This window comes from Melanostigma gelatinosum (assembly GCF_949748355.1).
Source record: "Melanostigma gelatinosum genome assembly, chromosome: 23".
NCBI lineage: Eukaryota > Metazoa > Chordata > Actinopteri > Perciformes > Zoarcidae > Melanostigma > Melanostigma gelatinosum.
In genome coordinates this window covers 16,072,492-16,144,580 of record NC_136656.1, presented here as the reverse complement: position 1 = coordinate 16,144,580, position 72,089 = coordinate 16,072,492, and the positions used below count along the sequence as shown (strand labels likewise).

Below are 72,089 nucleotides of genomic sequence, written 5' to 3'. Positions count from 1 at the left end.
CTCCACTTAAACCCTCCCTAGCTCGAAGAATTCCCTTTAAAGGCCGGAATAGCGCCACTATTTTTCACGAGTCAAAAATGCTACTAGTGCAGTCCTCGTTAGTATAGTCTCAGCTTGTCACGCGGAAGACCAGGATTCGATTCCCTGACGGGGAGTTTTCTACCAGTTTCTAGTAAGACAACAGCCATTTCACACAGAACACGTGTCTGCTGCCAGAAGGAGCGGGTCGTCCAGCAACAGAGGCGACTGTCACAGTCCCTGGTGTGTGTTATTTGACCTGTATTTGCATCTTAAAAATATACTTTATGTAGTGTCCATCAAAACTGTTGTTAATTCTATACAGTTACTGCTGCACTGTATTCAGACAATAGGTAGGCAGCACTCCAGTGTCCAGCTTGCTGAGTTTCACAGACTACAGTGTAGATGTCATGTTACATCCTTGTTTCATCTTACTGTCAATAATAATGATAACATGTTTAATATTCTCTATAGCAGGGGTGTCAAACTCATTTTCACTCTGGGGCCACATCAGCATCACGGTCGCCCTCAAAGGGCCGGTTGTAAATGTAACCACTCCTAACATATTTAGTTTAGTTTCCCGGGATATCTGTGACTTCCACAACACGTACTAAGCAGAAATAGAGGTTATTTTTCCATGGTTAATGGCGGACAGTTGAACGGCTTTCAGGGCGATAAGCCCCGCCCCCTCTCCGACGCGTCCAGTGCGAATGAACACAAATAGCCCCCGGTGAGACCGGCGGCGCGAATGGCTCAACTCAAAGTTTTTTTATACTCAAACATCTCCGCTCGATGTGAACTTTGAATTGGAACAGTACTTGGGCTGAGACTGATGACGTTTCACAAGTCCACGAGTTTACAAGTGCAGAGAAGTACGCATGTTGAGAAAGGCACGATCACTTGTTGGAAATCCTCTTTATGGGTTGTTGCATCTCCTGTCCACCTGTTGTGATCGTTTTAATGTCGGCACACAGACAACATGCTATCTCATCACTTCGACTTTCTATCTCATAATTTCGACCATGGGGATATTTTTATTTTCACATCTAACTTTTAATTTTTGTAAAAAAAAAAATAATAATAAAAATATATATATTTTTTTTTTTTTTTTTTTTTGCTGGCGGATTCGCGGGCCACATAAAATGACGTGGCGGGCCGGATGCGGCCCGCGGGCCGTATGTTTGACACCCCTGCTCTATAGTGTCAGAGGCCCCCCTGATTTCTCCTGAGACGTCTGCAGAGCCCGCTCAACTGTCACCTGCACAGAGAGATCAAAGTTAGTATTAGAAGGTTTTTCATGTCAAAAGATGACTTTTCATGAATATCTGCAGCTTTCAGAATTTTCCTGGCATTTTCACTTTTTTATGCTCTTAAACGATTTTCTTCAGAAAAGTGGCTCAGGACAGTTGATTTCACAGTCTGATGTCATTTTCATGGACATCTGCAGCTTTCAGCACTTTACTGGCATTGTCACTTTTTTATGCTCTTAAACGACGTTTCAGGCAGAGAGGAGGCCAAAAGTGGATTTTGTGAAAGTAAACATAGTTTCAAAGATTTTCTCCAGAAAAGTGGCTCAGGACAGTTGATTTCACAGTCTGATGTCATTTTCATGAATATCTGCAGCTTTCAGCACTTTACTGGCATTGCCACTTTTTTATGCTCTTAAACAACGTTTCAGGCAGAGAGGAGGCCAAAAGTGGATTTTGTGAAAGTAAACATAGTTTCAAAGATTTTCTCCAGAAAAGTGGCTCAGGACAGTTGATTTCACAGTCTGATGTCATTTTCATGAATATCTGCAGCTTTCAGCACTTTACTGGCATTGCCACTTTTTGTATGCTCTTAAACGACGTTTCAGGCAGAGAGGAGGCCAAAAGTGGATTTTGTGAAAGTAAACATAGTTTCAAAGATTTTCTTCAGAAAAGTGGCTCAGGACAGTTGATTTCACAGTCTGATGTCATTTTCATGAATAGCTGCAGCTTTCAGCACTTTACTGGCATTGCCACTTTTTTATGCTCTTAAACGACATTTCAGGCAGAGAGGAGGCCAAAAGTGGATTTTGTGAAAGTAAACATAGTTTCAAAGATTTTCTCCAGAAAAGTGGCTCAGGACAGTTGATTTCACAGTCTGATGTCATTTTCATGAATATCTGCAGCTTTCAGAACATTTCAAGGATGATGAGCTCATCAGAGTTATGGATGCTAGCTTTGGTTGCTTTAACATATTTATCAGGACAGAAGGAGATGCATGTTCCTCTTTTTGTCTGATTCATGACTCATGGATTTGTGATTTATGTGGTGTGATTATTCTTTTAGTTTGGTAGATCAGGAGCCTCAAGGGGACTTTCTGCAGACTTCCAGAGAGTCCGCTTGGGGTGCAGACTTCACCACAGTTTACTGATTTAATCATCTAAATGTGGCTCATGTCGTCATCTTATCCCTGTCTCTTCTAGTCGGCATGTCGAAGTGTCCGTGGGCAAGATACTGAACCCCACATTGCTCCTGTTTCATCTGTGCGGGAATGTATGTGAATGATTCGATTACATCCGGATGGGCAGGAGGCACCATTCAGTGTATGAATGTGTGTGTTTTAGGTTTTAGTTTTTAGTTTGTAGTTGTAGCCTACCCTATTAAAACTGTACAGTGGTCTTTCAAATATATAGGATAGGTGTTTGAATTGTAAAATAACCCATTGGAATGTGAAAATGAATATTTGATTGTGGAAAAGACTGGCGCGGCTGTCTGCCTCACATGCACTCAATGCACCATTTGACGGTGTCACACATCACTTTCATGAATTGAAAATGAAATGTTAAGTTAGATCAAGTTGATCGAGGGATAATTCAACAACAACCTTAATTCAAGCTGCGAGCAGCATTGATCGGGTCCTTGCCTCTTCACACATGTGGAGGTTACTGGCAGGACTCTGGTTGACGGGGCCATGCATTTCTGTGACCATCATACACTGCATGCACGAGTTAAACGGTATTTCCTGTGTCGACCAATGGCGTAGCCAGGTCATTTTAACAGGTCTTAAGCCTCAAACTTTTTGAGTGTACCTCCAAATGCAATCATAACTGTCAACCTGTAAAAATCGTCAAAAAACTGAATGTGAACGCGCTTCAATGTTAGTAACATAACAGACTGCCAAAGTAAATGCAGGTCTCAAAACCGACTGTTTGTTTGTGCAGGTAGCTCTGACAATCACTGCTGAGAGACTCAAAGCGGGAAGAGTCTCAGTTTAAGTCAAAAGGTGAGCCAATGTAGAATAATCTATCACATAAATTAGGCTGGGTGCAGTTTGATTTTATTATTCAAACTTCCTGTTGCATGAAATTACTTTAGATTACGGCCTGGCTCCAAAACGAACAAAAACAATTACATTTACTATTAATGAGAATTCCACGTAAAAGCGCGATTTGGAAGGCTTTTATATCCAATTTCTGCTCTCAAACATCTTAGTTTGCACATATTTAGATCAGAGAAGTCTTTTCTTGGGGTTGTGCCCACGAACCATCTTATTAAGTGCAGTGTTTGGGCCGCTGTATTAATAGAATCCTGCTTACGGCCATGGTTATCAGTAGGTGTGCTATGACTGTGAGTTATTGTTGGCACGCAGAAGTCCTAAAGTCATGATAGTCATCAAGCATGTCAAGTTTGGAACAGTTTTGAAAAAGTACAACAGCTTGATGGATGATGGTGAACCATGTAAAATGGACATCACACCACGTCCATGTCGTTCGATGAAACCAAAAGCTTTTAGTAACTTTTAATCACTACGGTCTTTAGATTATTCTGACCAAATTCTAAATTGATCTGATTAATTCCCTAGGAGGAGTTCGTTAAAGTACAGCAACTGGAAATGACAAAATAACCACGAGAAAGTCATACAAAATTCAAAATGGCTGACTTCCGGTTAGGTTTTAGAGCATGGACCCCTAATGCTGCGTTCACACCGGTCGCGTTGATTTTTTGACGCACTGCAAAAAAGCGTCCAACGCACTGCACAATCACGTCCAACGCGCCGCCGGTCGTGTTCACACCAGACGCCGCAAAATCTCGTAGCGCCGGAGAGGGGGCGTGGTTTATCGTCCTGGAAGCCTCCATCTGGCCGCCATTTCTTTCCGCCGTCAACCATGAAAGGAAAGGACAATTGCTGCTCTGTACGTGTTGTGGAAGTCCCTCAAACGTCGGAATGCCAAACGCCGTCGTCTCTGGGTCCATAACAGCATCCGTAGGCGCACACAGCTCGGTGAATTTCACAGACTTCTCCAGGAACTACGTCTGGATGACTGCCGCTTCCAGCGCTACATGAGGCTAACCATTAGCCAGTTTGATGACCTGTTGGCTCGGGTCGGTCCCAGGATTTCTCGACTGGACACCTACTACAGGCGTTCCATCTCAGCTGCGGAGCGCCTGTCGTCTGTCTCCGGTGAGTGGCAGTTCCATAAAATAAATTAATGAAAGAATGAAATAAGTTCAGGCTTTGTCGGTCCACAACAGGGCAAGGAAGCCACTTTAACATAGTTTTTCTGAATGGAGTTTGGATCCATGATGGATCCGAAGTCCGACAATACTCAAAATAACGTAATCTTACGAAAATCACCAGCATTTAAGATGTTTATTATTCATGACAGCAGCTGTGCAGTCATATCAATAAAAAACGACTTATATTAGCAGCTACAGTATCTTCAATAACTCTGTTAAATTGAATGTTCTTCTGTGCTGCAGATATCTTGCTACTGGTGACTCCTTTAGGACCATCGCAAACAGCTTCCGTGTCGGGGTCTCCACTGTCTCCGGTATTGTCCCAGATGTTGCCACAGCTATTTGGGACTGCCTTGTGGAGGAGTTCATGGCTGTGCCCACCACAGAGGAGTGGAGATCAATTGCTGTGCAGTTTGAGGAGCGGTGGAATTTTCCTCTCTGCTGTGGAGCACTGGATGGAAAGCATGTTGTCCTTAAAGCCCCTGCTAATTCCGGATCTCAGTTCTACAACTACAAGGGAACATTCTCATTGGTTCTCCTGGCAGTTGTGGATGCGAAATATTGTTTCCGGCTGATTGATGTCGGAGGCTACGGAAAAACCAGCGATGGTGGGAGTCTGGCCAACTCAGCTTTTGGTCAAGCGCTTAAATCTGGCACCCTCCAACTGCCTGCTGACCTGCCACTACCAGGAGCTGACCACCAAGGACTTCAGCCGCACGTCTTTGATGCTGACGAGGCCTTTCCACTGAGAAAAAATCTCATGAGGCCATTTCCCGGCCGCATCCTTCCAAGGGACCGCCGGATCTTCAATTACCGTCTCTCCCGAGCTCGGTTGGTTGTGGAGAATGCCTTTGGGATCCTTTCTTCTCAGTGGAGGATGTACAGGCGAGCCATTGAGGTCCACCCAGAAGTTGCAGAGAAGTGTGTGAAGGCTACATGTGTTCTGCATAACTTCCTGCGGAAAACCACCCCAACAACTGCAGTGACCATACCGGTTGGAGAGGTGGAGCCACTGCCAGATCTGGGAAGAATTGCTGCCAACAACTCTGCAAGAGAAGCCATCAGGGTGAGGGAGGCCTTCACATCCTACTTCTCTGCTGAGGGAACGGTCCCATGGCAAGACACCGTGTAATGCCCAAGCACATCCAAAACGGCTCTTTTAAGAGCCACCCACACATTACTACTGAGCAAACTTCCTGCAATGTTACTTAATATATGTTGTAGCAGTGTGTCCTTCACTATATATATATATATATAGTTGTATCCTTAAGTTTTCTTGTAAAACTACAATAAAGAACATGGACAAAGTAACATGAAATGAAGTGCATTTATTTATTGAAAATGTATAGAAAAACATATACAAAAAACAAACTAATTGTTACAAAATACAAACTAATTGTTTTTTTTAAATTCCTCGTTCGTTCCCTGGAAAGATTGTCCCCCAGACATTTACTCCGAATGTACCAAATTCAGCACCACAGTGCTGGCATCATAAATTAATTTGTGAAATTGCAATTTTATATATTCCTTTTGCTGGCGTGGCAATCTTTCCAGGGAAGGAACCAGGCTCCTCATGAAGAGTTCATCCTCAGATTGTGGTGGAGCTGGTGGAGCTGGTGGAGCAGGGGTGTCTCTCTCCAATGCCTGCAGAAGGCGCTTCTCTATCTCCTGCTGCTTCTCGATCCCTGTTGGCCTTTTTGGGGCCCTTCTTTTTCCTGTATGACATGGAAACAACATATTTCGTGAAACTATTGCATCCCATCACTACAATAGCTTGTAAAGTAAATATTTGTAATTGTGAAAAACATACCATGAATGCATAAATTGTATTCATACAAAAAAATGCAATCCAACTTTTGTGATGTACATACCCATGGGTGGAGCAGGAGCGGGAGGAGCAGCAGGAGGAGGAGGAGGAGCAGCAGCACCTTGAGGTTCTTCCTCACCGTCCTCTGATGACCAATCTGTTTCATCTTTGAACATGAACAATAAAACAATTTTATGACTCAAAAGTGCTGCTTTAATTAAATAGTAATTTGCCTTCAAAGCTATGACAGTATAGTGGTTTAAGATCCGGAGCCCAGGGTTCAAAGCTCCTTTATTATAACTTATTTTTGCTCATGAAACATTTTTTTTAATAAGTATGAAGACTATACAGAACCAGGCTTTGCCAAATGAAAAAAACAAACCTCTTGCACTGCTTTGGCCTGTCGTTACTACTTCAGCTGTAGTAATATTTTCTGTATGACTTAACTATGCTGTGCTTTTGTGTCTTCACTTCAACAAACCTCTCCTGTCAATCTCAGATGGCCCTGTTGCTGCCTCTGACATGTCGTCCTGGTCTGGTCCTGCATCTGTGAAGTACTCTGCGGTACTGTCTCCCTCGACCCTCCCCATGTTACCGCTACTCTCCCTGGGAGTCACGAAGGGGTTGAGGAAAGACATAACCGCAGAGTACTTCCACTTCTTTGATGGCCCTGCTCCTGAGCCACTCTTTCTCTCTGTCTCCTCTCTCCTCTTTCTCAAATAGGTGTCCCTGAGAGTCTTCCACTTCCGTCGGCAAATCTCATCTGACAAGGAACGCACGTATTTAGTGTGAAAGCCGGTGGTTGGGCTAGCTTTCATGCTAACATGGTTCATATAGCTAGTTAGTAAATTACAACCGATAGCTAGAATCAAGTAACAAAGACATAATAATAACTTACCAGGTTGTCCGACGTCCTCACCTACTTTCCTCCATGCCATATCCTTTTTAGTTCGGTCGCGGTAGAGATACGACGACGTATCGTAGAGCTCGGGGAAGCCACAAACCGCCACTATTAATTTGTCCTCCATTGTTGTTTGTGATTCAGCACCGGCAGGAGCTACGGCACTGATGACGGGGGCAGCAACTCAACGCTGATAGGCTATCGCGCCACAGCGTCACGCGATTATGTCGCTGAAGTTGAAAAATTTCAACTCGCGCGTTGGCGATTTTGCGGCGTCCACCGCACTGCAATAACGCGTCCAACGCGCCGCGCCATCGCAAAATCGCGCCGCGCCAGTCTCATCGCGTCTGTGCATAGACTTTGTATGTAATCTCGACGAGCGTCAAAAAATCAACGCGACCGGTGTGAACGCAGCATAAGACTTTTTTTTAAGTCTACATGTGATACATCTGCTTACCAAATTTTATACATCTAGGTGAAACGTACTGCGAGGGCTGCATCGTCGATATTTTGTCGGGGGCGCTATCGAGCCGACTTGCCACTCTAATGCATTAAAATCACATTAGATAACTACATTCAGGATTTTAAATGTGTGTGACAAGTTGGATTATGTTTTGAGCATTTTCAGCCCCTCAAAAACACCTTCGTTTTTAATGGCGAAGAATTTGTCGCCACGGCAACGGCCTTTCACGAAACAACAAGCTTTGACTAACTTTTCATCACAAAGGTGTTTAGATTGTTCTGACCAAATTTGAAGTTGATTTGATTATTCCCCTAGGAGGAGTTCGTTATGGTAGAGTGCCTGGAAATTACAAAAACGACACGAGAAATTCATAAAAAATTTAAGCTGCAAGCAGCGATGTACGGGCCCTCGCACCTTCCTGCATCTCGGGGGTATGGTGGGACGCCGGCAGACATATCTGCGACCATCGGACAGCATGCGCACAAGTTAGACGTATTTTTAATGCGTGGACTGTGATGCTGGAAATTATGTTGTGCAAATATTCCACCAGTGCCTGTATCCACTATGTGGCGCTAGAGAACATGCACTAACATGCATTATGTTGCTCTATATCAAGTATCGACCACATCATGTAACTGTCATGTAAATCGGATTCAGTTTGTCACATAACGCTGTCTTCCTGTTGTCAGGAGGTGGCCCTATGACTTTGAGTGACAATTGGCTTGTAGACATCCTCAGGTCATGACTGTTATCAAGTATGGCAAGTTTGGGACAGATTTGAGCAAGTCCAGTGGAGTTACATCAGCTTGTTGTTTCATGGCGAATCATGTACAATGGCCGCCACGCCTACGCCATTCCATCAAACATAAAGCTTTGAGTATCTTTTAATAGCAAAGGTCTTTAGATTATACTGACCAAATTTGAAGTGGATCTGACAAAGTCCCAAGGAGGAGTTGGTGAAAGTATAGCGACTAGAAATCATGGGAAAATTCACACAAAAATCGAAATGGCTGACTTCCCGTTCATTTTAGAGCATTGTCCCAAGACACTTTTTTTTAAGTCTTCATGTGATACATGTGCTTACTAAATTCCATATATGTAGGTCAAATGTAGCGCTGGGGCTGCATTTTTTAAAATTAGTAGGGGGCGCTATCGACGCAATTTTAAAGGGTTAAGCCAAAAAGCCATATGAAATATTTATTTCCATCACCTATGACACCTGTGAAAAGTCCCAAGGCTTGTTGGGCATCCTAAGCCACAGAAAAATAAGCTTAATTTTTCATGGCGAATGACGCATTGCCACGGCAACAGCGTTTAACAACAACTCAAAATATCCATGATGAAGCATCATCATTGCTTCATCATGGATGAAGCAATGAAGCCTTAAGGCTTACCTTACCAAATTGGAGACTGATCTGGGCAACTTCCTAGTCGGACTACATCAAAGTATAAAACTTTTTATTTCCTTTTGCCAGTAGGTGGCGCTATGACTTTGTGAAAATGTTGGCATGGAAATGTGCTCAGGCCTGGACCAGCATCATGCATAACAATTTTGGGGCAGATTGAATAAAGTATCTTGGAGTTACAACAACTTCCTCTTTCATGGCAAACGACACGAAATGTGCGTGACATGGGCACCTCATAAAACAAAGGTCGTTCAATGTCAGTAGACCATTTTAGCAACTTTTCATCAATAATGTCTTTAGATCATCTTGACCAAATTTGAAGTTGATCGTTTTAAATTCTGTGGGAGGAGTTCGTTAAAGTACAACGCCTGAAAGCGATGAAAAATGCAAAGAAATGTGAGTATTACTGCATCGCCCCCTAGTGGTTGTATGGAATAATAATTTGAGGGCATGTTACAGGACACAATGTAATAATAATAATAATAATAATAATCCTTTATTTTATATAGCGCTTTTCTAAGTACTCAAAGACGCTTTACAAGGATCCATGCACACCATTCGCCCAGTCATACCGGTGATGGTAAGCTACGTCTGTAGCCACAGCTGCCCTGGGGCAGACTGACGAATGTGAACATATGCTGAAGATTTCGTGAGATAGGCCACATGGTTTTGAAGTTATATATATTGCTGTAGAAGACCACGCCCCTATGAAATTCATTGGTCCATATATTCCCAATGCAATAAGATTTCAACAAGCTTTTGATAACTTCTGATTATATAGATCCAATAATGATTCACAGCAAATTTGGTACTAATCAGACACAGGGTCTAGGAGAAGTGAATTTTTTCACATTAATAGACATGATAACATTCCAAGTCAAAACATTTGTTTGGAATATCAGTTCATTTTCGTCTTTTATTCACTTTGGATGTGTCACGTGTCACAGACGATATCTAAGAGCAGAGGATGCAGGACGAACTCAGAGTAAGGAAACACCAGTGAAGCAAAATACTGTCTTGACTTTTTTGCATCCGGTGAACGGAAGTTACAATATTTGAAATGCAGAGGAGTGACGTAGAGATGCCGTGAACATGCTCTGGTTGCGGCAGCGACCTGTCAATCACAGTAAGCAATAAGCTTAACATACTGTAGCGACCCTTGGTAAGGAAAGCTACGAGGCGTTATGTTATTTGTGGTGTTTTATTGGCGGACAGAACTACTGTGGGCCGTAGCCTACGCCAAACAACAGTGAAACGCTCTCTAACAAGCTTAACCATCTGCTCCCGGTAACTCTCAACAGGCTAGCAGCACAAACAACAACATCCCCCTCACTCTCTCTGCCAATCCCAGGTACGCTCATGTGTGCCACCCACCCCTATAGGTGGCGAGGTTGATTGACAGGTTTTACAGCTTTGCAGGGCATGAGGCCTTCACTGACCTCAGTAAATGTTATCGATAACACAATAAGACTTATAACACAACTCAGTCTGTTACAATACGCTTTATGGTCTGTTTGACTCTAAATGGACCATCATTTACTAAATGAGCATCATGCTGTATTGAAGCATTTATAAACTCATGTTTACAATGTTTACTGAGGTAATAAATCAAGAGAGAAGTAGAGTGATCAGAGAATGCAAGTTTTAACACACTTAATAATAATAATAATACATTTTATTTATATAACGCTTTAAAAGGCACTCAAAGACACTTTACATGGTAAAAACAGAAACAATAAAAGCATTTATAATAAGAACAAAATCTACAACATAACTAAGAAATAAAAATAAACACGAAGAGAAAGAAAGAGAACATACATGACTGACTTTAGAGGTTAAAAGCAGATTTAAATACTTCCGCATTGGCTTCACTCGGCAGAACCGGAGGTTGCCACCTGGTTTCGTTACATAGACCGTCATTATGCGCGGGAGGTTGTTTTTTTTGTTCAACAGTAAATTATGTGAAAAGAAAGTGATAAAATAGTCATAGTATATTATGTCAAACAATTCATAGAAAGTCATGGTATTGTGTGTCAAAAAAGTTAAATAGTCATACTTTAACATGTCAAAAAGTATAGCAATAATAATAACTTTATTTATATAGCACTTTTAAAAACAGAGTTTACAAAGTGCTTTGACGGACAAAGCAGCAAAAGCAAGACAATAAAAAACAGAAAGTTCAACAGTGAGGCCCAACAAAGCAAGACAAACTAAGGTAAGAGTTGAACCCGGATGAAACAGTAGATGAAGCAATAAAAAATAGTTTTGTATCTCCCGAAACAACAGTCATAGTAAAGCTTTTCAACAGTGCGAACATGACTGGGATCAGCCAGCGATGTCTTAGCGTGTTTAGCGTCCATGCAAGCTATGCTATGCTATGCACATTGGATCAGGGTCCCTGCTTTGACGCCCCGATACCCAGTTCTAAATGGGAACCGATAAGACAGTAGTAGATACCCAGAGTATTGATAAGGTGCGGAGTTAATTTAGAAGTATATCTGGAATCCAGAGTGTTCTGAGATGAATATGACAGACCAAAACATTCTAGGAAAACAGTCAGGCACTTAACACAATTTGCATGGGGGAGGGGGGGGGGGTTGTATTGCCCACTTCACCACTGCCCATCTAGCAGCAAAATCAATGTAATTAAGGCTATAAAGAAAAGTCACTCCCCACTCCCTTCTTTTAAATGAACTGAACCAGCAAGAAATAAAAGGCATTTAATCCTTCCTCAGCTTAGGGAATGATCATATTAATTTTTCTGTTATTTTGTTTATTCATAAATTAATCGCGTATCTAAGTGAAGAAAGGAATCCCTTTATTCGTGTGGGTATATCCATTCATTGAACGTTTGCCTTTTCCTTATATTCATGAATTTACTCAAAATAAATATCAAAATCTTTTTATTTGATCATCTTCTCTTAAAAGCAAACAAATGTAAAAAGATAATAGCTACTATTTGTCCGATGCCTGATCAGAAAATCACTGGACCTCAAATTTGAAAGGATTACTGTGTCACCGCCTCCACCTGCAGATTGTGGCAGACAGCTGCAGGCCAAACCTCCACCTACAGCCTCTGCCAGCAACCTAAATCCTCCAGCCTTCCACAGCAATCTACATCCCTGGCGATCCTGGACGACAGCTCCAGAAACCTCCTCCACCTACAGCCTCGTCCTGCTCCAGCCCTGAGACTTCACCAGACACCTTCAGCATCCGTCTACTCGTTCAAATTGTTGGGAACTAAAGGAGCGTGTTTGGGTTATCAGCATTTAAGAAACTGAATTCTTGACATCAATAGAATTATTGATGTATGTAACAATTATTAATGATTATTAATAACAACGGGGCACCACCCTGCGAACAGGGACCAATAACCAAACGATAAAACTAAGTCTCATAATTAGTAGTCACTCATAATGTCAATAGTCTGCGTATGACTACACATTCAGTGACAGCAGGGGCGGACTGGCCATCGGGGATACCGGGGGAATCCCCGGTAGGCCGACGGGGTTTGGGCCGGTCTCTGACATCGCCGGCCCGACTATATTATATGCTTCACAGAACACGTTCAATTGACTCTAATACCGAAAGTCAATAATCAGTGAAAACTGTATCAACAGTATAAACTGACATTATACTACTCCTCGCGATCTGAGGACGCCATAGCACGGCTGGACACGACGGTGCTTTTAAAAACTTTTTCTCCATTACCGCGGTCTGCGCCGTGCGCTCGTGCCGGCGACGGTCGGGGCGGGGCCGGCGGAGGTGCGAATGGCCGCCGTAGACCGGCGAAATACAGGGGCGGCTCGACTGTCACGGCGTCCATGAATCGAGGACTTCTTACTGGAACTGAAACGATGTACTGGGATTAAATTCTTTGTCAACAAAGAATTTGGTAAGTGACAAACTGCGTTTGTTTTTTACATCTGCAGTAACGTTTTTATGAATAATATTTGATGGCTCGTGCTCTTGTGTGGTGGAATGCGTGGATCCGCTGCAGGTCTGCTGGATTGATGTGCTTTGTTGTCATATGAATATATGTGACTGGTTCTTATGACTTTGTGGCTGTCCTTGTGTTAATTACGTTGATTTGACCATGCGTTGTCAGTTATTGACGTGGCGTCCCGTCACGGATTCATGTATCTGCAGCTTGCGTCACTCGCTCAGAGACAAGCCGTTTTGAGTGCGAGCTAGCAGCATGGCACCGGTACCAAAACGTAAATCCTTTAAAGGTGGAGCTGAAAAGCTCAGGGAGAAAAAGAAGAGATATCTGGAGGAAGGTGCATCAAAATATTTAAAAATCTCTGACTTATTTGGGAAACCACCGACTGGTGACAGTGTTATGATGGTAAGTTGTGGCATTGACTTGGCCAATGTTAGCTTGCTTTTCACAGATGAGGTAGTGTTCGGCTACAAGCTAGCCTAGCTAACGTTAGCTAGATAAATGATAAATGTCCAAAATTGAGACCGTTATGATCTGGTCAAATAAGCAAGCTGGCGCTGTTCGCATCATCGAGATTATCTAATTTAACATGTTAGCCGTAGTTACTTGCTTACAATCGATGAGCAAGCTATCCATGGTGGTAGTTGTAAAGAGGGCAATCTTATCATTTCTAATAATTTATGTCAAATAATGTTTAAGTTAACCAGCTCTCAACAGCACCTGGAGGCTTTTATGTTGATGGCTACTCAGACAGATGTTTTGCAGATGCTGGACAGTGAGAAAATCATAGACGGTGTTGCAGAAAAGAGTGAGCTGCTGCAAAAACTACTCGTGTAGTGAGGTAATAATAACACATGAGTATACTGATATTGTTTTTTATTACTATGTGACTATAATGCACCTGGGCTGGCAGAGTTAGTTTAGGTTCTGTTACTTAACTTATTGTTTTGTTATGCACCTTCAACACCCCTACACACACACACACACAATCACACACCCAGCATGCAACACTACTGATACCACTGATGTTCACGCCCCATCGTATGTTCTGTTCATTTCAATATAGTTCAAACTAATTCTACCCTCTGATTCCAGTTTCTTTATTGTGTGGTCTTTCTCTGCTGACATTCATTCCTTAAGGCTCTGTAGTTATAGTATAACCATCTGATACTAGCCCAAAGTTCAGCATATTCATCGAGCAAACTACTACCTTGGAGTATTATTTTATTCAATGTGTCCATCCAGGCAAATTGGTGGATCCAAATGTTATAAAAAAAAACATATATGATGTAATTTCTTTGTAATCATCGAAAATAATGTTAAGTGTATGGGTATTTTTCCAAGTAGGCCACTGACATCGATACGTGCGATGCATTGAGTGGGCCGGTCTGACAGTAAACTCCCGGGCCACTTTTTTCCCCCAGTCCGCCCCTGAGTGACAGTGAAGGTTTTTAAGTTCGAGCACAGGCTACTACATACAGTCTTATCAAATACATATGCACAAGTAATCACAGACGACTGCTCCTTAAAGTATAACAGAGTTTATTAAATCAAAATAATAAATGATCAAACAATTAATATTGCAACCAACAAACGTTATCATACAATTTGATATGCCTAAACTAAAGAATGAATAAAATGGATGAGGGTGTATGTCTGTGTGTGTGTGTGTGTGTGTGTGTGTGTGTGTGTGTGTGTGTGTGTGTGTGTATGTGTGTGTGTCTGTGGGTGAAAAGGAAGGAGAGTCTTACAGCTACGCTAAAGACTACAAAGATGGCGGCGTCGAGTGATGCGGGCCAAAAGGGGAGGGGCCTTAAAATACTACAGCTAAAAACTACAAAGATGGCGGAGTCGAGTGGCGCGGGCCAAAATGGCAGTGAGACTGCTGTACGTAATCACGTGTGCCTGGGCAGCACGTGATGTGAGGCGATCGTTTGAACGGGGTTTCCCCAGGGGTAGAGCTAGGAGCTGTGTGTGCGTGTTGCGTGAGAGGAGGAAGAAAGGGAAAAAAGGTGGGGGCTCATGAATCAAACTTCTGCGTGCGGTCCGCGTTGTAGTGAGCCTGAGTTGCTGGTTCTATCACGCATAAGTATACCGCTGTCGTCTTTGAACTGCCGGTAACATATGCCGTGATAAGCCACGCACCTCAGCTCACTCACAGAGTTGATTTAATGAGGAGAGAGTACTACACGAAGTGTAATAAAACAAATGAAAAGAAATCAAATGAATCCCAAGCAAACAGTCATAGTTAATACACCAATACAGCGGAGCTTCTCTGCTCCGTAAAGAGTTGCGTAATATCTCAATATCACGCGACAGTAACTTAAACACAGAAAAACACGGGAATATCAACATATAAATGAATGGCCTGAATTAAACTTACGTTAATTTAAGCTAAGCTATGCCCAGATGCCAAGAATCTTACTTGTCGATGCTTCGTTGCAACGTGGAAGTGTTCGTGGCAAAGTGGTCCGTCTTCCTCGTCGGGAAGGGGGAGCAGGGGGGAGCTCGCTTGCAACGCGGCTTTGCCGGCGCTGTGTTGTCGTGGCGTGAGCTCGCTCTGGAGCGAAACGCAGACGTGATCTATCCTCGCTGCAGGGAGGATGATCTAACTTCGGCTGAGACGACGTGGTCGGTACGTCTCCCGGTAATCATCGGTCAGGAGAGGATTAGGCGTCTTCCTGCCGGAGTGTGCACCAAAAGAAAAAGAAGCAAAAAGCCGTGAACGGATCGCTGAAGCGGATTCGTTATCGTGGGCTGAGGGAGCCTTACTCAAAGTGGAACACTGCTGTTTCGTCCAGCGAAATGGCTCGTGACCTGACAGGGTTTGAGGAGGGGAGAAGGGCCGTGGCTTCCTCGTGGCCAGCGTCGCGCTGGCGGGGAAGCTGGATCTTCTGTGGCCTGGACGGGGGTGTCCGAGCGAAGAGAGCGTTGTGTGCTCCCTGTTCGACGGAGGTCGAAGGGAAAAAGCGTTGAGGTCCGGGGCGAAGAGAGTTTTGTAGAACAGTGGTTGAACCACAGGGGTCCTGGGCTCTATTGCAGCGGTGCAGTCAGGTGACTTCAGGAACCATAGGTTTTTTGGGGGGGGGGAATTCACACCGAGTGTGAAATTCCTTTGCTCTCCTCAAACTATAAATCAGGATGAAACCTTTGCTTGAAAAAGTGAAGGCCTGATTCTCTTTGTCCACAGCACATATTGAAGCCATTTGGTCAGACCCCAACAAAATACTAGTAGACTGCCGGAACCTCCACCTATGGTCCCTGCCATTAACCTGCACCTCCACCTCCACTTGAGGATAGTAGACATCTGCAACCCAAACCTTCACCTACGGCCTCTGCCAGCAACCTGCAGTCTTCATCTACACTTTCAGATACTAGCAGAAAGGTGTTTTTCTGGAAACCTGCACCACCACCTCCACCTGAAGATTTTGGCAAAACTGCTACACCTCAAACCTTCACCTACAGCCTCTGCCATCAACCTCTACCCGTCGCCAGTGAATTCTGAGAGACAGCTTCAACTCACCAACAACCTGTTCCAGATCTTGCCTTCAGCCTTCGTCACCGACCTGCATCACTGCCTCACCTGTAGATTCTGGCCTCCAAGCTGCAGCCTGCGTGTGACCCAAAGAGCACGTAACATCAGAGCAGAGGACACACATTTTAACATTTGCAAGATTAACAGAAGTTCATTTAATGTATTTGTATTGATGACTTAAGTACAAATTTCCTCTTAATATTTACAGATAATTGTAGTTGTCTTCATTTTGAATGGACTTGAGAAGATGATCTGTATCCTGACGGTGTTAAGGAGGAACTTTTCTATTGCCATGTGAAGACCTAAGAAGTGAGAGAGCAGAGAACAGGGACACACTAAAAATGTAACATTTTAGATAACATACAAAGAATTAACTGTCATAATAGTCTGCCAAAGCTGAATAAAGCTGCCTTTGTGTTTAAATTTGCACCACCTTCTTCTCCTCACAGGTATCACGTTGAGTGAAGGAAGAACACAAAGCCATCGACATGGAACTACGTTATCTGGAGAACAGGACGCTGACGATGAACTTCATCCACCAGACTGAGCTCTTACTCCTCCCACAATGCTCTGCCCTCAAGGTACTGTTATCAGTGTAAAATTAACTGAAAGAAGCAACAGTTCAAAAATAAGTAATTTACAAGTAATGAATATATGATGAGTTGAAACAAAGTGAGCCGATGAGGTTCTTCCATTTGTCGCTGCTATTTCAAGCATCAGTTCAAGAATAAGGCTAATGTGATTTCATTTTTTTTATCGTTGACATTTCTTTATTGTCTTTCCCTGTTGTTCAAAAACAGCAATTATCAATTAATTAGACTTTTTTTTTTAATAATAATAATATTGAATTATATTATTATTAGAAAATATCTTCTTACTAGTGATGTTACGAGATGTGCCGACGCTTCGAAGCGTGTGTCGAGTAATGGAGGGGGCGTTTCCTTGAAGCGCGTATCGAGGCGTGCTTCATTTAGGGGAGGAGCCAAAAATGATGACGTCCGAAGCCTCGCTGCCCGGCTGTACCACGTGACTGCTTCGGGAAGTGGTTCAGAGTTTGCCGGGAGGTTCGACAGCAATATAAACCACTCAGGCTCCATTCAAAATGTGGGTTGTTGGTGGAGAGTTGCGGTCAGTTGATAGTTTGGATAGTTTGGAGAGAGAGAGATAGTTTGGATAGCGTTTATATAGTTTGGAGAGTTTAGAGAGAGAGAGATAGTTTGGAGAGTTAGGAGAGTGAGGAGAGAAGGATAGGTGATGGAGCCAGCTAGGAAGAGGAGGGTTTCCCCTGTGTGGGAACACTTTGATTTGATAACTCCTAATAAGGTCAGCTAAAGCTAACTCTATTTCAGACACATTAGGTTTGCTTATCAAGAACTGTATTTTTCACAGTTTCTTCTTTTATTCAAAGGTGAGGTGTTTATTGTGCTCCAAGGAGTTGGGGTACAATAACAACACCTCATCCATGCTAAGGCATTACCGTGCCTTGCATGAGAATAAGGAGGAAACTGGAGCTTCACCTAGCCATTGTAAGTCATTACAATATTACAAATGCACCATCACAATTTTTCCCTGTTCACTTTTGTTTATTGTGCAAATAAAGACAGGTAACAGACACTGTATTTATTCTCTTTTAACCAGCCACCAAAAAACAAGAGCTGGATGAAGCCCTCGTCTCCATGATAGTGACGGACACACAGCCCTTCAGTCTTGTGGATGATGTTGGATTCAGGGCATTTGTGTCCAAACTGGATCCTAATTATGTTATCCATACAAGGCAGGTATGTATGGGTGCATGCATGAAATTGAGAAACTGTTATTTCTGAATAAAAATGAATAAAATGTCCCGTGTCCTGTACATCACTGTCCAAGTTCCACAAGCATATTCAGTCCCCTCTTCCTAGTTCCACAAGCACTTTCACTGTCCTCTGCCTGCTTAAGCCCATGCCATTTTCCTAAAGTGACATAATAACATCATTACACAACCTGCCATATCATATGATACTACCATTTTGGGAAAATTCACACACAGAATACATTCAAAAAATATATATAAATATTTTATTATGCACATATGTGATCATTTATGTACAGAAATTATTTGGTCATACATTTTTGTAATTCAGTCATTCCCAACAGCCATAACAGACACAACAATTCAATGCATCACATTATGTGGTTCAGATACAGCTGCCTGTGATTATACACTTGGCCAGTAGGTGGTATCGTGTGCACATGAAGCACCGAGTAATGAACCCTTTCTCGAACCAATTGGCTGAAGTGTTACGAGGCCTCATGAGGCTTCATCTCGCCATCACTACTTCTTACCATTGATTGCAGCTGCATCCTAAACATTTCAAGTTGATCTAAATTATATTTTTGTAAAGTTGTAGGACTAGTACTGTAGTATGTAGCTCAGGGGTGTCCAAACTTTTTTCACTGAGGGCCACATACAGAAAAATATACCAAGGGCTGGGCCACTCAGGTCCGATCGCCTCACCCCTAGTGTGTTAAAGTGAGCAAAATCAATCAAATTTGGTTCCCAATGTGCTTTTGTTCAGATTTAACAGAGATGTTTGCTCACGTATGTTGAGCCGAACAGACTCATTATTCAAATAGAAGGGAGTTGAGAACAGCTCGATGTCTCTCTCAATAAAAGAAAAATATTGAAAGCCATGGCAGCTGGTGGAACATGTTCTAGGTAGGGCTGTGCCACATCCAATCAATTTCAGCAAACATCCCAGTATGATTTAATGCTAAATAAATGAAGGTATCAAACACGTATTGCTACTTTGCAGTTAAATATTTAACATTTATTCCAACATGAAAAAAAGCAGAAAATAACACTTTGACAAACACGTCAGGACATCTTATTTACAGCTGGTAGCTTCGCATGTACTGCTTCCCTTTCCTGCTAGTCTGCTGTCTGATTGTGAGGTCAGGTTGATCTGATATCAGCACTGCAGGTTCTCCTCAAAGTTCTCCTCTCAAACGGGTCTTGGAGGAGTAGTGCTCGCGCTGGAGCTCGCGCCCGCCTGTAGAGACTCGTCCGGACGGGAACGCGCAGCTTGGGGCAGAACCCCAAATGATCGTCAACTCCCCGAATCGATTCTGCCCCAAGCTGAATCTATTTGAGGGCGCTGATTGGCTAAATTGTATGTCACACATTTATATCTTTAATCAGCAATTGGCTAAACTGCGTCACTGCTCTTTTGGGCAGTTTCTCCAGCGCTGCTGAGACGTGCACATGCAGAGAGGACATTCAGGAAAAGCATATATTTACCGCAGATATCATATTTTACACATATTACTGGGTGATTCCATATTTCAAAAACACAAATATTGACAAATTGTATCGTTTATTATTGTTATTATTATTCATTTTATTTGTTGTGGCTCAAGGTGGGGCGGCGCCCTATCGCCCTCTATTGACCAGCCGCCACTAAGCACTGACTGAGTTCTGTCATGAGAGACGTTATCACGGACACGTATTTCCCCCTTTTAGCAGAAAGGTTGGCCTTTGGAAAAGCACATTTGACTTCGGACTGCGTGGGGAAGTGCGCAACATTGAAGTTGCGTAGAGTGCCCTCGTGCTCGAATTATGTTGACAGTTTTCACAACCGTGTTCATCACATCGCCGAGCTGGACTGTCTGAGCACAGAGGGCTTGTTGGTGGGTGATACGCTGCATTTTAACAGCCTCACCTCCGCTCTCTTGCGCTCGCCTTTCATAGCTGGAGCCCTATCTGTTATAACTCCACACAGCTTGTCCCATCTTGTCAATTGCATCTGACACCGCTTCAAACATGTCCTTACCTGTTGTTGTGCTCTTTAGACTCCTAAAATCAAGCAGCTCCGAATGCAGAAATTATCGTCAACTCCCCGCAAACAAATTAACAGCTGTGCGGTGTCTGTGGAAAGTAATGTTTCTTTGATTGCTCTTATTTTGTGGAGAAGCTGCCTTGTTCAACACAGTATCTCCACCTAGTGGTGAAACTAAGAAGTACAATACAGTCAAGCGCAAGTTTCAAGTGTGGGCCATATTACATTATATTTTTAGAAGTTGCTGCGAGCCAATTAAAAATGGACCGCGGGCCGTACTTGGCCCGCGGGCCGTAGTTTGGACACCCCTGATGTAGCTAGTACACGTAGTATTTGGCATATGCGTACGATTACAGTGCAGACATCCACTCGATTGGTGGCGGTAACGAAGCAGGATGTGGTCGCGGAAGTAGAAGAAACCGTAGCAGCGTCACGGGTGCTGTGCCGCCGCCATTTCACTTTTCATTCATTGGTTTCAAGGCCTAAATCGTCTAATCGGTGAGTTAGAGATTGTAAGGTCAAAGCAAGAGGTGCAATGCTTTTTAGGAAGTTGGTGAAGCGCAGCTGTCATCGTATAGTTGTTTTGGATGTTCTCTGAATGGACATTGGCTGAATTAGCAACCGTACGTTCGTTAGTAAATAGTTAGCTAGCTAACTAGCTAATATGTTAGCTTACTGAATTCATACGTCTTATTTTTTCCAAACTTCAGAACGCCATTACACATATGGACGAACGTGGAAGCGTTGCACACTAAACACATTGCGCAAAAAGACGAGCGAGACGTTTGGAGTGTTTAGGCTAGTTCTATGAGTAATGCGACATACACTGAAAGAGCTAGCTAGCTAGTAAGCCGCGCTAGCTTATCTGTGACATGTTTACCTATCTACCGAAGCAAACGCCAGACTGTAGATGATGGGAAATTCAAACCAACGCTCAGTGTTCCTAAACTACTTAATTTTAGTGAGTTCTGTTGAAATCGTATCATAAGTAATCATGCCAACTTGTCAGAGCTAGTTAACAATAAAGGCCAAAGTTGTTAGCTTAGGTCTGTCTCTCGCTTGAACATTCTACATGCTGTCATTCAAAAGCACGACGGCTACACACTGACTTTTAACCCGAGTTTGACCCTTTAATACACTAAAGGTTTCCTCGGTTTAGTAGATCTTCATCTCCGTTTTGAACGGTTAGTTTGGCACGATGTGTCTGTGCCAATGAGTGTCATATTAACCTAGTTCATTCTATGCTAAATTAAGATTGTCTAACATCATATCGCAAACCAGTCCAACATGGCATAAATCTGACACACCAAACCGCAATAGTTTAACCCTTTTAAATCCCTGAAAATTATGTTTAATTTTTATAGAAACTTTTTACTACTCTCAGTGATGTATTATGTAACACAAGCTAACTACTAAAATGAGATGTGTGCAATTATATGTACATAGATTTAGCTCAGAATACAATTCACTTCATTGATGCATCATCTCTCAGTAGGGATGTCTGCGTCACGATCACGTGTTTTGACCCATATCCCAGTCCTGGTCTTTTAATATTGGGTTTCTGCCGATACTCAATCTGATTCAATATCTTATCTATATTTAACCAAATGTTGATATAAATGTGTATGTGACACTGTAATAACTTACGTCGCCATCTAAATTCGGTCCATCTTATCTTGATCTCTATCCAAATGCTGAAGGTCCTATTTCAAAACATTTTCAAAATGTAATTGATCCGTTAATTATACAGTTATGGTATATATAAATGCTAAAATGGGAGACTGCGACACATTGCACAATGCTCACATTTCCAAGACACGATCTTCTAGTAATGGTTACTGTCAGAGTTGAGTAAAAGCATATAGTTTGCCAACCCAGCTGTCAGAAGAGTCAAATGGCAGTGCTGCCAAATACATTTTCACGTTCTCTCACTGTTGTTTTCACTCATATGTTGAGCAAAATGCTCGCAGGGTTGAGTCTGGCTGCAGCACTAACAGGCTGAGGTGACAAAAATACAGTCGAGCACAGAACAGAACGGGTCGGAATGTGATCGGAGTCATTTCAACAGATAATATTAAATCTTCAACATTAATATAGGCCTGAATTGGCCGGATGCCAAACGTGAAGATCGACCCAGAACATCCTCGTCCCTCAGTCAACAAATCATACAAATCATTTGTTCAAAACAAAAAAGAAAAATGGTTCATACTTAACTACTGCACATGTTTTTGGATTATAAAAATCATGAAAAATTTTAAAATTCAGATCCAATGAATTCATCATTGTGAAAACCACAAATCTCAATTCAGGTGGTGCTTTCTAATGATTAAGGAGCGACACCACACCTAAATGTGTCCCCTGGTGCTGCTGTCGAAGGTTTCATGAACATTTTTGGATGGCAGGTTATAAATGTATTATCTTACAAGTGTTTCTATTATATTGTCCATGCTATGTCAACAAGGGTAGGCTAAATAACACTCTGTACAATGCAGTCGAGTTCAACAGCACCACAAGCTTCATCCGCTAAAATGATCATGAAGTTCAATCAATATCTCCCTAAAACGTTTTGAATAAAAACTGAACACAGCGAAATACCGGTATTGATGATAACTTTAAACTTTTTTTATTTATTGTGCAAATCTAGCTTTCGTACAGTTATGGTTACAGAATCTCTCCACCTCACTATACTGGTACTTTGGGTGTAATTAATTTGCCAAAAAAAGAGACAAAACGCACAATAAATTAAAAAATGAAATTTAAATTGTTTTTATTTTTTCATGTCATTATCCTGATTTCTTTAGGCCATGATAATTGTGTTGTGAAAATCTGATATTGTGACGGCTCTAGACTGCTATAGTTTTAGCTAGATATTTAATATTATTAACCGCACCGCCTGACCTCTCTATTAATCTCATCTCATGAAATATTGGTTGTGGTTTTACAGTTGTAATCAGCATATTTTTTTTCATCTTCTAGGACACACCGAACTTCATCATGGTGAAAATCTTTATTGGCAACCTCGCCTGCAATTCCGCACCCGAGGAGCTGCGTGAGCTCTTTGAGAAGTACGGAAAGGTCTCAGAAAGTGATATTGTCAAAAACTATGGTTTCGTACACATGAGCAACGTGGCTGAGGCAGAGGAGGCCATCCGGAACCTCCACCAGCACCAGCTAAACGGCTGGCGCATGAATGTGGAGATGAGCAAAGGGAGGCCCAAGTCCACCACCAAGCTGCACGTCAGCAACCTCGGCGAAGGGGTCACCACTGACGTCCTGCGGGCCAAGTTCGGGGAGTTTGGCACGGTGGTGGAGTGTGACATAGTGAAGGACTACGCCTTCATTCACATGGAGCGAATGGAGGACGCCATGGACGCCATCAGTAAGCTGGACAACACCGCCTACAAAGGTGAACTCTTTGGCGAGGGAGAGCTAGTTGTCTTTGCTGTCTATAAATACGAATTCTGGATTCTTTTCTGTCGCTGTAGGGCTCTCATGACAAGTAGAATCCACCGGCTTATTTCAACATGAATTGACCAGGTGGACTGAAAGTAATCGCTTTAAACTTTGCCAATGTCTCTTGTAAATCCAATGGCAGTGGGGAACAGGGCAGAAAGCTCCTGTCCTGGCGCGGCTCATGCCTTTGCTCACTGATACAGTGTTTTTGTCGGTAAGAGCCGTTTGGTGTCAGAACTCCACGGTCTCATGCGTGTCTTCTCTCTCCCTACAAGGCAAGCTGATGAGCGTACAGCTGTCCACCAGTCGGCTTCGCACCGCCCCGGGAATGGGAGAGCACACTGGCTGCTATGTGTGCGGGAAACATGGCCACTGGTCGAAAGATTGTCCTGTCAGTCGGAACGGTAGCCACGGCGACGACACAAGAGGCCTGGGCGGCCGAGGCCCCCCACACGGCCATGGTTATGGCAGGGGCGGCTACGAGATGGCATCTGCAGCAGCTGATTTCATGGGCGACTCTGCGTATAGTCGGGCGAGTTACGTAGGTGGGATGCCGCCTCCCCCTCGCAGGCTCAGCGGCTACAGTGCTGAGCTGGGGGATCGGTACGCCGGCAGGGGAGCAAGCTCCTATCCGGAGAGGTCACCGGCTTACGACCGTGACCGCCTCTACAGCAGTGTTGACTATTACGAGAAGTTGAGAGCTCGCCCTTACGGCTCGAGCTATTTCGAGGATCGTCGCATGTCCTATCTCCCCCCTCCCCCACCTCCCCCCTCCTCCCTCTCAAAGCTCTCCAGTATAGATCCATACGACCGTCGGTCACTGCCTTCATCTTCATCAGCTGCCGCATACTATGCACGGGACCGCAGCCTGATGGGACGAGTGCCGGTCTCCTCGGCGGGCTATGAGCGAACACGCCTGTCACCGGGGTCGGGCTCCCGGAGCTCCTACGCTGCTCCACGGCCCAAGGATCATTACGCGCCACGCTATGCGCCTTACTAAAGCCCTCGTGCCAAGGTGAGCAACATGGTAACCAATGTGTGACAATTTATTTGTTGACCGACCAGTGGGACTTCAACTGTAAAGCGTCCTGGTCAGTGGACGCTGGGATCCCGGAGATCCTTTGTAGCTGTGCTGTAGGGGGGTTTGAGCCATGTTTCTGAAAAGGGGATTTGCTCTCTTTCTAGGTCTGTTTGTGAACCGCAAGACTTTCCCCTTTGCCGTCATTTCTTCAAGCGCCGTGATTCCATCGGTCTGCGCCAGATGCGGAAATTAAGATTGGAAATTGTGTCGGCATCTTCCGAGCACCTGAGATGCCGGTTGCCTGCGGATGAATTGTTCTTTCAATGGCATTCACCTCACCGGTTTCCAAGAAGAATGAACGGCACCGTTTGACATTCATGATGTATGAAACAATATGCTCACTCGCTCTGCAGGTTTCCAGCTCAGTTTCGAGCCATGTTCCTTTCTTGTTTCTTTGTTAAATTCAGCAAATGTCAATTGTTTGGCTTCAGTTTGTCATATATAAGAAGTGTTTTTGTTTCAATATATGAATATGGACTTTGCTGTTTTGAGTGGAATGAGGGTTAACCTGTGCTGCATCAGTTGCTTGTGGTGCAGAAGAATCTCGTCGCGCTTCTAGACACACATGGGACTTGATATACATCAGTTATATGGATAAATACAAATGTTTTTTCAAAAATGATCATCATCAGTGTCTTATCAATGTGCTGTGAAGGTGAGGACACGGTATGTTTCGTCACAGCATAAACCGTAAAGGGTGAAGTACTCGGTAAGCGTTCTGGTGGTGGGTGAGAAGAGAACCTGCTCTCTGTGGCCTCTAGCGCATGAGAGGACTCAGTGATTGACACTGAAGAAGACAATAAAGAACTGAATCCATATCCATGAAACTGACGTGGCTGAGTGTTCAGTTAGGACACAGAATCACACTTTGAGTTCGTACCTATTTCAAGACAAATAATCGCAAACATTCCAGCCTTTATTCCAATGTGTCTGCAAAATATAACATTCATACTTTTTTATAACAAATTGTCTGCAAAATATAACATTCATACTTTTTTATAACAAATTGTCTGCTGATCAGAAGTAAAAATAAAATAAAATAAAAAAAGAATTGAATAAAAAAAAATTGAAAATAAGAACGCCAGCTGACATGCACTGTGCTGCTAACACAGTAACACATGACTGTGTTTTCATCCCACCGGTAATGGCAACAGAAAATATCCCTTCATCTGGTGAGTTTAAGTTTGGGATGTATGTTCATACCACTAGATACAGTAATGTGAGGCAGGACTCTGGGAGTGTAAGTCTAGATACAGTAATGTGAGGCAGGACTCTGGGAGTGTCAGTCAATCTAGATACAGTAATGTGAGGCAGGACTCAGGGAGTGTAGGTCTATAGATACAGTAATGTGAGGCAGGACTCTGGGAGTGTAAGTCAATCTAGATACAGTAATGTGAGGCAGGACTCTGGGAGTGTCAGTCAATCTAGATACAGTAATGTGAGGCAGGACTCAGGGAGTGTAGGTCTATAGATACAGTAATGTGAGGCAGGACTCTGGGAGTGTAAGTCAATCTAGATACAGTAATGTGAGGCAGGACTCTGGGAGTGTAAGTCTAGATACAGTAATGTGAGGCAGGACTCTGGGAGTGTCAGTCAATCTAGATACAGTAATGTGAGGCAGGACTCAGGGAGTGTAAGTAGATACAGTAATGTGAGGCAGGACTCTGGGAGTGTCAGTCAATCTAGATACAGTAATGTGAGGCAGGACTCAGGGAGTGTAAGTCTATCTAGATACAGTAATGTGAGGCAGGACTCTGGGAGTGTAAGTCTATCTAGATACAGTAATGTGAGGCAGGACTCTGGGAGTGTAAGTCTATCTAGATACAGTAATGTGAGGCAGGACTCTGGGAGTGTAGGTCTATAGATACAGTAATGTGAGGCAGGACTCTGGGAGTGTAGGTCTATAGATACAGTAATGTGAGGCAGGACTCTGGGAGTGTCAGTCTATCTAGATACAGTAATGTGAGGCAGGACTCAGGGAGTGTCAGTCTATCTAGATACAGTAATGTGAGGCAGGACTCTGGGAGTGTAAGTCTATCTAGATACAGTAATGTGAGGCAGGACTCTGGGAGTGTAAGTCTGTCTAGATACAGTAATGTGAGGCAGGACTCTGGAGTGTAAGTCTGTCTAGATACAGTAATGTGAGGCAGGACTCTGGGAGTGTCAGTCTATCTAGATACAGTAATGTGAGGCAGGACTCTGGGAGTGTAGGTCTATAGATACAGTAATGTGAGGCAGGACTCTGGGAGTGTAGGTCTATAGATACAGTAATGTGAGGCAGGACTCTGGGAGTGTAAGTCTAGATACAGTAATGTGAGGCAGGACTCTGGGAGTGTCAGTCTATCTAGATACAGTAATGTGAGGCAGGACTCTGGGAGTGTAAGTCTATCTAGATACAGTAATGTGAGGCAGGACTCTGGGAGTGTCAGTCTGTCTAGATACAGTCATGTGAGGCAGGACTCTGGGAGTGTAAGTCTGTCTAGATACAGTCATGTGAGGCAGGACTCTGGGAGTGTAAGTCAATCTAGATACAGTAATGTGAGGCAGGACTCTGGGAGTGTCAGTCTATCTAGATACAGTAATGTGAGGCAGGACTCTGGGAGTGTAGGTCTATAGATACAGTAATGTGAGGCAGGACTCTGGGAGTGTAAGTCTAGATACAGTAATGTGAGGCAGGACTCTGGGAGTGTCAGTCTATCTAGATACAGTAATGTGAGGCAGGACTCAGGGAGTGTCAGTCTATCTAGATACAGTCATGTGAGGCAGGACTCTGGGAGTGTAAGTCTGTCTAGATACAGTCATGTGAGGCAGGACTCTGGGAGTGTAAGTCAATCTAGATACAGTAATGTGAGGCAGGACTCTGGGAGTGTAAGTCTATCTAGATACAGTAATGTGAGGCAGGACTCTGGGAGTGTAGGTCTATAGATACAGTAATGTGAGGCAGGACTCTGGGAGTGTAAGTCTAGATACAGTAATGTGAGGCAGGACTCTGGGAGTGTCAGTCTATCTAGATACAGTAATGTGAGGCAGGACTCAGGGAGTGTCAGTCTATCTAGATACAGTAATGTGAGGCAGGACTCTGGGAGTGTAAGTCTATCTAGATACAGTAATGTGAGGCAGGACTCTGGGAGTGTAAGTCTGTCTAGATACAGTCATGTGAGGCAGGACTCTGGGAGTGTAAGTCAATCTAGATACAGTAATGTGAGGCAGGACTCTGGGAGTGTAGGTCTATAGATACAGTAATGTGAGGCAGGACTCTGGGAGTGTAAGTCAATCTAGATACAGTAATGTGAGGCAGGACTCTGGGAGTGTAAGTCTAGATACAGTAATGTGAGGCAGGACTCTGGGAGTGTCAGTCAATCTAGATACAGTAATGTGAGGCAGGACTCAGGGAGTGTAGGTCTTTGATACAGTAATGTGAGGCAGGACTCTGGGAGTGTAAGTCAATCTAGATACAGTAATGTGAGGCAGGACTCTGGGAGTGTAAGTCTATCTAGATACAGTAATGTGAGGCAGGACTCTGGGAGTGTAAGTCTGTCTAGATACAGTCATGTGAGGCAGGACTCTGGGAGTGTAAGTCAATCTAGATACAGTAATGTGAGGCAGGACTCTGGGAGTGTAAGTCTGTCTAGATACAGTAATGTGAGGCAGGACTCTGGGAGTGTCAGTCTATCTAGATACAGTAATGTGAGGCAGGACTCTGGGAGTGTAGGTCTATAGATACAGTAATGTGAGGCAGGACTCTGGGAGTGTAGGTCTATAGATACAGTAATGTGAGGCAGGACTCTGGGAGTGTAAGTCTAGATACAGTAATGTGAGGCAGGACTCTGGGAGTGTCAGTCTATCTAGATACAGTAATGTGAGGCAGGACTCTGGGAGTGTAAGTCTATCTAGATACAGTAATGTGAGGCAGGACTCTGGGAGTGTAAGTCTGTCTAGATACAGTCATGTGAGGCAGGACTCTGGGAGTGTAAGTCAATCTAGATACAGTAATGTGAGGCAGGACTCTGGGAGTGTCAGTCTATCTAGATACAGTAATGTGAGGCAGGACTCTGGGAGTGTAAGTCTATCTAGATACAGTAATGTGAGGCAGGACTCTGGGAGTGTAGGTCTATAGATACAGTAATGTGAGGCAGGACTCTGGGAGTGTAAGTCTAGATACAGTAATGTGAGGCAGGACTCTGGGAGTGTCAGTCTATCTAGATACAGTAATGTGAGGCAGGACTCAGGGAGTGTCAGTCTATCTAGATACAGTAATGTGAGGCAGGACTCTGGGAGTGTAAGTCTATCTAGATACAGTAATGTGAGGCAGGACTCTGGGAGTGTAAGTCTGTCTAGATACAGTCATGTGAGGCAGGACTCTGGGAGTGTAAGTCAATCTAGATACAGTAATGTGAGGCAGGACTCTGGGAGTGTAGGTCTATAGATACAGTAATGTGAGGCAGGACTCTGGGAGTGTAAGTCAATCTAGATACAGTAATGTGAGGCAGGACTCTGGGAGTGTAAGTCTAGATACAGTAATGTGAGGCAGGACTCTGGGAGTGTCAGTCAATCTAGATACAGTAATGTGAGGCAGGACTCAGGGAGTGTAGGTCTATAGATACAGTAATGTGAGGCAGGACTCTGGGAGTGTAAGTCAATCTAGATACAGTAATGTGAGGCAGGACTCTGGGAGTGTAAGTCAATCTAGATACAGTAATGTGAGGCAGGACTCTGGGAGTGTAAGTCTAGATACAGTAATGTGAGGCAGGACTCTGGGAGTGTCAGTCAATCTAGATACAGTAATGTGAGGCAGGACTCTGGGAGTGTCAGTCAATCTAGATACAGTAATGTGAGGCAGGACTCAGGGAGTGTAAGTCTATCTAGATACAGTAATGTGAGGCAGGACTCTGGGAGTGTAAGTCTATCTAGATACAGTAATGTGAGGCAGGACTCTGGGAGTGTAAGTCTATCTAGATACAGTAATGTGAGGCAGGACTCTGGGAGTGTAGGTCTATAGATACAGTAATGTGAGGCAGGACTCTGGGAGTGTAAGTCTAGATACAGTAATGTGAGGCAGGACTCTGGGAGTGTCAGTCTATCTAGATACAGTAATGTGAGGCAGGACTCTGGGAGTGTAGGTCTATAGATACAGTAATGTGAGGCAGGACTCTGGGAGTGTAAGTCTAGATACAGTAATGTGAGGCAGGACTCTGGGAGTGTCAGTCTATCTAGATACAGTAATGTGAGGCAGGACTCAGGGAGTGTAGGTCTAGATAGATACAGTAATGTGAGGCAGGACTCTGGGAGTGTCAGTCTATCTAGATACAGTAATGTGAGGCAGGACTCTGGGAGTGTAAGTCTATCTAGATACAGTAATGTGAGGCAGGACTCTGGGAGTGTAAGTCTGTCTAGATACAGTCATGTGAGGCAGGACTCTGGGAGTGTAAGTCTATCTAGATACAGCAATGTGAGGCAGGACTCTGGGAGTGTAGGTCTATAGATACAGTAATGTGAGGCAGGACTCTGGGAGTGTAGGTCTATAGATACAGTAATGTGAGGCAGGACTCGGGGAGTGTAGGTCTATAGACACAGTAATGTGAGGCAGGACTCTGGGAGTGTAAGTCTATCTAGATACAGTCATGTGAGGCAGGACTCTGGGAGTGTAGGTCTATAGATACAGTAATGTGAGGCAGGACTCGGGGAGTGTAGGTCTATAGATACAGTAATGTGAGGCAGGACTCGGGGAGTGTAGGTCTATAGATACAGTAATGTGAGGCAGGACTCTGGGAGTGTAGGTCTATCTAGATACAGTAATGTGAGGCAGGACTCTGGGAGTGTAGGTCTATAGATACAGTAATATGAGGCAGGACTCTGGGAGTGTAGGTCTATAGACACAGTAATGTGAGGCAGGACTCGGGGAGTGTAGGTCTGGATAGATACAGTAATGTGAGGCAGGACTCTGGGAGTGTAGGTCTGGATAGATACAGTAATGTGAGGCAGGACTCTGGGAGTGTAGTCCTTCAGACTTAATATCGTCGACTGAAACAATGAAGTGAGCAATATGGATCAAATTGAATGTCACAGTGTGTATTTTTGAATGACTAAATATTCTTTGGACAACAACCATTTGTAATGTTACTGTCAGACCACGGTATAAACTGTGGAGAACCTACAGTAGTGTCTATGTAATGTGTTTAGATCAGTGGTTACCAGTATGGGGGGTGGGAACTCCTCCAAGGGGTCTCTAGAAGTATTGGTACAGGAAAGAAGAAAAATGTTGTTGATGTTCCAGTCTTTTCTTTAACCTTTTAGATATGATGACAGAGAATACAGATCTATGTTTAACAGTTGTGGCCATAATTAAGGGCTACTTTTCTTCAACAAGTGCTTCTATTACATTTTATTTTGTCAGCTGTTAGAAAATACATCCTAGTCTTCAGAGTTATTTTGATAGTTTTTCTAACAGCGCAAGCTGACGAAATGTAAATATATTGCAAATATACATAAACAAGAAATGTTTCCAACTACACTAATAAACTTGATTTCTTTATTTTGTCAGATGAGGTTGCGCTTCAACAACTGGATTTACGGTAGAGCGCTAGACCCAAAATCTATTGAGCATAAAAACTGTAATTGTAGCACATCCCTATCTCGTTCTTTGAACTTCGTTTCTTTGCTAGATTAGGGCCGCCAAAAGGTTTGTCCCAGATATAAATTACATGGGATGTGCTTCATTGCATTCTGCTTATTTCCCTGTGTGGTTCCACTGTTCCTGTCTCATCTCACCGCATGAAGGCGTAGCACTAATGTAACGTTAGTCCCTCCCTGTGCTACACCGTGTATGGTCCCTCCCATAGACGGCCTGCGGTCCCTCCCAACGGTGCTAACCGAGTTAGCTGTATGTCTTTGGTATGGTGTTTTCATGCTCACGAGCTAGCTACGTCAATGTCAGTCGGTAAAGCGACAGTCGTCATTTCATCCTCCTTGGGTCGAGGCGCACACCGCATCTTTTAAAAGGTAGCAAATCATTTTAATGCAACACGGTGAACCTAAAAGTGTCTTTGTTTTGGAAATAAGCCAATGTTCTCCAGCTACTAACGCTAGCTAGGCCTATAGCAAATGTGTTTTTATGCTAAGCTAATTTACAGACTAGCTATACGCGTGCAGCGTGTTTAGTTAAGGCCTACACGCGTGATGAGAAATAACTTTGCTATCGACTAAAATCCAACATGTTAGGGATATAACGATAACTGTTAAGCCACCATTTTGGTAATTCTGCTAAATTGGCTAACGCTACTTTAGTTAGCAACTAACGTGAAAGTACCGTTGTTGAAATGCAGAGCCACGACGCGCAGCGTGTGCTGTCGATGGAAACACGACAGATATCTCTTCGGTGTTCGACCTTTGTGTGTCTGTTGAGTCGTTCATACGTGCTGGTAACGTTACCTATCGATACTCGCCAAAGATATACGTTGCAAATCCGTTCTGTGTTTTGCAGCCAATCCTAGCCAACGTACATATAAACTCGATCGGGATTTGCACAAAATAATCTCAATGTACGCTAAATAGCGAGCCAGGTCACAGGAACAGCTATGAGCTCCACGTTTTCTCAACATTTTATGTTTAGAAAAATGTGTATTAATGTGTATGAATGTGACTGGATGCCATCTGGTTAATTAACATTATCCTTTCTTTCTTTTGAGGAGAGTTTGATGGTTGATTTATTGTTAAACCTCCATACAGTACAGTCTTCCAGCTTATAAAGGTATTGATGATAATTGAACAATAACCTCATGTCCTGTGGGTATAATGAAGTGTATTAAGTCGTGTTAGTGTACAACCAATGAAGTGATGCATCTTTCTTATGTGTTACATTTGTTTCCACATACTCACCAAAATCTGCTATATTTCTTTTTCCATTGTCGTATATTGTTTAGTGATTTGAAGTTGTTGAATGAATTTAAATGGTCCTCGGTTATTTATCGTTTGAAGTGTCCTTGTAGAGTTTTATTTGTCGTAAAGAAACGCAGTGAACTTGAAACATCAGTCCAAACGAAAGAGTTCTGACCCTGAATCTGTGGTTCAATGCAATGTTCCTTCCATGTGAATTGGCACAGAATCAAAAAATTACGCATGAGACACATTTATTCTGATCTGCAGGTATACGTAGTGATTTTGCAAACCCTGAACACATGACATACTTGATACATCTGAATAATCCTCACTACTGGAGCCCAGACAATACTGGAACTTGATACCAATAATATTGGTATTTGAGTTATAAAATCTATAAGCGACAACATATGTAATTCTTAAGGGCTTTCCCTACTTGGGTGTAAATACAACAGGGACATTTGCTCAATTCATAACTATTGTAATGGAATATGATACTTTTACAATCTTGATTTCTTTTCTCCTCCCTTAGTGACGGGGAAGCTCCACGATGGTGAAAATATTCATTGGGAACTTGTCGCCAGACACCACATCAGATGAACTTCGCTCTCTCTTCTCCCAATATGGCAAGATTGGAGAGTGCACTATTGTCAAGAACTTTGGCTTCGTGCACATGGACGACAAAGCGGAGGCGGAGGAAGCCATCAGCAACCTCCACCATTATGAGCTGAATGGCATGCCGATGAATGTAGAAATGAGCCGCAGCAAGTCGAAAGGATCCACAAAACTGCACGTCGGCAACATTGGCTGCACCAACCAGGAGCTGAGGGCCAAGTTTGAAGAGTTTGGCTCTGTGGCGGAGTGTGACATAGTAAAAAACTATGCTTTTGTTCACATGGATCGTATGGAGGATGCTGTGGAAGCCATTAATCAGTTAGACAACACAGCTTTTAAAGGTGAACTCTTGGGCTGGGGTTAATAGGGAGGTTTTATTTGAAAGATGTATTATCAAGAACATGTCATTCTGTTCTTGTGGTTTGATGGGTAAGTAATGGACACACCACAGGTAAGTACAAAGAGACAACTGAAGGATAACAGGAAGCTGAAGAAAGCGAGGCAGCCCTTATTATTTTAAAGCTGGCATCCGTAAAGTCGTTGGTTTGTCTGGATTCTTGTAAAGCACAGATGGGCACTTACTGCAATTGACTGACTTATCAGGTCACACCTGTTCTAATTGTTAATGCAAGTACAGTCAGTGTAATACTAGAAGTAATGACTAACCATGATTGTATTTTTACAAATCCAATTCAACTGCACGGGCCCATTAAGGGCTGAGAACAGGTGTGCGCGTGGTCCTGTTTGGTCTTTACTTGGTTTGTGCACGCTACGTGCGAACCTTCGGCGTCACGGGCGAATATGACGAAGTCTTCGTCACGTGGACCCTTGAATAATTTGTGTTGTCAAACTTTGCTCATGTGTTTTAGCATTAGCTGATAGCTCTCTTGCGTGCAACCTTCTATCACATCTCGGTCTTGTCTGTGGTATCGACACTGTCTGAGTTCCCTTTTGCCACTGCAGTGGGTAAGAATGTTTGGGAGGTTACGGATTTCAGCTTTAATACCTTTTTAAAATGCTTAAATCTTAAGTCATATCTCATTGCTATTTTGTTTTGTAAAATGCAGCTTTTTACTAGACTGGTTGGTTTGGAGACTTTTGTATGCCAGACAAGAAATGTCAAATATTTGGATGCAGGCATAAGTCCTTATTGAGTCTTTTCTTTTTAAGGCAAACTGATGAGCGTGAAGCTTTCGACTAGCCGCCTGCGTACTGCGCCGGGAATGGGAGACAGATCGGGTTGTTATCGTTGCGGGCAGGAAGGCCACTGGTCCAAAGAATGCCCTCTAGACCAAAATGGCTTCCACAGAAACGGCTCAGAGCCAAAGTCTGATGGATACGATGACTCGAGATTTGGCGAGCATGCTCGCAACAGGGGTTATCAACCGGACTTCAGTGGCGACCCAGAGTATGGCGGTGGCTATGCTCCTGCTCATGGTTTTTCCCGGGGTGCCGGTCACGGCGGCAGCATGGCAGGGTACGGAAGGGGTTCGGGCTACGAGAATGCAATGAGATACGGGCCGCACCCCGGTTACGGCTTAAGCGCTGTCGCTGAACATAGCATGGCTCGGATGTACGGCAGCGAGGCAGCATACCGGAGCAACGGCTCGCTCTATGGCGCGGTACCAGCCTACCCGATGCGACGGTTGCCTTACGAGGAACGGGATCCGTACGGGGTCGTGGACTACTACGAGAAGTACAGGGCCAATGCTTACGGAGGCAGTTATTTCGAGGAACACCGCGCCGTCCCCTTGCCTGCTCCATCAACATCATCCTCCACAGCTTTAATGAGGGATCGTCTGCCCCCCTCTAGCCTCGACCCATACGAGTGCCCCCCCCACCCTCCTCCACCAGCCCCGGTCTCCTCATACTACGCACGTGACCGAAGTCCGATTCGGAGAGTCCCCGTCGAGGCAGATGGATACGCATATGAGCGTTCGCGCCTTTCCCCGGTGCCCGCCCCCCCAAGGAGCTCTACCTATGACCATCCGGGCGCTGATCGGGCACGATATACATACTAATCCATGTCCCACGATGCCAGGTGAGAGCTTCCTGTCATTTAGTGGATAGGATAGCCGAAGTGCCATTGGAATCACTGAAAATTAAACGTTAAACATAACATCTCATTAGTAATATCATAGGCAAAAGTGTGTACGTGAGGAGTGGGTATTAAGAATTAGGCTACAATAAAGCTGACTAACCGTAATGGCCAACGAGTAGATTTCAACGTGAATGCTTGAATGCCCTCACATGCTATGATCTCATTCTAGGTACATCAAAATACAGTACAACTAACACTAAGTTGACCACCTTTCATCGTCCTATTTATGTGTCGTGGTATTTGTGCAGATCCTGGGTTCATCTACAACCTGGCTGACGTCTATTCATGAGAATGAGTCTTTGCCCCTCTGAAAGAAGCTCTGTTTATACACGATGTAGTCTGAAGAGAAACAAATTCAAATGGTGCATGGTGCATGTTTTAAGTGTTAGGATTAATTTGATTTAACTAATGTTTTTTTCAGCAGCATCTAATGTTTTGCTATGTGTGTTTTAGTGTACTTGTTTGTGTCAGTTAACATTGTTACTGCATACGTGAAGCAATGGCAAAACAAGTGTTGGGTACTGTATGCGTCATCACCTACATTGTTTAACCTGTGGGCTTAAATGTCACACCTGTACCCAAATATGGACCTTCATAGTTAAAAAATGGTGACACTTTAGTATTTGAGTTACAGAAAACCGTTTGTGAAATCAAGAACTTTTTATCAAATATAATTGTGAACATGTTTTTTTTGTCAATAGGCACATTAAATAGATTTTCATTTCCGTGATGAATATGAACCTTCACATTTTGGACATATGTTGGAGTTTCATAACGCTGTCTTTCTTAATTTCTAACGACAAGATTAAAATTAAAGTCTGTCTAAAGTCTGAAAACTGACTTGTGTGTTCATTGTGCTGAGTCATCTGGTATATTGTGAAATGGCATTTACAGTCAAAGTGCAACCGTCAATCAAAACATAAGCTGGGGGGGGAAAGACCATATCAACTGACGTGTATGAGGACATAATAAAATAGGGTGGTCAGCGGGTTAGTTTGCAGATACAATAACATTGGCATGCACAATGGCTTACTCATTTGGGTATCACTAGCCACATTAGATACTGTATTCATATTCATCAATATATTAAAGGTGTGAACGGCAAGCGGTCTGGAGCCAAGACACTGATGCTGGTAATGCTTTGCTATGGGACACTAAGTTCCAATTATTTCATTCTGATCCTTGACGAGCTCTAATAAATGCTTTTCCACTGTTGTAAATGCAATTATTCTGTTTGGTTGTATTTGCACTCCAGATGATTTAATCAAGAGTATTTTCATATGGTTGTATACTTAGGAATATGTTTTAATTCACAGTTAAAAATACATTGCCACAACATTTTAGGAGCTTATTGTGCTTCTCAGGTTTGGGTAGAAATATAAGGAGATTGATATTAAAAAGAGCGAATCAGTGTTCAGAATGGGGATAACAAAAAGCTTTGCCCAACAGAACACGGAATATGGGGCGGGGCTTGGTCTGGCCAATAGCAATGCTTCATACTACAGCGGATCATCCCCCATCGGCCATGGACTCGTCTTTTGTGGGTTTCCGTTAGGCGCCATTTTGATTAAAGTAATGTGAGGGTGGGCTGTGGGCAACGCTGTATGATATTGTTTTTCTCTATTTAATCACATTTATACCAGAGTCGACTAGTTTAACGGAGACTAATACATTCGAGTACACTAAAAATGGCCACGGGCGCAAACGCAACTCCTTTAGGGAAGTTGCACCCCAGCATTGGTGCTAAACGAGGATTTGACGCCGGGCCTGGTGCGGGGAACGGGATGATGCCAGCACCGGGGCCGCCCGCAGCCTTTCCTTCTCTACAAGCTTTCCAGCCACCGATGCCAACCGTATCTTTTCCACAACCTCTTCAGTTCAATCCCGCGGCAGCGTTTCCGACCCAGGCTCCACAACAACCAGTCGTGGTTGGCGGATTGGCCAAACCAGGTAACCGAACCACGGCTAACGTGACAAGACATGCGTAATGAGTTTAAGCTAGCCGTGTAGCTAATGTGGCTACATAAAGGCCCCACATAAAGCATCGGCCTTGCACAAAATGGAGAGTCCCGCTAACGTTAGTTTGCATGTACATTTTACTGAATAGCCCACTTTACATTTGCAATAACCAGTGTTAAGATTTGCACTTGCACCTCAAACGTAACGTTAAACCGGCCATGAGCCTAATAAAGGGACGTAACGGTGGTATTCGTTATTGACAGAAGATCGAGACTTGTCGAAATCGTTTTGCATAACAACTCTAACCATAGTTGTGTAAACCATGGTATGGGCTTAACGTTTGAAGGCCTAATAGTCGCATTTGATTTATCTCAAGTTGGGTATGACGACCGTTCTATTCAGTCCAGCTTCTTGTGGCTACTAGTGGTTCGTGAACGTTACTGTTAACGTCACTTATCGATCAGCAAGGTGCCTTGAATGGCGCTTTAATTCATGTCACCTATTGAAGCTCTACACCCAACGTGGATAATATCCCCCGTTTCTCCCGGTAGATTTCAGTTCGAAGAAATCGAGGAAGAAGAGTCGTTGGAGCAGCGAGACGCCCGATCAGAAGACTGTCATACCGGGCATGCCCACTGTTATCCCCCCTGGATTGACCCGGGACCAAGAGAGAGCCTATATAGGTACATTTTTTACTTTAATGATTAAAAGATAACCGTAATCATAAGAGCAGGTCTGTTTCATAACCTGTTTGATCAATAACATGTGTTTGAGGTTCTATAGTTGTCTTACATGGCGCACACGAGTATTAATTTAACATTTATGTCCTGTTTGCTGATTTTCCAACAGTTAGAGCTCTCTAAAGGCACCCACGAGACGCGTTACCAACTATAAGCTCTTAATCATATTTTCAATGTATTGAAAGTGACATTACTATGTCACGCAAAATGGGAAATGTCTAATTTTGCTCCAACTGTTGAGATAAAGCAATCACATCCAATGAGCAATGATTATAAGGTGATGATGTAAGATGTTAATTAAGGATATTTGTCTTCAATGAAAGTGCTTCTGTGGTCTTATGGTTTGCATACAGTTAGCAGAGGAGTATGATGATTTAGATGATTTAAATGCCAGTGCTTGCTTGATATGTGTCCTGAGCTGCAGCTCACTACTCACCGTCTTGCTTGATCCCTACACATCATCAGTGTTGTTCCTGTGCATGGAGACGTTACTCATAATGTTTAGGACATGCCAAAGTGTGCTTCTGTTTCTATTGGTCAAAGTGTGAGCAATGCTGCTTCAACGGCAAATCAATCAAACATGTTTAAGTGACTCAAGCAGGTGACTTAGTGGACACTGCAAATTGGGAAACTCTTAATCACTGTTATTGTGCTCTTACTTTGGCCTGTAAAAAAGATCATATGAAACACATAATTTTTAATCACAAATGCCTTCCAGCAGCAGTGTAGCACCAACATACTGTCTTCACAGGCCCTCAGCAGGGTGCTCTGAAGCAGATGCGTCCTTTCTGTCAATAACTGACATGGTTATTGATTATGTGCACTCATTGGTAATGGTTGTACTTCTTTGGTATGTAAACATTCATTTGTGCCCACCTTCTGTTGGTCACACTTATTGTTTCCTTTGCTCATTCAGTAGATCCCCTAAAACAGTCCAAGGGAGGCGTTGTTAGAATGAAACTCACAGGGCCTGTATTCATCTCTATAATCCAAAGTAATTGTTTCAGTGACTGGTGAATCTCTGTGTTTTGGGGTATTCATTGCAGCTTTCATAATGTGCATGGGATGACTGATTAATTTATTTTCTCATTACCTTCCAAGTGTAAGAATTGTCTGTCACTGCTGCCCCTCTGTGTTAGATCTGTGGAGTGCAAATAGTGACTACGATCAGCTTTCTTGTTGTAGAAACGTGTTAAACAAATGGACCAATCGGTGATCTTCAGACCCGATGTGTCCTTAAAATGCCAAAGCCGTTAAACCAAATCTGTTATGTATGTGAAGCTCGTCTTCATAGAAGAAAAAACAGAGGTTTGAAATACTGATGGGATGGCAGGGATTTTTAGGAATGGTGGTCAAGACATTGACTGATATGTTCCATGTTGAATCATTGTGTGAGAAGAAGTTAGTCCGGTCTATGCTAATGTAATGACCTGGAGAACATACTGACATTGGGTAATGTGTTCCTCTGATGTCCTCTTATATGAATAAGTGACTCCATGCTTTAGTCTTACCACATGTTCATGTGATCTCCTCTTTATTTGTGACTGAACAGACTCACCGTTTGTCTTTACCTCAGTAATGTGTGAGACAGTGCTCTAATGTGCAGAGCGTTGTCTCTCTGATGTTGTTGTGGTAACCACATTTCTCTCCATCCTTGTTTTTCTTTCCTAACCTGAATTCTTCCAGTCCAACTGCAGATTGAAGACCTGACTCGTAAACTGCGTACAGGAGACCTGGGAATCCCTGTTAACCCTGAGGACAGGTCGGAAAAAGATTAAACTCATGAACAGTAACATTTTCTCTACCTTCTTGACTTTTTGGAAGACAAATGTTGATTTTCAGTGTACCGTATATATGTGGTTGTTAGCCAACATCTCAGACTCCACAGTAGTGTTAGCTGGCAGATGTAGAGTTTAGTGAAACCAGTTTAAAATGCTCTTCATAGTGTCGGAGCGTAGAATCCATCCACATGAGTCCATTTATTAAGCTCACCACTGAGCATGATAGCTATTATAGCTCGTTTCATCTTAAGCTGTATACTAATGTGTGAGCTAAATATAGATATGGTTACCTACAGAGTGAGGACGTCTCATAATTGGAAATGATTAACAATTTCAAACTGTACAGTGGAGTGCAACATTTTTTAGAAATACTATTTTTCGACCATGTCGCTTTACAATGAATGAGATCTATTCATATGTTTACAATGAATGAGATCTATTCATATGTTTACAATGAATGAGATATATTCATGTTTACAATGAATGAGATCTATTCATATGTTTACAATGAATGAGATCTATTCATATGTTTACAGTGAATGAGATCTATTCATGTTTACAATGAAAGATATATTCATATGTTTACAATGAATGAGATATATTCATATGTTTACAATGAATGAGATATATTCATATGTTTACAATGAATGAGATCTATTCATATGTTTACAGTGAATGAGATCTATTCATATGTTTACAATGAATGAGATATATTCATATGTTTACAATGAATGAGATCTATTCATATGTTTACAGTGAATGAGATATATTCATATGTTTACAATGAATGAGATCTATTCATATGTTTACAATGAATGAGATATATTCATATGTTTACAATGAATGAGATCTATTCATATGTTTACAATGAATGAGATCTATTCATATGTTTACAGTGAATGAGATCTATTCATATGTTTACAGTGAATGAGATATATTCATATGTTTACAATGAATGAGATCTATTCATATGTTTACAATGAATGAGATCTATTCATATGTTTACAATGAATGAGATCTATTCATATGTTTACAATGAATGAGATCTATTCATATGTTTACAATGAATGAGATATATTCATATGTTCTCCTCTAGAAAATGAGACGTGTTTGCAGTTACATTGATTGAAAATGTTCCATTACAGTTTGTTTTCAATTCAATTGAATTAGAAAAATATTTTTTAATGAAATATTGCATCAAAAGTGATCCGATATTTGAAACAGTTGCTGCCAGTAAACACTGTAAACAATGGAGCCGTCAATCAAATCTCGGTGTTCAGAGGAGGAAGTCAGCTCACAGCAAACTAGCATCCTTCAGCTGTTTGTGTTCAGCTTTTTCTATTTTTATTTGTTTCTTTTCATCAATTTAATGTCAGTTTCATTATGATGTATTGACAGACTGTTTCAATCTCGGACAAACAAATAATTGAAGTGCGAGTCGTTTATTGGAGATAAGAGATGGGGAGATGTGGGACTGACTGCGTGGGCAATAGTATGTTGAGATGCCGTCACATTCAGAGACAGTTAAGCAAATCACTGCAGGACAAAGATAACAGTCTTTTTCTCATTACTTCTCATTTAAGTGGTCAGATTTAGCCCTCTAGTATTGATGCAGCATTGTTTCACCCCCTGCTTGTTTAATGTGTCTGATGTAGAGTGCTGTGTCAATATATATGAATACATATATGATGCATAATGTATAAAGATTTTCCTCTGAAGCAGGTTTGGGTCACAACACTCTAAATGTAATTTTTTTTAGCTTTAACGTTTAACTTGTTCTGATGAATTGGCTCTTTCGGAAACGTTAGTTGGTACACAAAGGATAGATATTTGCCATTCCTGGCCTTTTTTGACTTCCTGGATACTCTAACTTTTTGCCAGTGATGATTGGGCTCATGGCCTGTAGCCTACATGACAACATACAATAGGTTTTGGTTTCGACTTAACAATGATTTGTCACTTGTCATCTCTGGTTTTTCCCCTCATGTGGCTTTAAGCATGTCCACCCGGAGGGGGCGTGTTCCAGTTTCCCCTCTGGACTCTTGAGGTCTGGAAGAAAACAGCTGGAATTGTATGTGCTCTGGGAAAGCAGTGGCCAGCTTCTAAGCTAGTTTCCATAAGGATGTGTTCCCACAGGCTGTGGCTCTCTCTAGTGTGTGAAGTTGACATTTTGTTAGCTAGAGTCCCTGTCGCCTGAACACTAAGTTTCTCTCCATAATCAGACATTTCCACAGCAACCGAAAAGTTGATTGCAGAGCTGCAGCACTCTCAATCACTCCCCAGTCTAAAGGGACAACTGGGGGTGTTTCAGGTTGTCACCGTTGGAAGCATAAAAGGAAAAAAGCCTCAATATATTCTATCTATTTCTCACTCTTCACATCACATGTGGCTCTCTGATGGGAGAGCGTAGGAAAAGGTGGATATCTAATCTTAATTCCTTTCCTCTAACCCAAATTACCCCACATCAACCTAACCCTTTCTCAAGCACAGAGCCTCCTTAACGCAGCAACACAGGTTTTCAGCATCCAAGGGGAGGTACGGACCTCTTCCGCCACGCCAACACCAAGCAACTCTCACAGCCAGTGTTTCTGCTTAGGATTGCCAATTTTAATTTTGGTTTCTTTTTCTTACCTCCCAACTTTCCTGTCTTGTAGGCCAACAATCCTGTATGCAGGTTTAGTTATGGCCGTGTGGTTGTTTTTTCTCTGTGGTTGATGCCCCTCCAGTGTATTGGGTTAATTACCACTATACAGCTTTGGTTGCCCTTTTTACCCTGAATTGTATAAACTATTGGACTCTAGGCGTTGAAACGTCAGTGCAGAGTTCCTATATCCTGTTCTTTTGGTTCTGAGTTTGCTCTTGCACTGGCCATGAGTCGCATAGTCTACCTGAGAGTATCTCAGTAGATCCAAATTTCTAAAACTGTTCCTTTTTTTAAATTTTTTTTATCAACATTCTTTCTAAGGCATGTCAGTAAAATTCCTAATGAAGATGTGAAATTGTTAAAGACTGAGTTAGCTGCAGGGAGCCTGTGTGTCTGTTATTGGCAGAGCGCCACTTCTAGAAAGGTATCGATGATGTCTTTCCTGTCTTTTGTCATTTTCAGGTCTCCCTCCCCGGAGCCCATCTACAACAGCGAGGGCAAGAGGTTGAACACCCGCGAGTATCGCACACGAAAGAAAATCGAGGAGGAGCGCCACTCCCTCATCACCGAGATGGTTGGACTCAACCCGGACTTCAAGCCTCCTGCCGACTACAAGTATGATTTCTTTACTTGTTTTTGTCTGTTAATATGTTCAGCGTCTGTTATAGTTGTCTGGGCACCTTTGTCCATGCAAGCTGCGAAATGATGGTAATAGTAGTTCTACCATTTGGATGGCGTTAAATGTGATTCATAGAAATCATAAAGTATATCTGCACTTTGTCCTACTAGACAGCACAAAGAATGATACTCTGCCCGTCTCCAGCCTTTAACCCTCTGTGGCCTCGTTCTTACTGTCATATAAAGTCCTGCTCCTCTGTGGAAACGGCACAAGCATCGCTAGAAGTGGAGAGAACTCGGATGTCTTTTGTGCAGTGTAACACAGTTACATTGCCATGAATCTTAATAAAGAAAAAATGCAAGTTGAATTTCTTTGGTAGTGTCTTTTACAAATAATGGAGAACAATGGACTCTATATAACCAACACTTCCTAGTTGTGCAGAAGATTTTTACAGGAACTGGTTCAACAAAATGTTTATTTGTAGAGTTTAAATGTAGAATATAATGTTTTTGATGAAATATAAAGAAAACTGAGCTTTGTTTTGGTTGCTCTTTCTGACTGATGTGTTCAAGGACCGTAAGAACTATGACAATCTGGTAATGACGGTTTTGACAACAACGCTGTAGTTTTGGCAATTGTTCAAAGAAAACGTGCTTTTCAATCCCGCTGGCAGGTTTTGCGGTTCAGAGGGTTAATTTACGTATCCTAAAAAATAAAGCTGAAACACAAATCTTCAAAAGGTTGTTCAGAAAGCTGATCAATGGTCCTTCTAAATGTTTTTCTTGTCTTTCTTTCCCGCAGACCTCCAGCCACCAGAGTTAACGACAAAGTTATGATCCCCCAAGACGAATACCCCGAAATCAACTTTGTCGGTCTGTTAATCGGGCCACGGTAAACGAGACGAAATATTACCATCATGTTGGGTTTTGTCACTGCCAGTACAGTGCAGCGTGAGCTTAGCGTGTCGCTTTTTGTTCCCTTTTCGGTTTTACCAGTGGTAATACGCTGAAGAACATCGAGAAGGAGTGCTGCGCCAAGATCATGATCCGGGGTAAAGGTTCTGTGAAGGAGGGGAAGGTAGGCCGAAAGGACGGACAGATGCTGCCGGGGGAAGACGAGCCTCTGCACGCGCTGGTCACCGCCAACACAATGGAGAACGTCAAGAAAGCCGTGGAGCAGGTTAGATCCCCTCATCGGGCTCCTGATGGACGTTGCCCGTTTGCTCAGCTCCTAAATGGCCTTCATGCTGACAAATCTGTGTCCACAGATTCGGAACATTCTGAAGCAAGGCATTGAGACGCCCGAGGATCAGAACGACTTACGAAAGATGCAGCTGAGGGAGCTCGCCAGACTCAACGGTACACTGAGGGAAGACGACAACAGGTCAGTGGTGGAGTTTTATGCAAAGTTCAGTGTGACGGATCATTGGTGGTGAATGTATGGCCCCTGGAGATGTTCAGTTTAAACTACAGAGCACCGCTGAAGACCCTACCCGTTTGTCTCTGTAGGATCCTTCGTCCTTGGCAGAACTCTGAGCCACGCAGCATCACCAACACCACCCTCTGTACCAAGTGCGGCGGAGCAGGCCACATCTCCTCCGACTGCAAGTACACCAGGTGACCATCAGTGGAGCCAGTCATAATGTATATGTATTCATGTAGTGTCATCAATCTGTTTGTAACAGCGGTTGCTGTTTTGCTTTGTGCAGCTCATTCGCTGCCCACAGAGCGACGGGCGGCGAGCCTCCCCAGTCTGCCCAGGACAAGGCTCGTATGGACAAGGAGTACCTGTCCCTGATGGCCGAGCTCGGGGAGGCTCCGGTCCCCACATCGGGGGGAGGACACTCCAGCAGCCAGGGAGGAGGGCAGCGGTCCTCAGGACTCAACAATAACCAGCAACAGGTCAGTTGGCAACACTCATGATTCCATACTAATCATACCAGTGTGTCGAAGAGAGTCCTAAACCAGCGACTGTGTGCAGCAGAACCGGCCTCCTTGGATGAACTCCGGTCCGACTGAGAGCAGGAACTACCATGGCATGCACGGAGCACCTGGTGGAGGACCCCACAGCTACCCACCCCCAATGCCCAACATGGGAGGCCCCCCTATGCCCCCCAACCCCAACGGCCTGCCACCCCCCTGGATGCAGCCCCCTCCTCCTCCCATGGGCCAGGGGCACACTCACGGACACCCCATGGGTAAGAGCTGATGTTTTACGGGTTAACATGACAGGAGGTGGGGAAACGGATGGTCACTGTGCTCCTCGGGGGCCTTGGGTGTTGAAGAGGAGGCCCTGAGAGCGACACCAGGCCAAGATACCGTGTGACGTATTCAGAGTGCAGTACTGGTGCCACTTTGACAAACATGTAAACTAATATTGTCCACGGGGCGACCGTGCCTCACTGGGTTAAGAGGGTCGTCTGGTAACCGCAGGGTCAACGGTTCGATCCCCGACTGGGACGTGTCGTCGTGTCCCTGAGTAAGACACTGAACCCCCGGCTCCCCGGGAGCCTATCATTGGCAGCCCACTGCTCCCTATATACAGGGATGGGTCCTTGAGCAAGACACTTAACCCCAAAAAATGTCTCCCGTAGTTGTGCCCACGGTGTATGAATGTGATAGACTCTGAATTGTAAGTCGCTTTGGATAAAAGCGTCTGCTAAATGACTGTAATGTAATGTCTAAACCATGGGACTCAAAAGAGAGTAATACACTTTGCTGACATTACAGCAGACCATTCCATTATGCCATCTATTAGATATTTGACAGTGAGATTATTTTTAAAATATGTTTTTAAATACAAGGATGTCTCTGCTGGTAGGACTTTACAGGAGGAGCAGAGCCACCGGACCTTATGTTGGCTGTAATTATTACTGTGCTGGTGGTAAAATTACCCACATACATGTTCCAAAAGGGTTCACATATTATTAGAATCACACCGCCTCCTCTACTTCAGCGTTTATTATGAATCATCATCAAATTCAATTCTGCAGCAAAACCAACCTGTTTGTATTTTGGTTTCCTTGTAGGTCTGCTGCCACCTCCAATGGGCATGATGCCGCCTCCACCTCCTCCCCCCAGCAACCAGCCACCTCCTCCCCCCTCTGGACCTCTGCCACCGTGGCAACAGCAGGCTCCTCCTCCCCCTCCCAGCAGCAGCATGGCAACCAGTGCACCACTACCCTGGCAACAGAGTAAGACACTCAAAACTATTTGTAACCGTTGCGTCATTTTATTTTCAATATCCACAGTTCTGTGTCGAGGACATTGTGTAAGATGCTACAAACTGTTTAGAGCCTACTCGATTCATTTAGACTTTAACTGCAACTCTACAGAAGGCATCAGGAGATCATGATGCAGACATGAGCCACATCTCTCAGTAGTGATCATGTGGTGTTGTAGTGTGAGCTGACCATGTGAACATTGTGATGACCGTAAAGAGTTAACCTCCCGCTGCCCCCCCCCCCCCCCCCCCCCACAGATACCACCACCACATCCAGCACCGGCACCCTGCCTCCATGGCAGCAGCCCCAGCAGACTGCGGCTTCCGGAGCCCAGCCCCCCCCACCCATGGGTGCCCCATCCATGGTGCCGCCTCCCCCCGGCGTCCAGCCCCCGTTGCCCCCGGGTGCCCCTCCTCCTCCCCCTCCACCACCTCCAGGCTCAACTGGCATGATGTATGCCCCGCCGCCACCTCCCCCACCCATGGACCCTTCCAACTTTGTCACCATGATGGGGATGGGGGTACCGGGCATGCCCCCCTTCGGTATGCCCCCTGCCCCCCCACCGCCTCCACCCCAGAATTAACCCTTCCACGGAAGAATAGTCCTCCCACAAGAGTTCCCACCTGCAGCACATTGTGGACGTGTGACCACAGAAGAAGATATAACCAGTGCTTTATTTTTTATTGATCCTTGATATGGTGGAGATGTCTGTGAAACAATGACAGGTTGTGTTCGTTCAATTTGTAAAGTTGCGTAACTTTAGTAAATGAGTTGTTTTTCCTGTTTTTAAAGTTTGTGTGCACACAAACAAAACACCGTTGCTCTCGGCTCATGTTGTGCATCGCTCCCGTAGTTTGTTACATCACTTGTAAACCAAATAAAGTGCTCAAATAGCCACCCGGGGGTTTAGATTCTGCTCCAGTCGCACCGCTTCAGAGGTCCAGTTCACACTGTCACGCTCGACTATTATTGGATTTAATATATTGAAGCTTAACTTGCATGATCCATTATGAACTTCTCATTCACAAGTTTATACTCCTGTCATGTCCCCATGTTGACTTTGAGTTGAATAAGATTAATATTTTTGTAATAAGGAGATGTGAAGTGTATCTTAGTTCTGTCTGAAAACCTTTTTGTAGTCCTGTCTCCGATTGTTCTCCAGAGATTCCCGGGGTTTTAATTGTTTTCTTTGTTCTTTTGTTACTTGCCTGCGTCTCAGTTGTGACATTGAGTTTGAAAAAGGGGAATCGGATGCTGCGAACTGCCGTCTTCTGCCCCCGGCACTACTTGAATGCTGAGACTGTGATCTGTTTTTGTTTTTCTGCTCTAAGACGCTGTGTGCAGTGTTTGTGTTGCTTCTGCAAGGACAAAAATATCGGTTTTGTCTCTCGAGTTAAGGAGAAGAATTGTTAGTTTTACTCTGTTCTGGAATCAGTCGGTTGTGTCATGGCGCTAGCCTGAATGAAAAGCTGTTGAAATCTTGCTTGGTTTGGCATTAAACTGATCCATTTCACCTTTTTGTCTTTGGGTCCGGACTGGTTTCTCCTTTCATGGTTAGAGGCCGTCTGTGTCTCAATGCTTGCCAAGAGTTTCTGTTTTTTTTCAAACAAGGCTTTGTTGGCTGCCTCATTCATATGTGTTGCATAACCGGGGTTTGTCTCATTCAGTCTGCACTCGGAGACCTGATTAAACTGGACAGTTGTCCCCCTGCCACTGACATCCCCAGCTGGGTTTCATGTGGCGTTCTAGACGTGTCGGCTTCATGTCCAAATACTTAGAGCAGTGATGTTCTCCTTGTTCTCCTTGCATTATATCTAAACGCAGTTATTTCAATGTTTTGGTGACAAATACCAATACATTGAGTATTTTCAATTCTAAGATGACATTTCAATAGCTTGGGAAGAAGAAATGGGAGAAAATATATTCCTCAAGGTCCACTTGCTAGTGTTTTCTTTTTTTTGAGCTTTCAACTGCATTACATGGTTTTCATGACATGGAGTTGCTGGCTCAGTTGTCACATGACTTAAACATAACTCAAGGTACACTTACGTTTCCTACAGCTGTCAGTTACATCCCATGGTCTTCTTCAGCGGATGCCATTTGCTCAGTGGTCATGGGACGGACATGTTAAAATCTTTTACGACGTTTACGTTCAACCTCATCACCTGACCAAATGGTGACCGATGGTCACTTGATGACAACAGAGAACGCCACTGAGTCTGTGAGGTATGGTTAAAGCCCCAGAAAAAGCTAGTAAGTGGACCTTGAGTTACTATGTTTTAGTGTAAATCAGACTTTGTTAATTCACTTGCAGACCTGTCTTGTTTGAATACCCTGCAGAGTTATCGTAAATTCACTTTGAATATGATTTTCCATGCTAAACTAGTGTTCAAGGTCAATGACATTTCTGACTCCTTTTCCAAGTTGGTCTATTTCTACTTTCACTTGGTCAACTTGTCACTGTTAATTTAATCTCGAATGACATGTCCACCTAGCGTTTTCCTCCCTTTGGCTTCTATAGCTCTCGTTAGCTCCGCATGTCAGTACAGTTCCTGTCCGACATCTCCTGAACTCTGGGATGAGGGGATGTAAGAACAGTTACTGCAGGATTCTGATTACAATTCTTAAGGATGCTGAGCTTCAGCAAAGTAAACTGATTAAGACCGGAAATGAACAATGTTTTACTTCAAAATAAAAGCAATGTTTGTGGATTCTTTTCGGCAGACTTTCTAAGTGGCTAAATATTTTTGGGGGAAACAATGTCAGCCTTGGCTCCTGCGCCATGCAGCAGCTGGAAGCAAACTATATTTGATGAGCCAGAACTGAAGCTTTAGTGCACTTCGGCAAGTAAACGGTGAAATTCCCACAAATCGAGACCACCAATAATTCCTAAACAGAGCACAAGTGTTCCTGTGCTGCAGCTGCAGGTCTGAAAAAAAAGGGGCCCCGGAGAATTGCATCATCACTATCATTCCTCTCCACTGTGGAGCAAGAAGGATGCCGGTGGTCCTCTGGGCTGCAGGACAGTGACAGAGACCCCTGTCAGACACTGCTGCCTATCCTGGCACCAGGTACCTGAACAGGGTCTTTTTATATACATTTGATTTATTTGTTGCTGCACCCTTTCCTGCTTGTCAGCCTGGTTTCAGCTGCACAAACACTGAGCGGTTTTCTTCTCATTCGACCAGTGGTGGCCGGCCAATAGAGGGCCACGGGGCCTGGCCCCACCCACATTGAGCCACAATAAAAAATTATAAAATTATTAATTAAAAAAAAATAACATTAATAAATTATATAAATTGTCAATATTTGTGCTTTTGAGCTATGTAATATACCCACTAATATTTGTAAAATAGGATATCTGCGCAAAATAAATGTTTTTCCCTGCTTGTCCTCTCTGGTGCACCTCTCAGCTGTCCCCGTGCACGTGTCTACTGCGCGTGGACGTGCTAGGGCCAGATCGATTTGGCCCAAGGAAGACGGGTCTAATAAGCAGCTTAGCCAATCACTGATTAAAGAAATAAATGAGTGACTTACAATTTAGCCAATTAGCGCCCTAAAAAAGACTTCCGGGAGGGCCATTCTCATCTGGCCCACGGCTGCGAGTGCCCGTGTCTCTCACCAGGGCTCGTGTCTCGTTCTCATCTTGCGTGTTCTCGTGTTCAGACAGCAGACTCGCGGGAAAGGGAAGCAGTACATGAAGCTTCTGTACTAGCTGGTTAGCTAGCTGGATGATGTCATGCTAATAATTTATTTAGCTTTTTAAAACAACGGGGACGGATCCAGCACCGACAGTTACGGGAGTGAGGGATGAGGAGGTAAGGAAACATGAGAACACCAGGGTAGGGAGTGAGGGATGAGGAGGTAAGGAAACATGAGAACACCAGGGTAGGGAGTGAGGGATGAGGAGGTAAGGAAACATGAGAACACCAGGACTCATGGAGAACTGTGTCAAGCTACATATTAGACAAAGTGAACATCTTTTCTTCTACATAGCTGTCCTCAGTCTCATCTGCTTAACTTGGTCATGGAGGCATCAACATGTAATAGAGATGTTAAATTAACAGTGAGAACTCATCATAGCTTAATTTAACATCAGTATTCATAATTACACTTCATGTTTACTTCTCCTGATCTTTACCTCCTATAACAAGGTCCATAGGGGCATCTCAATAAATGAACATGTTATATTATATTATATAACTGTTATTTACTGCTTTTTTTCGTGTTGGAATAAATGTTAAATATTTAACTGCAAAGTAATAATGCGTGTTTGATACTTACATTTTTTTGCATTAAATCATACTGGGATGTTTGCTGAAATTGATAGGATGGCCCTACCTAGAACATTTTCCACCAGTTATACATTTGCAGAGTTAATCTAACAACCTTCTTATTGTTGCTGCAGTCATCTTAAAACAAAAGATCATACTTCATAAAATCAAATGTTTACATTTTCAGCAGCGGATTGTTTTTGCTCGATATAGCAACAACTTAAGCTTAAAGTAACGTTAATCCGCTCACCTGCTTTCACTGGGGGGGGGGGGGGGGGGGCATGCTACAATGGCGTGTGACGCACTTGCATATCCAACGTGTGTTCGTTAGCTGACCCACATTCGGGTTTTATTTTGAAACTGTGGACCGGAATAGGCTTCTTTTCTTCAGTCCATCTTGACGTGAGTACGTGACACATATATAGTAGGCTGGACCATCACAACCCACCGCTGTCTGTGCAGAGGAGAGACGGAAGAGACGTGGGCAGGCTGCCGGTGACATTTAACTTGACATCCAGCAAAACTAGACGCGAACTGCTAGCAAGCATGGCCAAGCCGCTGACCGACCAGGACAAGAGGAAGCAGATCTCGGTTCGGGGGCTCGCCGGGGTGGAAAACGTCTCGGACCTGAAAACTAATTTCAACAGGCACCTCCACTTCACCCTGGTGAAAGACCGGAATGTGGCCACCAAACGGGACTACTACTTCGCCCTGGCCAACACGGTCCGGGACTACCTGGTGGGCCGCTGGATCCGGACGCAGCAGCACTATTATGAGAAAGACCCCAAAGTAAGCAACGATGCCGCAGTTCCACACGTACACACACTGCTGACCGGGGCGTTCGGGAGGGGAGGGGTGCTGCAGCGATCGCAACTAATCACCTCGTGCGTGCGTGTGTGCGCGCGCGCTCTTTGGCTGCTTTGCTGTTTATATCCATTCATAGTAATGTTCCAGTAGCTTTGTCTAAACACGTATCGTGCATTGACACCGAGTTAAAGTGTGCGAGCAGAGCGCGCGGAGTTCTTTCGTTTCCTCCATCCGAGCTGCCTGTTACATAATGTTCTGCGCGTCCAGCTGCACCAGCCTCGGTAACCTTGATCTGATCTGCTGCGCGCCGTTCAGGACGATGCTTTCAAATGTGTCCAAATACTGGTGTCATGCTGCACTGCCGCTGTGTGGGATTAGGAGAATCCACTGGTTGTTGAAATATGTACAGTATTACGTAACGCCCTCCATCACCACCACCACCCCACCACACACTGCGCATCACAAAATGGCCACACAGTTAAAAAAAAAAAAAAGGCACATGGAAAAACGTTGGATCAACACCTTGCAAAGTACCCAGCACTCAGCTCCTCCGTGTTCCTGGAACAGGAGGCTCCATAGAGGGTTTAAAGGGCCATCACCGGTACAATAAATTATGCAACGCCCTGCTGCACTGTCTGTCTGCTGCACTGTCTGTCTGCTGCACTGTCTGTCTGCTGCACTGTCTGTCTGCTGCACTGTCTGTCTGCTGCACTGTGTGACAGCAGTCATGGATCTGCTGGAGGGCGAGTGTCTGGCTTAAACTACACCACTCATCCTGCTCTGCTGGACCTCTGGCTGGTCCATCGTCACACCCTCAGCTTGTGCAGCTTGTGCAGGTTGCTTCACATAACTTACTTTAGATTCCAGTGGACATCCTAAATATTTGAAATATGGCTAAATATGGAGACCGGTTGTTAAAAGTGGGTGTGCGAGACGTCCAGACATTGAGACATTGCTTTGAATATTTCGCTCTGCATGAACATCATAAAGCTTCAATCGCAGGTAGAAACAATCTGGTACAGAAAGTTAACGGGACCTTTAAGAGGAAGAACACACATTTTAGCGGTAAGTCTGGTGACTAATCCCATTACAAACGTCTTCTTCCTCTGTCATCAATGAGCCTCACTGACTCACTGGGTGACATGTTCCTTCATCCCCATCAACACACGCACTGTAGTCCCACACACTGTCCTGCTGCCAGAAATCAGTGATGTGATGTTCGAGAACGACCCAAATCTTTTGAACGTCTCTTTGGTACAAATGAAGGGAACCGAGTTGTACATGAGAGCTGTTCTTTTTACCGTTGTGCCCAAATTTCACTGCCTGCACTTAGATCTGCAGCGCAACCGCAGACGCACGATCGCAGACGCACGATCGCAGACGCACGATCGCAGACGCACGATCGCAGACGCACGATCGCGTTTGCTGAAACCTGCAGTGACCACCTGATTTACAGAATGACTGAGTTGAGAAAGAGAAAATGAAACAATATATTGGTGAGCTGTTTTTGAAAATGGATATCCTCAGTAGGGGCCAATGGGCTTTGTGCTGAGAGCCACCGAGTGAGAGAGTCAGGAGGTAGTGTGAGATGGACTGGAACAAGGCAGCATTTTCATAATAGTTCAATCATATCTGCAGGAGTCAGAGTTTCACAGCGAGCAGTCAGCACGTCAGTGAATGTAAACCGTTTCACTCTGTTACTTTCATGGCTCCAGACATACTGTGAAGTCAGCGTAACCTTTGGGAACTGAAGCACAGACCCTGCCTCTCCTATTCATACTGACCACTGGATGCCTTTGTCACATTCTTTTTTCCCATGTCTGCATTCTTTATACGACACCATCAGTAAGCTGCAGGATCAGAAATGTCACATGACGCACTGCCAGAAATGTTGCACACGTCCTCACACGGTTGGAAGCCTTGTCTCTCTTTCATTAGGTCGGCGTTCGTCGGTACGCGTGTGTACGTGTTACCTGTCACAGAGCTGTGACAGACACTGAGCGGCGTCACTGAGGGCTCTGGTTTGGTTCTCTGTGAAGGGAGAGAGGTATTGTTGGAGGAGCTGCCAGTAATAGCTCTGCTGTTGTTGCCTCTGACAGCAGCTGTTGTGTTTTACCGGTGATCATGTTACAGGGGCCATGGGACACCAAATGGGTCACGTGTGTTTTATTATTAGATTGCTGAGAATTTGTGGAGACTTGTAGTGCTCTATTTAGTGAGTTCTTTCAGATGGAAAGGTATAAGTTTGTCTGGTTTTTAGATATTTATTGAGAGTAATATTGGGAGTAAATGTAATGCAGCCTGGCATTCACAGGTTGCTTTTCTCTGTTTCCCTGCAGCGCGTCTACTACCTGTCCCTGGAGTTCTACATGGGTCGCACTTTGCAGAACACCATGGTGAACCTGGCCTTGGAGAACGCCTGCGATGAAGCCACGTACCAGGTGAGGCAATGGATCCGCTTTGAGGCAGGGGTTAAGAACTACACAGCCCAAAAGTAATTGGAGACCTGAACAAAGTGCATGGACACCCAAACATCACGCCTCCACATCTTTGGTTCCAGTTTCCCACCTGATGTTGCGACCTGGCAGCACGGATTTGCTCCCATGCAGACATGAGTGAGGTCCGACCTTGACGTTGAGTGAGTCGGTGTTCCAGGCAGGCGAAAGTGAAGCCAATGCCAAAGTATCTTAAAGCTGCATTCTCTCTAGTGTCCACCAGGGGCGACTCTGGTTGTACTTCTCTCTTATTCCCTCAGTAAACATTGTAAACATGAGTTTATGTCTCAATCTCTAGTTTCAAGTCTTCTTCAATACAGCATGATGTTCATTTAGTACATTATGGTCCATTTAGAGTCACACAGACCATAAAGCAGGGGATGCTTTAGGGCGGGGCTACTGTGATTGACAGGTCGGTCGTTACCAGAGACGTATACGGCGTGTCGACCACAGCCTCATTCCTCCGCAGTCCAATTATGGTCACTTCCGTTCACTGTTTGCAAAATCCAAGAAGGCTGCAGACAAAATACCAAACTCAAGACTGCAGTCCACAAACCAGTGGTCCACTTCTTCTATACGGTCTATGAGACGGAGGCATTGTCATGTTGAAACAGGAAGAGCCAAACCAGCTGTTAACACAAAGTCAGAAGAACCCCGTAGTCTGAATTATTATTATATCCTGTAGTCTTAATATTTCCTCTTAACTGGAACTGAGAGGCGTGTCCTCATACTTATGGCTATATACATGTAGCCGACTGTAAATGCAGAACATTGCAGACACAATCAACATGTCATAGAATGTAATGGACTGATCCATGGGTGGAGGACAGCTGAGGATGTACCCTAACCCTTGGTACTTTGTTACTCCGGGTGTTTATTGTTGCACTTCAACAGAATTGGGTTTGCAGTTTATAACACAGGCTCTCTGTTATAGATTTGTCAAAGCCCAGGCTGAAATAAATAACCCTGATCATGGAAATAAACAAAGTGAGATTTGATGTGTGAGTATCAGCGATGGCTACAGGATGCATAAAGGAAAGACGAGGACCGGTCAAATGTCCACGCGTGGAGGACCGATGGACGTGTTTACAGCAGTGACAGCATGTTGATGTGTCCTCCTTCAGCTGGGTCTGGACATGGAGGAGCTGCAGGACATGGAGGAAGATGCCGGTCTAGGCAACGGTGGTCTGGGTCGCCTCGCCGGTGAGTTCTTGCTGCCTCCTGATTGGCTGCTGACAGACAGTGATGTTTAGTGCTGCCTCAAACGGACACCACCCCACCCCCCCATGTTGTTTCCTCAGCTTGCTTCCTGGACTCCATGGCCTCTCTGGGTCTGGCTGCTTATGGATACGGCATCCGCTATGAGTTCGGCATCTTCAATCAGAAAATAGTCGAGGGCTGGCAGGTAGGTTCACCTGATGGTGTTTCTGACTGTGAACGTATCCTTACTGCTTATGTTAATCCTTACTATACCGGGATGGGCATTTCTTTACAGGGTTCAGTTTTAAGCTGAACTTTTCTTCATCATACGGAGGACGAAAGCTGCCATCGTACAAATGAACATCTAAAGAAAAAATACGTTTTATAATGTAGAATAGAAATGTATCATCAAATACATGCGCAGGGTCATTTGAAAATATATAAATATGCAAAGAAATGGAAGAATAAATAAATACAATTTCTTTTTTTTATTATTTAACACTATTTTTTTTAACACACTATTTTTGCATTCATTTATTTTCTAATTTATGAATTCAGCTTTTTATTCGTGCTGGGCAAGTTAACGCGTTATCTCGTTAACACATTCATTAATTGACGCCGGACGCATTTTTTTATTTTGAAAGTCCGTGGAGGAAGTCTTCAGCAGACTACATTGATGCAGCTTATGGGAGAAGTTCAGATAAACAAAAGCAAGACAAGCTGGGTTACAACGTGCACCAGCTGTTGCTCTGCCTGGAGACGACTGGACATCGCCGCGGTCAACTCAGCAGACACTCACATGTTAGTGCACCTACATGCTGACATTCAACTCATTCAAACGGCACAGATCGGGAGCGAGCGAAGGACTTTGAAAGTTAGCGGAAACATTAACGTGAGACAACATCCGGTTCTTCAGACGAACATCCGGTTTTCAGAATAAGATGCCAACAAAGTATGAATTATATTCACATTAAGTATGAAACATGCTACCTGCATCTCGTGAGTTAAAGGGAAAATACGCATATGATATAAGAATGATATAATATAAGAAATATGATCGCTACTGTGTAACGAGAACACTTTAAACACCTGATGTGTTTAAAGTGTTTACACCAAATGTTGTTGCCCTTTGTTCATATAGCAGTACTTTTAAAATAAAAGTGCTCAATACACTACTTTTGAATTCATTATTGAACTTTGTCATAACAATCATGCGATTAATCGCGATTAAAATATATTAATTGCGATTAAAATATATTAATCGCGATTAAAATATATTAATCGCGATTAAAATATATTAATCGCGATTTAATCGTTGCCCAGCACTACTTTTTAGATATGTATTTGTTTGCCTTTTATTAATGTGCATATTTATTTATTTTCAAATGAACCTGCACATTTATTTGATCATTTGATCACAACTTTCTTCATGATTTATTTATTTATTTATTATGATGGGAGCTTGTACCCTCCATATCAGAATGCCACTTTCATATTTTTTCAACAGAAAAGATGAAGTCCTCTGACCCTCCTCTTCTTCAGCTGTGTCCATGACCGATACAACACCAAACACGAGCCCACAGTAGATCAGCTGCACTCTTTACCCAGAGATTGAGTGCAAGAAATGGTTTGGCTTTAACTAAAACGACACATATCGCTGATGGTAGTTTACAGAACCTCGCACTAAAGTTAAGGCTGAAAAGTTGACTGAAAGAAGCAGAAATCCTTTTTTAATAATAATTCTTTATTTTATATAGAGCTTTTCTTAGTACTCAAAGACGCTTTACAGGGTTCCATGCACACTATTCGCCCAGTCATACCGGTGGTGGTAAGCTACGTCTGTAGCCACAGCTGCCCTGGGGCAGACTGACGGAAGCGTGGCAACTAATTTGTGCACAACGGCCCCTCCGACCAACACCAAGCATTCACGCGCATTCACACCAAGCATTCACCATTCATTCCTTTGCATGTTTTTCCGAGGTGGGGGAAACCGGAGTGCCCGGAGGAAACCCACGCGGCCACGGCTGAGAACATGCAAACTCAACACAGGTTGTACCAGGAATCGAAACCAGAAACCTTGACTGGGAAGCGAACCCAGTACCTTCTTACTGTGAGGCAGTGATCTTAACCACTCTGCCACCGTGCCGCCCACGGCACTTTTTTAAACGACTCTTTACCCCACAAACATTTAGTTGGATGGACCCGAAGAACTAGTTCTCTACCAGATGAAATGGCAGCCTGTTGTGTGCTGTATGTTCATAAGCACATGAAATCAATACCCCAGCACGGTGTTTCCACAGGTGGAGGAAGCTGACGACTGGCTGCGCTACGGGAACCCCTGGGAGAAGGCTCGCCCGGAGTACATGCGCCCGGTCCACTTCTACGGACGAGTGGAGCACACGGAAGAAGGAGTGAAGTGGGTCGACACACAGGTATAGAACACAGAACCGACCTTCATCAACACGTTGGTGTTCACCTCGTGTCATATAATGCTACCGATTACATATTCATCAGGGGACCGACGAGGTACTTTGGCCAGATTTAATACAATCATTAATAAATATAATGACCATGAACAATAGTTATCGTGAGTTTCCTGAGTTCATTTTGTAACACAAACAATCCTTTTAAATTTGGTTGTTTAAGAATAGTGACCAAGATATGTAGTGAGCTGTACGTTGAGCAAGCTAATCTCACCGGTAACGCATTAAAGGGGCAGTGTGTGATATCTGGCAACATACTCCAGACAGATAGCGGGCAGCATTTTACTCCTGCTACTGGCTTCAAATAAACTACATTCATAGTCTTCAGTTCTAAGAAACAAACTACTAAGTAACAGCAGGGCGGGATCACGCCGTCATACAGCTGAACCTCTTTCCTCTTCCTCTTCCCTCCCCGTGAAAGGGGTTTTTGGAGAGTATTTGCTGTTCTGATGTGAGGGTCCCGGGACAAGAGGATGTCAAATGTGTACATGTTGTAAAGCCCTCTGAGGCAAATTAGTAAGTTGTGATTTTGTAATGGAACAATAACCAGTGTGTTGAATATCTATTTTAACTTTGATTCAGGTGGTTCTGGCTCTTCCTTATGACACCCCGATCCCCGGCTACAGAAACAACATCGTCAACACAATGAGGCTGTGGTCTGCTAAGGCCCCCTGTGACTTTAACCTCAAGGACTGTGAGTATTGTCCTCTGCTGCTGAGGAATCATCATTAATACCATGTACGGATCACTACTGAATATGAACGTAAACCATGTCCCACAGTTAATGTTGGCGGCTACATTCAAGCCGTGCTGGACAGAAACCTGGCTGAGAACATCTCCAGGGTCCTCTACCCCAACGACAACGTGAGTGGACCTCTATCTGGGGTCAGAGGGCAGCACAGCAAATCTGTGTTGCTCTAGAAGTAATTTTATCGTTCGAGTGAAATGAACCGTAACATCTTTTTTAGAATTGTGAATATGTCTGATGTTGTGTCTGCAACTTGCTGTAGAGGACCATTGCACCAACGTGGAGCTTTAACTCAACTAATCAGACATCTTCTTTCTCCAGAACAACATTCTCTAGAATACAGAAGTCAGTTCTGCATGTATTCTAAAAGACGAGTTTCTCATGTTGTCTTTGCTGGTCAGTTCTTTGAGGGGAAGGAGCTGCGTCTGAAGCAGGAGTACTTCGTCGTAGCAGCGACTCTTCAGGACATCATCCGGCGATTCAAAGCCTCCAAATTTGGCTCCACCGAGTTTGTGCGACTCGACCTTTCTACGCTGCCGGACAAGGTGAGAGATCCGTCGTATCCTCTCCAAGATGAGGACTGCAGGGCTGAACCATAACTAGTCATCTGTGAACTTCTCTCCATGGTCATTGCGTTGACATTAAGGTCTTTAATCAGATGGCAGTGGTGCAGCTTGGATGCAGTGTTCTGCTCTTTAAGGCACTACACTGTTTCCTCTCTCTGTCTGCAGGTGGCCATCCAGCTGAACGACACCCATCCTGCTTTGGCCATCCCCGAGCTGATGAGGATCCTGGTGGACATCGAGAAGCTGACTTGGGCGACGGTATGTGGCAGTGCATCAGTGCAGCAACACACAGATGACTGCGCACTCTGGTGCTGTTGGATCGACCCGCTAGAACTGTAACTCCTGCAGTTTAACTGAATTGTCCTGTGGTCACTCGTGTTCTGTCTCTCTGCACCCTGCACCGCTGCAGAAACGATGACGCAGCAGAACGACGCACACTGTGACAGAATGTAGCGAGGTAGACTGTAGCGAGGTAGACTGTAGCGAGGTAGACTGTAGCGAGGTAGACTGTAGCGAGGTAGACTGTAGCGAGGTAGACTGTAGCGAGGTAGACTGTAGCGAGGTAGACGGTAGCGAGGTAGACTATAGTGAGGGTAACAGTCTAGATTCAGCCCATTTCGTGTGAACACAGGATCTCGGTCAGGAAATGATGAGCCATTATTTCTTGATTTATCTGAGCGTGAGGTTCCTTTTGTTTATTTCTATGATTTCACACCAATTTGTTGTTCAAAAGAAACACTGTTCATCCCTGGAATGTAATGAATTCAATGCTACATCACTGATGTTACAAGTTTATCTGCTTACATCTAATTCCATTTTTATGGACTGAATTATAGTCTTATTTTATTTATTTTTTAAATACAAACATAAACATCACAAAATGTCTATTTTAATATAAATAATATTCTTAAAAAATATTTCAAATACTTTTGATTTGGTGAAATGAGACAAGAAGTGTCGAAACATCAAACACATTAAAGCTAGATGAAACATGTATAAGTCATGAGAATGTACATGAATGTGTGATGTTCCATTCCCGAGCTGGACGTGGCTTCTAGTTTGCATTTTCTCCTCACTACACTGAAAACCAAAATCAGCATCACTGTTAGAGTACACAAGACGAGACTGTCATTTTCTACACTAATGAAGTTGTATTTGTCAAAATACACAAATTCTTATGTTCTCGTCAAAGTTTCAGTTGTTGTGTGAGAAAGATGTGAGTAGAGGTGATTATGTTCGATGGTCCGGTCCTCTCTGTGTCCAGGCATGGGACATCGTGGTCCGTACCTGTGCCTACACCAACCACACCGTCCTGCCTGAAGCCCTGGAGCGCTGGCCCGTCGACCTCTTCCAGAACCTGCTGCCTCGTCACCTGGAGATCATCTACGAGATCAACAGGAGGCACCTGGAGGTAGGAGGCAGCTGGACGTAGATCTATGAGCATTTTAGGCATTTAGATGATTTGTCTAAAGGTTCTTGTTTGCCATGTTGCCGATACCCAATGCTTCTCTCTGTGCTCCCTGTATCAGAGGTCTGCACTACTTTGAATAAGAGTACTGCCAAATTTGAGACCCTAACCTCACCCGAGACCCAAAGCTGTTATTTAAGCTTTATCTCGACCGTTATAAGGGCTCCGGTCTTTATTCTTTTTCATTCTGTTTACCGTATTATTGCTCATATATCTGCATGAATGGCTGTATGAGCGCAGTGCCAGTGGAGCACAGCAGAGACTTGATGCTGCTCAGGTAGACATCACTCCTCCATACGTCTCTCTGCTTCACCCTCCAGCGCATTGCCAAGCTTTTCCCCGGAGATCTTGACCGCCTGCGCCGAATGTCCCTGGTCGAGGAAGGGGAGGACAAGAAGATCAACATGGCCCACCTGTGCATTGTGGGATCTCATGCTGTCAACGGAGTGGCCCGCCTCCACTCCGAAATCATCAAAGACACCGTGTAGGGAACGCGGTCCACCCTCCTCTCTTCTGGCTCGTGCTCGTAAAGCGTTTCTGTAGAGTTTGTGTTTGACGTGACTCTTCAAGAACTAACTTGATAATATCCCCAGAACTCAAGGTCCTCCTCTGTTGTTGCTCCCCTCCTCCTCAGGTTCAAGGACTTCTATGAAGCAGACCCTGAGAAGTTTCAGAACAAGACCAACGGCATCACACCCAGGCGCTGGCTGGTCATGTGCAACCCTGGCCTGGCTGAGGTCATCGCAGAGGTGTGTGTTCTTCTTCATACAGACTCAATGCCGAATGGACGTTGATTCTTTGCATATCGAATATTAGCTGACTGACAGCCAAAGCACAGAGTTCAACATGTACACTGCAGTTGCACTTGACCTACATGTGCTGACGTGGTAATGGTTTGTTTAGAGGATTGGTGAGGACTACATCCGTGACCTCGACCAGCTGAAGAACCTTCTGGACTTTGTGGACGATGACGCCCTCATTCGGGATGTTGCCAAAGTCAAACAAGTGAGCGCTTAAATGCTTAAAGAAAGGTGATGATTCTCCTGTTTTGTTTCTGATCACATCCCTCTGTACGACCTCAACCTTTAGGAGAACAAGATGAAGTTTGCTGCCCACCTCGAGGAGCAATACAAGGTGAAGATCAACCCCAACTCCATGTTTGATGTGCAGGTGAAGAGGATCCACGAGTACAAGAGGCAGCTGCTCAACTGCCTGCACATCATCACGCTGTACAACCGTGGGTGCTTTCTCTTCTTGGCAACTTCTTAGAAAACAAATCTAGACTGAGAGTGAAGGCAAAAACTGTTTGTTTTTAATCAGGAATCAAGAAGGAACCCAACAAGTCCTGGACCCCCAGGACCGTCATGATTGGAGGGAAGGTGAGTGGCTGACACCGTTATGTTGCTTTAGTTTTTCTCTGCCATGTGCTTGTTTCGTGTGTCCACTGCAAAGATGACTTTTGTTTCTGGAAGACTGAGAACTGCTCATCCAGCACCATTAAAAGAGAAGAAAAGATTCAACATTTGTTTTACAAGATAATGTACTCAAAGATATTTATACATAAGGACCAATTCCTCAAATATGTTTCTCCCTCACACCCCCTTTGATGAAGATGTATGACTGAGGCTGTCACCAACATACATGTGTGTTAGTACATGTTGATTTAGTACCATGTACCTTATGTCTAATTCATCTTGTAAACTGAAACGGGCGCAGAAAGCTGTACTCCATGCTTCTAATTGCCTCTTTCCATTTTGCTAATTATTGTACCAAGTTTTCACAAATGCTAATATTTTTACAAACACACATTTCAAACATTTTCTTAAAACGAGTGTTTTGTGATTCCATAAATTCAGTCTCGTATAGTTATGATTATTATAGATCTGTGTGGTTATGATTATTATAGATCTGTGTGGTTATGATTATTATAGATCTGTGTGGTTATGATTATTATAAATCTGTGTGGTTATGATTATTATAGATATGTGTGGTTATGAATATTATAGATATGTGTAGTTATGATGATTATTATATATATATATATATATATATATATATATATATATATATATATATATATATATATATATATATATATATATATATATATATATATATATATATATATATATATATATATATATATATATATATATATATATATATATATATAATCTATAATAATCATAACTATACGAGACTGAATTTATGGAATCACAAAACACTCGTTTTAAGAAAATGTTTGAAATGTGTGTTTGTAAAAATATTAGCATTTGTGAAAACTTGGTACAATAATTAGCAAAATGGAAAGAGGCAATTAGAAGCATGGAGTACAGCTTTCTGCGCCCGTTTCAGTTTACAAGATGAATTAGACATAAGGTACATGGTACTAAATCAACATGTGTGTATATATATATATATATATATATATATATATATATATATATATATATATATATATATATATATATATATATATAAATAAAATGAGCTCTTATTTTGTGCTGATTAGAGTTTATCCCAACCAGTAAAAACTGGTTTCATTTCGTGTTTCTCAAGATGGTGTCCTGTGTGTTTCAGGCGGCTCCAGGTTATCACACGGCCAAGATGATCATCAAGCTGATCACATCAATTGGAGACATTGTCAATGATGACCCCGTGGTGGGAGATCGCCTCAAAGTCATCTACCTGGAGAACTATCGGGTCACTCTGGCTGAGAAGGGTAACAACGCATACTGTTCATTTATAATCTTATTCACAATTGAGTAATTTATCATTTGGAAACTGACCTTTTGCGAACATATTAAGGGCTTAGAGTCTGCAAGCCAAGGACATACAGTATACTCGTGTGTGTGTGTGTAACTGAACCTGGTTGGAGAGAGAAACGGGAATTCTGAATCTCCTGTCCGCAGTCATTCCTGCATCTGACCTGTCGGAGCAGATCTCCACAGCAGGTACTGAGGCCTCTGGCACCGGGAACATGAAGTTCATGCTGAACGGAGCCCTCACCATCGGCACCATGGATGGAGCCAACGTGGAAATGGCGGAGGAAGCTGGAGAGGAGAACCTCTTCATCTTCGGCATGAGGGTGCCCGACGTGAAGGCTATGGACAAGAAGGGGTGAGAGTTACAATTAAAATGTATAAATAATATTTGGATCAAATTCACCATGTTCTGTAATACCGGTTCAAATGTAAGTTCATGAATGAATTACTGAACTGGGCCCAAAGTGGCAGACCTCCCCTGGCCTTCTCTTACAAAATGTCACTCTTTGAGACACAAGAAGGAAGAGACTCAAAATAACCACAAAGAAAAATACAACAATTAAAAAGAGACACAAAGAGAGGCCCTACAACCCCAAAGAGACTAGAAAGAGAGGCCCTACAACCCCAAAGAGACACAAAGTGACTAGAAAGAGGCCCTACAACCCCAAAGGGACACAACGTGACTAGAAAGAGAGGCCCTACAACCCCAAAGAGACACAAAGTGACTAGAAAGAGAGGCCCGACAACCCCAAAGTGACTAGAAAGAGAGGCCCTACAACCCCAAAGACACAAAGTGATGAGAAAGAGAGGCCCTACAAGCCCAAAGAGACACAAAGTGACTAGAAAGAGAGGCCCTACAACCCCAAAGAGACTAGAAAGAGAGGCCGTACAACCCCGAAGTGACTAGAAAGAGAGGCCCTACAACCCCAAAGAGACTAGAAAGAGAGGCCGTACAACCCCGAAGTGACTAGAAAGAGAGGCCCTACAACCCCAAAGAGACAAGAAAGAGAGGCCCTACAACCCCGAAGAGACTAGAAAGAGAGGCCCTACAACCCCGAAGAGACTAGAAAGAGAGGCCCTACAACCCCGAAGAGACTAGAAAGAGAGGCCCTACAACCCCAAAGAGACACAGACTAGAAAGAGAGGCCCTACAACCCCAAAGAGACACAGACTAGAAAGAGAGGCCCTACAACCCCAAAGAGACACAAAGTGACTACAAAGAGAGGCCTTACAACCCCGAAGACACAAAGACTAGAAAGAGAGGCCCTACAACCCCGAAGAGACACAAAGACTAGAAAGAGAGGCCCTACAACCCCGAAGAGACACAAAGACTAGAAAGAGAGGCCCTACAACCCCAAAGAGACACAGACTAGAAAGAGAGGCCCTACAACCCCGAAGAGACACAGACTAGAAAGAGAGGCCCTACAACCCCAAAGAGACACAAAGTGACTACAAAGAGAGGCCTTACAACCCCGAAGACACAAAGACTAGAAAGAGAGGCCCTACAACCCCGAAGAGACACAAAGACTAGAAAGAGAGGCCCTACAACCCCGAAGAGACACAAAGACTAGAAAGAGAGGCCCTACAACCCCAAAGAGACACAAAGTGACTAGAAAGAGAGGCCCTACAACCCCAAAGAGACACAAAGTGACTAGAAAGAGAGGCCCTACAACCACAAAGTGACTAGAAAGAGAGGCCCTACAAGCCCAAAGACACAAAGTGACTACAAAGAGAGGCCCTACAACCCCAAAGAGACACAAAGTGACTTCAAAGAGAGGCCCTACAACCCCAAAGAGACACAAAGACTAGAAAGAGAGGCCCTACAACCCCAATGAGACACAAAGTGACTACAAAGAGTCAACGCAACTTCAAAGGGAGAAAACGACTTCAAAAAGGTGCAAACAAACACAAATGGACTCAAACTACAAAGACAGAAAACGACTGTCCTAAAAAAGGGGCAAAACAAGCACAAACTAAAAGTAACTACACAAACACCGAAACAATCACAAAGAGACACAACCATAGGAAGATGCGAAATGAATGAAATGAAAGTGACAGAACAACAACAAAAAGGCTGAGCAACAATAAAGTCTTTGTCCTGCTCCTATGTAGAATAAGTGGTAGGCTCTTTTGCATGTCTGGGTCCAGGGGTCCATTGTCTGATGTGTTTTTGTTGAATGTCTTTTGTCCTCAGCTATGATGCCGCGTCGTACTACAACCGTATCCCCGAGCTGAAGCAGGCAATGGACCAGATATCTGGAGGCCTCTTCAGCCCCGGCCAGCCCGACCTCTTCAAAGACCTCGTCAACATGCTGATGCACCACGACAGGTTAGAGCACACTGACGCTGGGGAAGCAGCACCGAGGCCTTGCTGACACACAGCCTACCTTTATGTCCACAGTGTCAGGCAGTGGCATCAATGCGTCACTGTCAAGAGAGTGAGACTGTTGCACTTTAACGCCATAAGACACTGGTGTGAAACTGTCCTGTTTGCTTGGAGCATTAACGTCCCAGTTGAATGTATTGATTTATAACTGTACGTCTGTGCTGCAGGTTCAAGGTGTTTGCAGACTATGAGGCCTACATCAAGTGTCAAGAGAAAGTCAGCGCACTCTACAAGGTCAGTAGACTCCAGTCATTTGTCCTGCAGTGTAACACAGCACGATGACTTCTTTTATTAGTTGTTTTAACTTCATACTGTATGTCTCAAATTCTGTTGAATTCTTAGCTTCATCTGATATGCAATGTTATACTGTAATATATTATATGATACTGTCCCTCTGTGTAGTGTTTATTGGTTATGTTAATAACTCCTTCACTCCTCCTCCTCTCCCTAAAGGACCCTAAAGAGTGGACCAAGATGGTGATCCACAACATCGCCGGCTGTGGTAAATTCTCCAGTGACCGCACCATTTCCCAGTATGCCCGGGAGATCTGGGGCATGGAGCCCAGCTTGGAGAAGATCGCTGCTCCTGATGATCCTCGCTAAAACCACCTCACCATAGCTCACCATGTGGTCCATGCACTGTAGCTTCTTCACTGTGTAGCGTGGCATTATTTCTTTACATCATTAACCCCTAGAGCACCTCTATTACTCCAGTTCATGTTGCAGTAGTGTGTATCGCAGTGGGCTCGTCCAGAAACCCGATAACTAAATTGGAGACTATATCTTTAACTTAACAGTGATTCCAACCACAATTCAAACTATATTTCCCTTCAACTTCTGAGCCTATGTGGCTCCCAAGACCCAGCAAACACGCCGATAAACCTTTAGCACTGTTGTGGTCCCGAACCAGCCTCAGTCTTCCATGGAAGAGGGACGGGACGCTCTGTGGTTAACCTGCACTGTGGCCTCGTAGCAGCACTGTGACTGGACTGTGTCAATATATACCGTCTAATAACTCTTCATTCATGTTCCGTATTACAAAACTCTCCGACTGCCCGGTTAGTGTGTCATGGTGTTATGTGCGTATATCCATTTATGTGTTATTAGAGTGGAGGTCAGGGGAGCCCTGTGATGCAGATGTACTGACTCCTCAGGTCAGCTGCGATGTCCTCAGCATGTTTGTCTCATTCTGCTGTACTCTCTTCATAAGGTGATCTGTGTTCGAAGATAACGAAGCCTTCTCTGCCTACAAACCCAAAGTGACTGAATTAACCTTTGGAAGATGTGTGTATTCTGTAGTTGTGTGTGTTTAGCATACGTGAGTCTATGGCACTGTGGCTATCCACTCCATCGATGTACTGTAACATACTGTCCTGCTTCAGCTACTGTCTGACTGACTGGTGCTGCCTGCAGAAGCAGCTGCTCACTACGCTGAACCTCGCATTTCACTCGCAGCCAGTGCTTTGCTTTTTCTTTGTCAATAAATGACAAAACTACAATACTTCCGATGTTTCAGTCACCTCTGTAGTGCAGCACAGACACAACGTTGTCCATGTAAAGGTAACTGTTTGTTGCACATTCCTGACCCCAAAATGAAAATGACGATGTGGGCCTCATGGATCCACGTTGAAGCTGTGCCTGCACCATAAGGCCTGCGCTGTTCTTTTAGATGTTCGTTGACCTGACTATTCTGCAACAGCATGAACACTCTGACTGATGGTATCCTTCTGTCCCATGAACACTCTGACTGATGGTATCCTTCTGTCCCATGAACACGCTGACTGATGGTATCCTTCTGTCCCATGAACACGCTGACTGATGGTATCCTTCTGTCCCATGAACACGCTGACTGATGGTATCCTTCTGTCCCATGAACACACTGACTGATGGTATCCTTCTGTCCCATGAACACACTGACTGATGGTATCCTTCTGTCCCATGAACACGCTGACTGATGGTATCCTTCTGTCCCATGAACACTGACTGATGGTATCCTTCTGTCCCATGAACACGCTGACTGATGGTATCCTTCTGTCCCATGAACACGCTGACTGATGGTATCCTTCTGTCCCATGAACACGCTGACTGATGGTATCCTTCTGTCCCATGAACACTCTGACTGATGGTATCCTTCTGTCCCATGAACACGCTGACTGATGGTATCCTTCTGTCCCATGAACACGCTGACTGATGGTATCCTGCTGTCCCATGAACACGCTGACTGATGGTATCCTTCTGTCCCATGAACACTCTGACTGATGGTATCCTTCTGTCCCATGAACACTCTGACTGATGGTATCCTTCTGTCCCATGAACACTCTGACTGATGGTATCCTTCTGTCCCATGAACACTGACTGATGGTATCCTTCTGTCCCATGAACACTGACTGATGGTATCCTTCTGTCCCATGAACACGCTGACTGATGGTATCCTTCTGTCCCATGAACACGCTGACTGATGGTATCCTTCTGTCCCATGAACACTGACTGATGGTATCCTTCTGTCCCATGAACACTGACTGATTCTGTCCCATGAACACTGATGGTAGCCTTCTGGCCCATGAAGCACGTTGAGGTAAATGTCACAGTTTGCTGAAAGATGGAGTCCAGGACAACACACCTGAGAGCATGAACCAGCATAAATAAATGGCTGAGTTAGAGGTAGTGATACTTTCTGCTGGCCACCAGCAGAGGCTGATGTCGGTCCTGTATGGTTTTTAATCATTTAAATATACAGTTCATTTTGTAATTGCTGCAATCAATATTCAGAGGCATATTTTTTTATTCTGCAGAAACACAAATTAAGGAAGCTGATGAATCAAAGTTAAGATAATTGCTAATTACTTGGCAAATTACTTTTGGTAGCTCTCTATTTTAGCTGTTTGGTTATTTTTGTATTTTGTTCATTTGTCGATGGAAAAGAGGTCAAAGATGTATATACAGAAACAGGGATGACTGAACGGTCTGTTAAAAATGATGTGGATCATATCTTAAGATGTCACATCAACACAGACGGGAGATTTTAGACAGTCGGACCATCCGAACATCACATCAGTGAATGTGTTGGGAGAACGCTCCAGGAGAGATCACACTGGAACATCCATGAGAAGAACGTGTACATGATGGAAGAACATGTAGGTGATGGAAGAACACGTAGGTGACGGAAGAACACGTAGGTGACGGAAGAACACGTAGGTGACGGAAGAACACGTAGGTGACGGAAGAACACGTACCTGACGGAAGAACACGTACCTGACGGAAGAACACGTGATGGAAGAACACGTACCTGATGGAAGAACACGTACCTGATGGAAGAACACGTACCTGATGGAAGAACACGTACCTGATGGAAGAACACGTGATGGAAGAACACGTACGTGATGGAAGAACACGTAGGTGATGGAAGAACACGTAGGTGATGGAAGAACACGTAGGTGATGGAAGAACACGTAGGTGATGGAAGAACACGTAGGTGATTGAAGAACACGTAGGTGATGGAAGAACACGTACCTGATGGAAGAACACGTACGTGATGGAAGAACACGTACGTGATGGAAGAACACGTAGGTGATGGAAGAACACGTACCTGATGGAAGAACACGTACCTGATGGAAGAACACGTACCTGATGGAAGAACACGTACCTGATGGAAGAACACGTACCTGATGGAAGAACACGTAGGTGATGGAAGAACACGTAGGTGATTGAAGAACACGTAGGTGATGGAAGAACACGTAGGTGATGGAAGAACACGTAGGTGATGGACGAACACGTGATGGAAGAACACGTAGGTGATGGAAGAACACGTGATGGAAGAACACGTAGGTGATGGAAGAACACGTGATGGAAGAACACGTAGGTGATGGAAGAACACGTGATGGAAGAACACGTAGGTGATGGAAGAACACGTAGGTGATGGAAGAACACGTACCTGATGGAAGAACACGTACGTGATGGAAGAACACGTAGGTGATGGAAGAACACGTAGGTGATGGAAGAACACGTAGGTGATGGAAGAACACGTAGGTGATGGAAGAACACGTAGGTGATGGAAGAACACGTAGGTGATGGAAGAACACGTGATGGAAGAACACGTGATGGAAGAACACGTAGGTGATGGAAGAACACGTGATGGAAGAACACGTAGGTGATGGAAGAACACGTAGGTAATGGAAGAACACGTAGGTGATGGAAGAACACGTGATGGAAGAACACGTAGGTAATGGAAGAACACGTAGGTGATGGAAGAACACGTAGGTGATGGAAGAACACGTGATGGAAGAACACGTAGGTGATGGAAGAACACGTGATGGAAGAACACGTAGGTGATGGAAGAACACGTGATGGAAGAACACGTGATGGAAGAACACGTGATGGAAGAACACGTGATGGAAGAACACGTGATGGAAGAACACGTGATGGAAGAACACGTAGGTGATGGAAGAACGCGTAGGTGATGGAAGAACACGTACCTGATGGAAGAACACGTACGTGATGGAAGAACACGTACGTGATGGAAGAACACGTAGGTGATGGAAGAACACGTACCTGATGGAAGAACACGTACCTGATGGAAGAACACGTACCTGATGGAAGAACACGTACCTGATGGAAGAACACGTACCTGATGGAAGAACACGTACCTGATGGAAGAACACGTAGGTGATTGAAGAACACGTAGGTGATTGAAGAACACGTAGGTGATGGAAGAACACGTAGGTGATGGAAGAACACGTAGGTGATGGACGAACACGTGATGGAAGAACACGTAGGTGATGGAAGAACACGTGATGGAAGAACACGTAGGTGATGGAAGAACACGTGATGGAAGAACACGTAGGTGATGGAAGAACACGTGATGGAAGAACACGTAGGTGATGGAAGAACACGTAGGTGATGGAAGAACACGTACCTGATGGAAGAACACGTACGTGATGGAAGAACACGTAGGTGATGGAAGAACACGTAGGTGATGGAAGAACACGTAGGTGATTGAAGAACACGTAGGTGATGGAAGAACACGTAGGTGATGGAAGAACACGTAGGTGATGGAAGAACACGTGATGGAAGAACACGTAGGTGATGGAAGAACACGTGATGGAAGAACACGTAGGTGATAGAAGAACACGTGATGGAAGAACACGTAGGTGATGGAAGAACACGTGATGGAAGAACACGTAGGTAATGGAAGAACACGTAGGTGATGGAAGAACACGTAGGTAATGGAAGAACACGTAGGTGATGGAAGAACACGTAGGTGATGGAAGAACACGTGATGGAAGAACACGTAGGTGATGGAAGAACACGTGATGGAAGAACACGTAGGTGATGGAAGAACACGTGATGGAAGAACACGTGATGGAAGAACACGTAGGTGATGGAAGAACGCGTAGGTGATGGAAGAACGCGTAGGTGATGGAAGAACACCTTACACTATGTAAACCAAACAAAGTCCTAGGAAGTTAGTCACTGAAGTTAATGTCACTGAACCTATTTTACAGCTTTGACAGAAACACATCTTAACTCAAGGGCCACTTACTACATTTCTTCAAGAGCTTTAACATCTGGTGGCTCTATCGGTACATGTGGTTTGCTCAGTTGTCATGGAAATGGTTCAGTCATGGCAGCTGATGAACTCCACCAGATGTGATGAAGTAGGTTGTGGACCTTGAGTTAAGAAGGGTTTCTTTAATAACAAGCGTCCTATCATGTTCTTCTGCTCATGTACCCACTGTGTGTGTGACATCATGGATCATGTGATTCCACCCTTTGGCCTCAGACCTGTTCCTCCTGCCCCTCCCACACCCACATGATTGACAGTTGTCCATCACAAGCGGTCCCCTCCTCCCCTCCCATCCATCATATTAAAGCCCCATTCCCCCCTTTGTGGTCTCAGTTTCCTCCACCTGATCCCTAACTCCTCACCCTCTGGGATGGACTGCAGTGCTTACGGTAAGACAATTATTTTCATCTCAATCTTCAGTCAACTTCACATTGGTTCTGATGTATTTCTTGTTCGTTCCAATCTGCTCATTCTCTGGTAAATATTGAACTTATTAGACGTTATGGCAACATATACTTAAACCACCCTACTGAGTGTTTTATAGGCAGTACATGGATGGTCCAGGATACACTGTAATGTATTTGTTTGCAGCTGTATATTTAATTGTTAATTTTTGGATTATTTAACAATAGCTTCTCCTATGAAGCGTCTGGTGTGTAAACAGATAAATGATTCATACTTGGCTTGAATCATATTTTATGATGACGTCCAAATCCTTCCACTGTGTTGTTTATCTTTTAATACCTGTTCATGCGCATGTACAAGTCATCCACCGTTTAAACTCTCTCTCTATAGAGTTTGACAGAAATATTGAACCCAACGTCAACTTGCTCGATTTCTTGAGAGCTTTCAGACGCATCTCATGGGC

General features: G+C 43.9%; 3 protein-coding genes across 6 annotated transcripts; all 3 read left to right on the top strand.

The window, feature by feature from the left end:
* Nucleotides 1-20,762: 20,762 nt before the first annotated feature.
* LOC306796193 (RNA-binding protein 4.1-like) lies at nt 20,763-25,876 on the top strand. The gene is made up of 4 exons (XM_079295012.1): nt 20,763-20,873; nt 23,352-23,781; nt 24,104-24,843; nt 25,014-25,876. Exons 2-3 carry the CDS (start codon nt 23,370-23,372, stop codon nt 24,826-24,828), a joined length of 1,137 nt encoding a protein of 378 aa, XP_079151138.1. The 5' UTR covers nt 20,763-20,873; nt 23,352-23,369; the 3' UTR covers nt 24,829-24,843; nt 25,014-25,876.
* Nucleotides 25,877-31,770: 5,894 nt separating this feature from the next.
* Nucleotides 31,771-47,979, top strand: sf1 (splicing factor 1). 4 transcript variants are annotated; one of them, XM_079295011.1, is made up of 13 exons: nt 31,771-31,908; nt 33,317-33,740; nt 38,011-38,142; nt 39,886-39,961; nt 43,087-43,239; nt 44,045-44,134; nt 44,239-44,422; nt 44,511-44,626; nt 44,752-44,859; nt 44,952-45,144; nt 45,224-45,440; nt 46,272-46,436; nt 46,724-47,979. In XM_079295011.1, the coding sequence occupies exons 2-13, from the start codon at nt 33,335-33,337 to the stop codon at nt 47,047-47,049; spliced, it is 2,166 nt and encodes a 721-aa protein (XP_079151137.1). In that variant the 5' UTR covers nt 31,771-31,908; nt 33,317-33,334; the 3' UTR covers nt 47,050-47,979. The 4 variants fall into 4 exon arrangements, with proteins under 4 accessions (XP_079151137.1, XP_079151136.1, XP_079151135.1 ...); XM_079295009.1 differs by lacking the exons at nt 31,771-31,908; nt 33,317-33,740 and adding an exon at nt 37,079-37,450 and having other exon boundaries at nt 45,227-45,440; XM_079295008.1 differs by lacking the exons at nt 31,771-31,908; nt 33,317-33,740 and adding an exon at nt 37,079-37,450.
* A 3,204-nt stretch (nt 47,980-51,183) lies between these two features.
* On the top strand, nt 51,184-67,161 carry pygmb (phosphorylase, glycogen, muscle b). Its single transcript, XM_079295755.1, has 20 exons — nt 51,184-51,529; nt 53,887-53,988; nt 55,167-55,245; nt 55,344-55,447; nt 57,543-57,674; nt 58,308-58,419; nt 58,507-58,589; nt 58,875-59,018; nt 59,205-59,297; nt 60,304-60,450; nt 60,828-60,991; nt 61,142-61,256; nt 61,411-61,512; nt 61,597-61,744; nt 61,828-61,886; nt 63,088-63,229; nt 63,420-63,627; nt 65,467-65,601; nt 65,826-65,892; nt 66,112-67,161. Exons 1-20 carry the CDS (start codon nt 51,287-51,289, stop codon nt 66,259-66,261), a joined length of 2,529 nt encoding a protein of 842 aa, XP_079151881.1. The 5' UTR covers nt 51,184-51,286; the 3' UTR covers nt 66,262-67,161.
* The last annotated feature ends 4,928 nt before the right edge of the window (nt 67,162-72,089 follow it).

Excerpts from the sequence above, each read along its gene's own strand:
- LOC306796193 (XM_079295012.1), top strand. The coding sequence starts at position 23,370 with ATGGTGAAAATCTTTATTGGCAACCTCGCCTGCAATTCCGCACCCGAG. Across the intron at positions 23,782-24,103 it reads GGACAACACCGCCTACAAAG|GCAAGCTGATGAGCGTACAG; the intron begins GTGAACTCTTTG and ends TCTCCCTACAAG.
- sf1 (XM_079295011.1), top strand. The coding sequence starts at position 33,335 with ATGGTGAAAATATTCATTGGGAACTTGTCGCCAGACACCACATCAGAT. Across the intron at positions 33,741-38,010 it reads AGACAACACAGCTTTTAAAG|ATTTCAGTTCGAAGAAATCG; the intron begins GTGAACTCTTGG and ends TTCTCCCGGTAG. Across the intron at positions 45,145-45,223 it reads TCAACAATAACCAGCAACAG|CAGAACCGGCCTCCTTGGAT; the intron begins GTCAGTTGGCAA and ends GACTGTGTGCAG.
- pygmb (XM_079295755.1), top strand. The coding sequence starts at position 51,287 with ATGGCCAAGCCGCTGACCGACCAGGACAAGAGGAAGCAGATCTCGGTT. Across the intron at positions 59,298-60,303 it reads AGAAGCTGACTTGGGCGACG|GCATGGGACATCGTGGTCCG; the intron begins GTATGTGGCAGT and ends CTCTGTGTCCAG. Across the intron at positions 60,451-60,827 it reads TCAACAGGAGGCACCTGGAG|CGCATTGCCAAGCTTTTCCC; the intron begins GTAGGAGGCAGC and ends TTCACCCTCCAG.